The 52,682-nt window shown below is 48.4% G+C and overlaps 2 protein-coding genes across 6 annotated transcripts; both read right to left on the minus strand.

Moving 5' to 3' along the window:
• Window positions 1-356: 356 nt before the first annotated feature.
• Window positions 357-29,871, minus strand: spef2 (sperm flagellar 2). Of its 5 annotated transcripts, none has more exons than XM_029259499.1 (37): window positions 29,714-29,871; window positions 29,489-29,591; window positions 27,128-27,380; window positions 26,902-27,036; window positions 26,535-26,669; window positions 26,027-26,100; window positions 25,064-25,250; window positions 23,868-24,056; window positions 23,298-23,485; window positions 22,853-23,000; window positions 21,604-21,823; window positions 21,407-21,504; window positions 21,214-21,310; window positions 20,885-20,943; window positions 20,557-20,681; window positions 20,080-20,333; window positions 18,962-19,109; window positions 18,668-18,825; window positions 18,334-18,468; window positions 17,458-17,588; window positions 16,491-16,618; window positions 16,046-16,184; window positions 15,145-15,282; window positions 14,118-14,254; window positions 13,620-13,697; window positions 13,385-13,520; window positions 13,073-13,202; window positions 11,843-11,977; window positions 11,459-11,597; window positions 10,719-10,948; window positions 10,465-10,571; window positions 9,969-10,151; window positions 8,698-8,790; window positions 8,000-8,173; window positions 7,563-7,754; window positions 1,493-1,615; window positions 357-1,179 (listed from the first exon to the last, which is right to left on the minus strand). In XM_029259499.1, the coding sequence occupies exons 1-37, from the start codon at window positions 29,769-29,771 to the stop codon at window positions 1,114-1,116; spliced, it is 5,223 nt and encodes a 1,740-aa protein (XP_029115332.1). In that variant the 5' UTR covers window positions 29,772-29,871; the 3' UTR covers window positions 357-1,113. The 5 variants fall into 5 exon arrangements, with proteins under 5 accessions (XP_029115332.1, XP_029115333.1, XP_029115331.1 ...); XM_029259500.1 differs by having other exon boundaries at window positions 23,868-24,011; window positions 26,866-27,036; XM_029259498.1 differs by having other exon boundaries at window positions 20,557-20,660; window positions 26,866-27,036.
• A 1,316-nt stretch (window positions 29,872-31,187) lies between these two features.
• On the minus strand, window positions 31,188-51,717 carry lifra (LIF receptor subunit alpha a). Its single transcript, XM_018758459.2, has 18 exons — window positions 51,160-51,717; window positions 43,893-44,053; window positions 43,526-43,677; window positions 43,210-43,363; window positions 42,249-42,524; window positions 41,484-41,610; window positions 41,159-41,310; window positions 40,697-40,836; window positions 39,956-40,109; window positions 39,767-39,831; window positions 39,428-39,650; window positions 38,412-38,594; window positions 37,909-38,010; window positions 37,646-37,795; window positions 37,055-37,192; window positions 34,949-35,042; window positions 34,699-34,762; window positions 31,188-34,351 (listed from the first exon to the last, which is right to left on the minus strand). The coding sequence occupies exons 2-18, from the start codon at window positions 43,957-43,959 to the stop codon at window positions 33,704-33,706; spliced, it is 2,889 nt and encodes a 962-aa protein (XP_018613975.2). The 5' UTR covers window positions 43,960-44,053; window positions 51,160-51,717; the 3' UTR covers window positions 31,188-33,703.
• Between the last annotated feature and the right edge of the window lie 965 nt (window positions 51,718-52,682).

The raw sequence follows: 52,682 nt of genomic DNA on the forward strand, positions 1-52,682 counted from the left end.
GGTCCAACCCACTGCGCCACCGTACTCCCCATTTGAAACTCACTCCCTCTTTTTTGAAACATTCAAAAAAAGAAAACTAGTAACAATGTCTATGATCATAAGCGTGCTATCTGTTTAGACAGATCGGGGACTGTAAGTATTTAAAGTGTGAATTTCAAAAGGTGTTCAATTTGTATTTGGTGGTAGAATTTTTAGTTTCTAACATGTTCAGAATCATTGACTATTTGCTATTTTTTAATGGGACAGTGAAAAGTGTAATCGTTCACTGGCAAATGTGAGAACATTGCAAGCAGACTTCTTGACAATACCAAAATAATTCTATCTATCTATCTATCTCTCGCTGACATCTTTATCCATGTGGACTCACAGGGATAATTTAATACATGACACAGTGGTTACAAGTTCGCGAGAAGTAATGTGAAGACAGTCTAGGATGCAGCACACAAAATCATCCCCGAACAGGAATTAACATTACTTTTACATGTTACAATTCAGCTCATGTTAACATAGTGTTCTTCTCAACAAGGAGGCACAGAGCTCATACAGTGAACTTTTTAAAAGTGAAAATACACAAAGAAGGCAGTTTGTCAATGTAGTGATTTGAAATAAGCAATCTGGCAACTGAGGAAAGGAAAACAAAAACAGGCCAAAGATTTTGGAGAGAAATAAATCTGTGTGTCTGACTGCTAAAACCCGCTCAGCCCTCCTTTGGTGCCTTATATTGGGTGTGTGTCGGGTGTCTCTATAGCTAAGCCTAACTTATCTAGCCAAGACACGTAGTACTTAAGCTTGGAAACAAATTGTTTGCTTCGTGGAAGCCTTTGTGGAATCTCCAGTGTTAGGTTTTAAACTCATGAAGGCTCCCAGAGCACCACCACGCTATGAGAGCCACCAGGCCCGGATGAATAAGACCTACAACTAGGGGTCTTGTGACCCCGTATTTGTTCAGATGTATATCAGAGATTAAATGAAATGGGTTTTGATTTACACCAAACACACAGCGAATGCTCGAAGGAACATGTTGGTGTCGGGTGCACACGTAAGGCCATGGTGCATTACTGCTGAAAGAAGAGGGGGGTCAGCAGAGAACTTCAGAAGAAGCACAGGGCTGATCTACGGCACCGGGAAGCACGGCGACTCTCCTTCTATAGCCTGGGCCAAAACAAGTTGATGGATGTCCTGTTGGAAATGGAAAAATCCGAATGTTTCCTGAAGCCGACATCAGCTCAAATTCACAAAAAATATAAAAGTCGCACACTTGTTATGAAATATTGTCTTTTCTAATAAGATCATCTTATATGGGCCTATAAATAAAGACTGAGAAACCACAGAAAGCTGCCTGCTGTTACACAAACAAATCGCTTCAACCAGCAATAAAATGTTCAACATGCCAGTAGGCGATGTTATGTCCTTTTATTATCCTTTGCACAATACGGTGCGCTCGCATTGCTCCCTTACTAAACTCACCGCAAACTTATTGCCCTGAACTTACAGTGAGCCGGTACTGGACGGCATCTTCCATCAGGTTCTGTATCAGAGGATGCTGGGACAGCGTGGCAAAGGGAACCTCCTCTTCTGGTCCAAATCCAAGTTCTGCGTAGAGCTGCCTGAAATCCTGCTGACAACATAATACACAAAAGCTAGACCCCCCATGGGAAGAGGTGCGATGGTGTGGTGGGTTTGGGCGGGTTCTGCTTTCCGGGGGGTCTGGGGTTCGAGTCCCGTGTCACATCCCACGGGGTCACTGCCCCTCCTGGTCAGAGGCGGCGCCACTCAGTGCCGCTAGCTAACGCTTACCTATCACCTCACAGTCTCGTAGGACATGGAGGTATAAAAGGAGCCAGCGGAGCAGAACTAGTCGCGGATTCTTAATCAGCAGTTCTCTTGTGCTTCGTTGGCGATTGGTAGTCTCTTGTTCCCTCAGTTTGTTTCCTAGGTGTGCATGTTCCAGTCCCGAGTGCCCGTCCCGTCAGTTCCTGCCTCTTGTTCTTCAGTCCTGGTCCATCGTTCCTGTCCGGTATTTCGTCACGTCTCAGGGTTGCGGTCAGACTCACAGATTAGCGTTTCACTGTTCACCGTAGTTCCAACACCGTGTGTGTTTCCTGGTCTCGTGTTTCTTGTTTCACTTCCACCGAGTGTCTTACAATACTCACCGTACACGTCTAACCTCACACTGCACGTGAAGTCATTATATATTTCGTCTGTGTTTGGACGTAATAGCAACGCGCGTCCGTGTCGACTCCCGTCCGGACGCTACAGAAGAATCCGCCTGCTAGTATGACTTCAGCGGAATGGCGTGAGCTGGCGGATCTGACAGAGGCGAACCAAGAACAACTCCTGGTTTGCACAAACGCCGCTAGCCGCCTCACAGATCAGTTGGAGCAGTTGACACGACTCCTCAGTCACGGTGGGCGGGGCGCCGATCCGACCAGTTCGCAAACGCATGATGATTGGCGGACATGTCTTTTTGATCGTCTTTATGCTTCCTCGGGTCCTCGCGCGGAGCCCACGAGCCCTGTGCAGACCAATGGGATCAGCGCTACTGAGCAGCTGTCCGTTCCCTTCCAGGAGGCTTTGCAAGGTAGCAGAGGTGAGAACCAGAATTACACAGAATACTCAATCTCCAGTCCAGCCTCTCTGTTCCCGGGGCCCTACTCTCCTGAGTCACCCCCTAGCCCAGACAGAAAGACAGAGAGACAGTTCTTCCCCAGCACCAAGAGTTTTCAGGTGCGTTCCTGGTCTCCAGTGGAGAAGACATCCAGCCCCCGATTGTCAAGACCACTCTCTCAGGAGTTCTCGCCGGATTACCGGAGCAACTCCGGTTCCAGCCGGACCCCGACGCCGCCAGGGCAGCAGGTGCCCTACAGCCCTGTGGACAGTGAGCCGGCTCAAGCACGCAACCTTGTCAGCTGTGCAGGGCTCGAAGAACAGTGCGTCAGACAGGGAATAATACGACTCAGTAACGGGCGTGTGACAGAGGAGGAAAGGAGGCGCCGTTTTCTGCAACGCTTGTGCTTTTACTGTGGAGCTGCGGATCACGTTCAGGTTTCCTGCCCAGTGCGGCCACCCCGTGGATCCCAACAGACCGACTTACTGGTGAGTGATGTATCTCTCCATACCTCCCTGTTGACATTACCAGTTACAGTATCCTGGGGTTTCCAGCAGCAGCAGACGAAAGCTATGGTAGACAGTGGCGCTGCAGGGAATTTCATGGATCATGATATGGCCGCGTCCTGGGGCTTGCCCTGTGCCCGATGCCCAAAACCCCTGGCTGTTAAAGCTATTGATGGCGCTCCAATCGGGTCGGGGCGTGTAGAGCAGCGCACAGAGCCCGTTACTATGCAGGTAGGGCCACTCCATAAGGAACAGATATGGTTCTATCTGATTAAGTCCCCTGATAACCCCATTATTTTGGGATACCCATGGTTATGCACCCATGACCCTATTATCTCTTGGAGTGAGGGGAAACTGCTGTCTTGGGGACAGCAGTGTCCCAAACACCTGGAGACGTCTTGTAACTCCACATCCATAGAGAGCCCTAATGCAGATCTGCCCCTGCAGCTTCCAAGGGAGTATGCAGATCTAGTGGCGGTGTTTAGCAAACACAAGGCTGCAGAACTGCCTCCTCATAGACCTTGGGATTGTGCTATAGATCTTTTTTCGGGCACTACACCCCCTAGGGGGCGGGTATACCCTCTTTCTCAACCTGAACATCAGGCAATGGAGGCTTATATAACGGAGGCACTAGAAGCCGGATTCATCCGGCCGTCTACCTCTCCAGCTTCCGCTGGCTTTTTCTTTGTTGAGAAAAAGGACGGGGGTTTGCGCCCCTGTATTGATTATCGGGGGCTAAATGCCATTACTGTGAAGTACCCGCACCCCTTGCCTCTTATCACGTCGGCCCTCGAACAGGTTTCCGGTGCTACCATCTTTACGAAACTGGACCTTAGGAGCGCATATAACCTGATTCGCGTTAGGGAAGGGGATGAGTGGAAGACCGCTTTTAGCACCGCCCTCGGCCATTATGAGTACCTGGTCATGCCTTTTGGCCTGGCGAATGCACCTTCCGTATTCCAGGCTTTTGTTAATGAAGTACTCAGAGAGCTAATTAATCGCTCAGTATTAGTGTATCTGGATGATATCCTGATCTTTTCTCGGTCCCGTGAGGAGCATATTGGACATGTCAGGGAGGTGTTGCAAAAGCTGGCAGCACATAAGCTGTACGTGAAAGGGGAGAAGTGCCAGTTCCATGTGCACTCTGTGGATTTCCTGGGGTACATCCTAACACCCAACGGGGTCACGATGGATCCACAGAAGGTCTCGGCAGTTCTGTCATGGCCCCAGCCAAAGACAGTAAAGGACCTGCAACGGTTCCTAGGTTTTGCGAATTTCTATAGGCGCTTCATAAGGAACTTCAGTTCCGTTGCAGCCCCGTTGACTGCTCTGTTAAAAGGAGCCCCTAGGCGCCTGACCTGGACTCCTGAGGCGAGTCAGGCCTTTGAAGACCTAAAGAAGCGTTTTACTTCTGCCCCAATCCTGAAGCACCCTGATCCCAAACTGCCCTTTATTGTGGAAGTTGATGCTTCTGAGGCCGGGGTAGGGGCAGTGCTCTCACAGCGCCAGGGAAGTCCCCTGAAGCTCTATCCATGTGCGTATTTCTCACACAAGATGTCGCCTACTGAACAGAATTATGATGTAGGAAACAGGGAGCTCTTAGCCATAAAGATGGCCTTAGAAGAGTGGAGACATTGGTTAGAGGGGGCTACGCACCCATTCTTAGTGTTAACTGATCACCGGAACCTGGAGTATCTGCAGAAGGCAAAGAGGCTCAATTCCAGACAGGCGCGGTGGGCCATGTTCTTCACCAGGTTCCGTTTCACGGTGACCTATCGTCCTGGCTCCAAGAACGGCAAGGCCGATGCCCTGTCCCGTTTGTTCGAGGTATCGCCTCAGCTCTCCCCACCAGACACCATCTTGTCCCCGACGCAGTTTGTGGCTCCTATCCGTTGGGCTTTATTGGACGATATCCAAGCAGCCCAACGTCAAGAACCCGGTCCCAACGAGCAGCCCCAAGACAAAGAATACGTCCCGTCCACTGTTCGGTCCGAGCTCCTACACTGGGCCCATGATGGTCCAAGTACAGGACACCCAGGGGTCAACCGAACCTTGAAGCTTCTCGCTGAACGCTTCTGGTGGCCATCCATGAGACAGGACGTACGAGACTTTGTCCTTGCCTGCACCACATGTGCCCAGGCCAAGGTCCCACGGCAGCTGCCAGCAGGGCTTTTAGAGCCACTCCCGATTCCCAACCGTCCATGGTCCCATATAGCGGTGGACTTCCTTACTGATCTTCCGTGTTCTGATGGAAACACCACCATATTGGTCGTCATAGATCGCTTTTCCAAGGCCTGTCGACTGATTCCTCTGAAAGGTCTACCTACAGCCCTGGAGACCGCGGAACTGCTGTTCCAACATGTCTTCCGGCTGTATGGCCTGCCAGAGGATGTCGTCTCGGACAGGGGACCCCAGTTCACCTCAAGGGTCTGGAAGGCCTTCTTTGCCCGCTTAGGAGTCTCAGTCAGCCTCTCCTCTGGTTATCATCCACAGTCTAATGGGCAAGTGGAACGCCTCAACCAGGAGGTTGGACGTTACCTGCGGAGTTACTGTGCTCAGAATCAAGCGGATTGGAGCAGATACCTCCCCTGGGCAGAGTATGCCCAGAACTCCCTGGTCCATTCGTCCACAAACTTAACTCCTTTCCAGTGTGTGCTCGGTTACCAGCCTCCGCTGTTCCCGTGGACGATGGAGACCAGTGGGTTGCCAGCTGTGGACGACTGGTACAAGAGGAGTGAGTCGGTGTGGGAATCCGCACATGTCCGTCTCCAGGAGGTGGTATCCAACCAAAAGGAGAAGGCCGACAAAAGGCGTAGGACTGTATTGTACCAGCCAGGGCAGAGAGTATGGTTGTCCACCCAGGATCTCAAACTGCATTTGCCCTCGAGGAAGCTTGCCCCCCGTTTCATCGGCCCCTTCAAGATCCTGAAGAGGATCAACCCGGTTTCTTACCGTCTTCAGTTGCCCTCGCATTATCGTATCTGTCCCACGTTTCATGTTTCGCGCCTCAAGCCCCATTGTGTTTCCGCCCTGCAGAGCCCAGCAGTCTCTCCACCTCCACCGTTGGATGTGGATGGTTCTCCTGCCTACTCCGTCAGGGCCCTCCTGGACTCCAAACGGAGACGGGGTACGCTGTACTATCTGGTCGACTGGGAGGGCTATGGGCCGGAGGAGCAGTCTTGGGTACCAGCACGGGACATCTTGGACCCAGCTCTTATTGAGGACTTCCATGAGTGTCATCCAGATCGGCCTGCTCCGCGACGGCGAGGGCGACCGCCTACCCGCCGGCGTTCTGCGGCTGGAGCCGCCCCTGGAGGGGGGGGTACTGTCACATCCCACGGGGTCACTGCCCCTCCTGGTCAGAGGCGGCGCCACTCAGTGCCGCTAGCTAACGCTTACCTATCACCTCACAGTCTCGTAGGACATGGAGGTATAAAAGGAGCCAGCGGAGCAGAACTAGTCGCGGATTCTTAATCAGCAGTTCTCTTGTGCTTCGTTGGCGATTGGTAGTCTCTTGTTCCCTCAGTTTGTTTCCTAGGTGTGCATGTTCCAGTCCCGAGTGCCCGTCCCGTCAGTTCCTGCCTCTTGTTCTTCAGTCCTGGTCCATCGTTCCTGTCCGGTATTTCGTCACGTCTCAGGGTTGCGGTCAGACTCACAGATTAGCGTTTCACTGTTCACCGTAGTTCCAACACCGTGTGTGTTTCCTGGTCTCGTGTTTCTTGTTTCACTTCCACCGAGTGTCTTACAATACTCACCGTACACGTCTAACCTCACACTGCACGTGAAGTCATTATATATTTCGTCTGTGTTTGGACGTAATAGCAACGCGCGTCCGTGTCGGACTCCCGTCCGGACGCTACATCCCGCTTGGGGTGAATTGCGATGGACTGGCGTCCCGTCCTGGGTGTGTCCCTTCCCACTCCAGACTTGCGCCCTGTGTTGCTGGGTTAGGCTCTGGTTCGCTGCGACCCCACCTGGGACAAGTGTTTCAGACTCCGTGTGTGGACACATATGGAGTTCATTTCTATTATTACATTCATTTTAGTGTTTATTTCCCGGATGCGTTCGCTAAGATGCCGTTTCACACACTCGACATATTTTCCGTAAATAAGGCAAATTAAGGGCAGATTTATTACTGTAATTCAACGTTTTCCTCCATTTCTCACGGCTCAGATTTCAAGCCCTCCGCACGGACAGATTTTCACATTCCTCGTTTCTCCTTCCGTTCCTCAACCGTGCTGCCGAACATTACCCGGAGATCTTTCGTCACTCGTTAGAGAACCTGACCGCGATTTTCCTTTGCCTTTATAAAGCCCAGCTGCAGGAGTGCGGACCGCGCGGTTCGCGAGCGTACGTTCGTAAACGCTCTACGGACGTCGGCGCGTTTTGGATTCGGACAAACGCGTTATCGCGAGCGTGCGCGCGCTGAAGCTGTGGGCTGAACGCACCTCCTCATACTCTTCCCAAGTCCTCCAGTTGGGGTGAAAGCGGTTGTAGCTGGATGTCCTGGTCCCCCCATGGCAGACCACTTTAAGGAGGGCAGCGATGGACACGCCCTTCCCTTCTTCTGTCCCGCCGGGCTCCGCTTCGCCGTCCGTCCGCTCGTAATACGACTCCTCGTCCCCCACGTGCGGCACAGACTGCGAACAAACAATAAGAGCTCTGTCATCCGCCGGGCTACGGAGACACGGCGGCAACAAGCGGGTCTGTTAAAGTCGTGGAGGCCGGGGATGTCCAGACATGCGTTTTACACTCGTGTTAGAGTTCGCTTAGAGCATCCCGCCATGGTTACGTTAAGGTGTGGCATTACGCTGGGATTTCGGACACTTTTCTCGGCGAGGAATAATACTGCGACGGCAAGGGATGCTGCACGGCAGGGTCTTGCCTTCAGGAGCACGGCGCTGCGAGGCCGGTGGTAGATGAGCCGGCCCGTTGCCACGCCAAGGGCTCGAACCCAACCCCGGACGCGGTCCGGGTGCGCGGCGAAGTACAGCAGCATGGTCTCGTAGTGGAGCCGGGGTTCCGGGGAGCGGAGGTCCGCAAAAAGAGCGAAGAAAAACTACAGAGGGAGAGATGACGTACGAGTGAGGGTTTCTTCGTATGCGCGTTCGCACGCTGCGGAGACGATAACACACACACACACACACACACGATCTGAAACTGCACGTCCCGAGCAGGGACGCTGCAGAGCGGAGCCTGACCCAGCAACACAGGGTATAAGGCCGGAGGGGGAGGGGCCACGCCCGGGACGGGGCGCCGGTCCGTCGCGAGGCACCCCGAGCGGGACTCGAACCCCAGACCCACCGGAAAGCGGGACCCGGCCACACCTGCCGCGCCACCGGAGATAATAACGCTTTATAAAATTTGCCACTTTCACCGAGCAATCTGTTCCTAAGCATACACCTTTATCTAAGGTCACAAATCGATCCTCTCCGACAACGTTCAAGTCATTCGGTCCAAGGGCAACCCAGAGAAGCGCGGCTCTCGGCTTTCCACTTCGGCTGCCTGCCTCCCGCGAACGGGCCCCGCTCCTTCTCCCCGCGCTCCCCGCCGCGTCCGGCGTCGACCGACCGGCGGACCTACCTTCTTCAAGTTCGACAAGCGGTCGAACGGCGAGGGCTCGGAAGAGTCGGCCGGAGGAGACGCGCCGCTCTCCCCGGAGAACCAGAGCTCCGTCTGTCGGCGAAGCGCAAAGCGGGAGTCGGGTTGGAAATGTCATCGCGAACATTGCAACACCTTGAGAACTATTTCATCCAGAAAAGAGCCAGAGACCTGGTGGAAAAACAACAGTCGCGATACGGTCTCCTTAGCTCGGCTCAAGCTCCATTAAGTTCTCCGCCTCCGTTGCTCCGCGTCTCCTAGATTCACCTGCTTTAATTTCGGTAATCATGGCCCCCGTTCGGACTCTCCGAACAATGTCATTTTGTTCCGCGAGGGCATATTCACTTGCATCCCTTTGTCTTTCCTGTTCCGTTTTTTCCTTTAACGGGTCAATTAAAACATAATCCGAGTATCATACGTATGTATGTTTTGTTTGTGAGAGTCGTTAAGTGTACGGTAGGTAACAGCTAAGTAACAGCTGTCATAAGAGCTGAATCAGCGCACAGAGACAGCAAATGCGGTACTATAAAGTAATGGACGAAGAGAAACACCCCGTTAGGCTGTGTTACGATATGATGACTAAGTGACTGTGTCCATTTTAATGATATTTTTGATGATATTTTAGTCTAAATGGGTGTCATTTCTGGGGCTCAGAAATACGTCCAGTTTTTACCATTGAAACTAATGGTAATTACATGTATGATTTATGACAATTAATCTTACAGAAGGTTTTTCAGGAACAAATTACCTTGATGAAGATGGGCAGAACAGTATTGAGTTACCTCTTGGGGAAAGGTCATGAATCTGTTAGCTCACACTAAGGTTTTTCCAGTGGAGGATTATAAATGGATACGCTGATTGTTCTAATTAATTAGTCTTTCAATCCGATCCTCTTTACATTTATTTATTTAGCGGACATTTTTCTCCAAAGGGACTTCAAATGAACTCCATGTAGTGTTACTCATCCATACATCAGCGGAACACACTCTCTCTGTCACTCACACGCTATGGGGGAACCTGAACGCCATAACTTTTGAGTGTGGGAGGAAACCAGAGCACCAAGAGGAAACCCACACGGACGCAACATGCAAACTCCACACACACGGAGCGAGGATCGAACCCACGTCCTCCGGCACCACCGAGGTGCTGTGAGACAGCAGCGCTACTTGCTCTGCCACCATAGCGCCCCGGCTTCGGACAGATGTGAGAAAAGAAAGGAATTGCACCGACTCATATTGGCATGGAAGTGAAACCTGTCGGTATAGCTCCTCGGTGACGAAGCCCGTTCCCTGGGAGTCGGTCGCTCGGAATCGGTCCAGAACCTCCAGCAGCTGGGACTGCGAGGGAAGGGGCCACGGCAGCGCTGCGCTCAGCAGAAAGCGTCGCCAGTCCAGCACCTCGGAATCCTGACTCACGAGTGACACCATGTCCTGGATCTGAAGGCAAGCGCAGCGGTTTTCCCCCTGAAACAAGCTGAACACGTCTCGCATGTACCATATAGTGGGGATTTAGTATGACGTTGTTACCACATGGTCCACAAGTCCTAAATTTAAAAAAAATCCTTCCATAAATCATTGTGGAGTGCACCAAGACGAATGTTAAGAATACTTTAAATCCGTTCTTTTTCTGGCATCTATTTTCCCTGTCGCACGCCCCATTTTTTGAGCTCTTTATTAAATATGTTCTGCGTGCAGGACTTCGTGCAGATATATTCCCGGAGCGCACGCGGGTCCGCGGCCAACAGGTTACCTGAGACGCGGACAGATTGCTCCAGAGTTCGGGCAAGGCATCGCTGCCCATGTCCAGGGAGGCGAGATCCTCCAGGATCTCCGAGAGCTCTTTAGCGCACAGCCGACCTGCGGACGCAAAGCACGGAGGAACCGGTGTCACCGTGTCGCCGTGCCCCGAGCTCAGTCCTCAGGTGGAACAAACTTGAGCCGGGAGAAAGCAGAATCTTAGATCGACAACATCTCCAGCCTTTTCAGAAAGAGGAAGTGCCTAACCTGCCGGGGCAACTTTGCGAAGCTGCGCGTACAATGCCTCGAGCTGGCGGATGGTGAAGGCATTGTCAACCGGGAGCTCCCAGGGGGGCGGGCACGGCGGCGGCGTCGAAGCGGGTACGACGCGCGTATCCCCATCAATGAAGAAGTCGGGACCCTCCAGCACGAGCTCGTGCTGGATCTGGGCGGCCGCTTCGATGTGGTGACGCGACACCTCCACCAACTGGTTGATGCTGGCGTGTTCCAACGGAGGTTTATGAAAAATGTGATAAAACACAAACAGAAATGAGCGGCAAAAATACGCGGAATGAGACGCCACACACACAGTCTGAACCGCTCGTCCCCTACGGGGTCGCGGGGAGCAGGAGCCTAACCCCACAACACAGGATGTAAGGGACACACCCAGGATGGGACGCCAGTCCATCGCAAGGCACCCCAAGCGGGACTCGAACCCCAGACCCACCGGAGAGCAGGACCCGGTCTAACCCACCGTGCCACCAAGGCCACAAGTGTTATTATTAATATAGCTGGCAGTTTCTCCAAAGTGTACTACACTGGCGGTAAAGCCAGGTATGCTTCACTGAGCAAGGCAGGGTAAGTACCTCGCTCAAAAGGGACTACACCATGTTTCCCATTACTCGTGAAGCTTTGCAGCAGACTCTCTGCACGAGTGTCAGCTGAATAAACTAAATGTAAAAAAAAAAAAAAATCATGATGGCTCCCAGCATTGCTCGTTGTCCCACCTGTTCATCTCTGCTTGAAAGCGGGTGTGAAGCCACTCCTCCATGGCACTATAAGCTTGGTCAGCTTGGCAGTGGAGGCTCCTCAATACGCGCAGCGCTCGCGCTCGGACAAGCTCCAGGCGTACTTTCACCGCGTTGTCTGGTGTAAGGAGAGACACGGGACTCTAATTCTCGTCATCGCGTCATCGGGGACGCCTCGTGGACAACTCTGCCTTGAGCATCTGCTTTCCCACAGGAGGTAGAAGGGTACTAGGATGCTAAACTGTGCAGCTGTAATGTGGAAGACTGGCGTAGATACACCGTACACCCTGCATGATCAGTTCTTTGGCCAAGTGGGTATGGAAGTCACGGTGTGACAGGTGTGGTATTATAGTCTTTAGTTACCCTCGTGACTGAGTGCTGCGGCAAACTCCTTGCGAATCTGGGCTTTCACTGTCTTTCTGCGGACAACCTCCACGTCCTCCTCGACTTGGGGCGGTGGGCTAGGCGCTTGCTCTGGGGCCGAGGGCTCTGGGACACCTAGACATGGTCGACCGTACTGAGCTAACATGACCTATCAGTGGCGGCAAAAGTCCAGCAAAGGAAGACCCAAGTATTCAAGTTCCGGAATATGTTTCAGTTAGGATCTGGTTCACAGCTGAACCACCTAGAAACTGTTGGTTTGAAATAATGACTCCAACAGAGCAGTTGCAGGTAGTCCTCGATTTATGACATACGTGACTTAACAACGGCCGCCCCACACATCATCTGAAACCGCTTGTCCCAGATGGGGTCACGGGGAGCCGGAGCCTAACCCGGCAACAGAGGGCGAAAGGCCGGAGGGGGAGGGGACGCACCCAGGACGGGACGCCGCTCCATCACAAGGCACCCCAAGCGGGACTCGAACCCCAGACCCACCGGAGAGCAGGACCTGGTCCAACCCACTGCACCAGCGAGCTACCCTTAACGGCCGTCCCGTTAACCTCAATTATTCTCGAGGATCGGCGTTCGGTCGTGACATCCAACGACGACGCTCCATCTGCAGTATTACAGAGTCGACTGGCCGCGCTGCTGCAAGGCGCCATAGCTCTCGTTGACTCAATCACAGCGTGTCTATTAGCGACTGCATACTACTTACAAAAACACTGTTTTATTTGCACGCCGTTCAGATTCCATCGTGTTATTTATTTCACAACGGCTACCAAGCAAAACCACGAGTGCTCTGGTGGTGCAGAAAAGAAAAAGCAAAAGAAAAGAGATTCAGAAATCACAGCGATGTCAGCAAAGCATGAAAACTAATTATAATGCTGTACTGCATTAATATTGTTATTACGCTACACTGCTGTTGTTTTGCATTAATAGTTAATTATAAATTAGTGAGAAAATACAACAAAGTCCTATTGCGCAACGTAGAATTCATACATGTTAACCGTTAACATATCCTTGCGGCTTAAGCGGATTTGCGACTTACGATGAAGACGACTTTAACGACGATGCTGGAACGCAACCCCCGTCATAAGTCGAGGACTTCCCGCGCGAGCAGAGACCGAGCAAGAACCGTCACGACCCGCGAGCCTTCAGGAGCGACGCGATCGGCCCCGTCCGAGCCGCGGACCCGCAGCACGCCGCACGCACCTCCTTTTGTGTTTCCGGGCTTCTCGTTGTCCTTGGCGCTCTGGGCCGCGGGCTGAGACGGCCCCTGCTCCGCCACGTACTGGGCCTCCTTACCCTCCTCGGGCTCCAGCTGGGGCATCTCCTGCGACACCTGCGTGATGCAAGCACGAGATCAGGACGCATGCGCCGCGAGACAGGCTCATCTGCGCCGTACGGGTACGGCCGTCACGACCCGAACGCCGGGAAACGGGAGCACCCCTGCCAAAAATGTATTAGTAATACAGGTCCACCTGCTGGACACACACAGGGTACCTGAGGTCCGCCAGAGATTACCAGGTTATTAACAGCGGTCACGGCCGTCTGCCAAATGTCATGCAAAAGCTGCTCGTCCGGGTGCGGGTCCGTCGAGGCGTTCGGCTTTATCAGCGCGGCTTCCCCCGACCGAGGTCTCCGTGGGATCAGAGGGATTCTGGGACACGGCGAGAAGCAGAGACAGAGCGCGAATGGGGCGTTCGAGCACGCGGGTCCCGTCCTGCTGGCGGACGCCCCAAATCCACACGTTCCTCACATTTTAGTCTTGCTCTCCTCTTCTTCGCTTGTTCCAGCGCTCGTGTCCTGCTGCTCAGGCTGCACAGAGCCAGTGGGGCTGGAGGGACGGACAGAGAGAAATTCAGCAGAGAGCCTATTTCCGCAGAGTGGGTATTTAGCAGGGTAAATATTTCTCACATTTACCCATTCAGCTGATGGTGAAGTTACAATTATTGACCTCTTTACGCAGCAGGGTAATTTTACTGGAGCAATTCAGGGTAAGTACCTTGCTCGAGGGTACTATGGTTGGAGGGGGGAATCGAACCTGCAACCTCCAGAGCCAAAAGCAGCCCCACTAACCACTACGTCACCAGCTGACTCATTTTTGACACGATTCATGCGATATCCTATAACGGCGTTAAACGTCCAAGCCGAAGCCCCACAGGTCAGCGTAACTGGCTATTGCCCTACGGGTCCTGCCAGCTCTTCCTACGCTGGCTGCTCCCACACTGGCGTTTCGACTCGGTTTCTCCCTCACTCCTCGTCCCGAGCGTCTTCGGCGACGTCCACCATGGGGACGTGCGCGAACCGCGTTTCCGGGAGGTTCTGCCCGGACATGCCCCTGTAATAGTCCCGCAGCAGATGCACCGTGTCCTGGAACCTGTCCACCTCCACCTGGACGGCACGGGGAAGAACAGGACAGCAGGGGGCACAGCGGTTTAGGAGTCAAACATGCGGGCTGACAGTTCAAGCCTCGGGAGCAGAAGTGTTGACGAAGCCTTAATCGAGACACGCGACCGGAACGATGTTAAGCCACGTAAGCTGCAGGTAAAAAACAAAAAAAAAAAAAAACTGAAAAAAATAAGAGGGACGGATACCTGTAGGTCGTGCGGTTTCAACGGGAGGGCTCACACTTCCTGTCACAAAGCTAACTGCATGTAATGTAATAAACTGGAATCGATAAACTTAGAAGTGTAAATGTGTGGCAAGAAAAGGGGACATGCTTGCTAGGTTAGGGTTCAGCCTGGCATTTCGATGCAAGGATGTTCTTACCGGGTGGCACGGGGGTGCGGTAAATAGCGTTGCTGCCTCACCGCAGCTGGGTGGTGAGAAAGAAAGCGGGTTCAACCCCCACTCAGTCTATGCGGACTTTACATGTTCTGCCTGTGCCTGTATTCTGTTTCCTCGGGGTGCTCTGGTTTCCTCCAACAGTCCGAAGATTTGCGATTCAGGCGAAGTGAAACGGTAACGCTAAATTTACCCTTAATGTGTTCGTGCTCTACTCTGCGAAGGACTCGTGACCCGCCCAGGGCGTACCCAGCTCAGCCTTGCATTCGGTGCTTCTGGGATAGGCTGCAGTTTACCAAAACCCGACTCGGGACAAGCCGATCTTAAAGTTGTCAGCTTGACAATGAAATGACGGTGAAACTAACCAGACGACTCTATTGCGTCTAAGCGGTGTATGTCTCGGCGGTGCTGAGCGCCAGTGTTGGACCCTCAGGGTGTCCCTTTGCCAGACGTGTCCCGAACAGAGACCTGCTGCTGGACAAGCAGTCAGACAGCACCTGCATGAGGGTGGAGAAGTGGTTGATGAGCATGGCCGTGTGGTCCTCCAGCCAGCCGTCGCCCATGAGCACGGTCCGCTCCTGCAGCGCCTCCTCCTTGCGCCGCTCACTGATGTCCCACAGCCGCTCGCTCAGGTCCTACAGAAGGACACGGCCACAAGCGCTAGTGAAGCTCAGAAAAATGTACACGGTATGGAGTTTGCATGTCCTCCCCGTGTCTGCGTGGGTTTCCTCCGGGTGCTCTGGTTTCTTCCCACAGTCCGAAGACATCCTGTTCGGGTTCCCCCGTAGTGTGTGAGTGACAGACAGAGAGAGTGTGTGTGTGTTCCACAGATGTATGGATGAGGGACCCAGTGTAAGTAGTGTATCTAGCAGTGTAAGTCACCGCGGTGAATAAGGGTGTGTGGGCTCATCACACTACGTACAGTTCATTGGAAGTCACTTTGGAGAAAAGCATCTGCTCAATAAATAAATATAATTGGGGCGGCGTGGGGGCGCAGTGGATTTGGCATTTGGATTTTGCTCCCAGGTGGGTCTCGGGATAAGCGGCTTCAGCCAGTGAGTGTGTAAATGTAAAACGCATGGAAGACCAGCATCGGAAATAACAGCCAAGGGCAGAAGTGACTTTTTTTCCTTCATTACTGGGAGAAAAAAAAAAAAAAAACTGCACACACTCCAAAAACTGACAGCCACACATGTTGCACTGGTCACCGATTGTGGAATAAATGTAACGTATATTATTGTGACGAATAAAAGTCAAAGAAATAACACAAACATACACAATTACTATATATAATTATTGGGGAATAAATGTAATATATAACAAATCTAAGAAGAAAAACAAATAACACAAATATACAGGAGCGCGTGTGTGTGTGTGTATTTGAGATGTTCTACTCACATTGAGGCGCTGGTGCAGCTCTGCCTTGGTGTCTTCGTCAGCCCTCATGTCCTCAGGGATGCTGTTGTAGTCCTGCTGCCACTGGGTCACAAACTCCTGCTTCAGGTCCGGTCTCATCAAGTAGTGCTTGAACTCCTGCCTGCGGGCGGCGCGGACGTAATAAAGTGAACAGAGGTGCACGAGCGCATCTCTCTCACACACACACACACACACACACACACACACACACACACACACACACACACACACACACACACACACACTGTTCCACAAGGTGCTCCCGATATTACATGAGGTCCCGGCTCTCCCGCGGCAGTTCCCCAACACTTAGGACTCGTGTGCTGCTTTGCTCACGCTCCCCCGTCCAGTTCGTCCCGTACAGGTGCCGCTCAGATTGCCCAGGTGCGCTCACACTTTCCACCGGTACTTGGGTCTGGTTCCTCACCTGATGTCATAGAGATGCTGGATGATCAGGTCCCGCTCGGCGCGGAGGTTCTGCATCGCCGCTTTGATATTTGTCACATACGACGTGCACGTGTTCTCCCAGTATGGAACGAGGTATTCCGGGAATTCCTGGTGCAGTGTGACATCAGAGATGCCGTGAAAAACCCTCCTCTTCTGAGCTCACATGTCAGCAGAACAAAGTGACCAAAACCGTTGCATTGGGGGAACACCGGATCCCACTTCCTGCTGTAGATCCCTGGAGTAAGGCACGTACCCTGAATTATTCCAGTAAAAAAAAATACCCGTCTCCATAAATAATTATTTGTAGCTACGTATCGTACGTTAAGGGGGGTGCGGTGGTACAGCGGGTTTGGCCGGGGCCTGCTCTCCGGTGGGTCTGGGGTTCGAGTCCCGCTTGGGGTGAATTGCAATGGACTGGCGTCCCATCCCGGGTGTGCCCCCCACCCTCCAGCCCTGTGCCGCCGGGTTAGGCTCCGGTTTGCCTCGGTTCAAGCGGTTTCAGTGTGTGTGTGTGCGCGTGTGCGTGTCGTACGTTGCTTTGGAGAAGCGTATCCGCTAAACGAATAAATGCGAACGAAGGACGACTTCATTTACTGTTTTATACTTAAAGAAGGATGAACTACTTCACCATAATGCTCAGTGACAGAAGTGTGTAAAGAGCACAATTCACGTCACTTTGGATTAACTGGATCCCTGGAAGAATAAAAAAAAAAAATAAACAACAGACTACTCCAGTACGTAAACAACGAACAGCGCCACCTAGTGGCTGGAAAGCACACGTGTGAATATTGAATGTAAAGCTACAGGCACGTTGTCCCCCGACACCATTACGGCTGCAAATTTTGAGTGGTTAGATCTTCGTAAACGCTGAAGATGACCGAGCAGGGCCACGCCTTTGTATAAGGGAGTAATTTCCCAGCATGCATTAGGAACCGGAGCAGTAGTACCTTGGGCAGCGGCTTGTCCACGTAGACCACCTCGGTGGACTGGCTCATAGGGAGCGCTCTGGGGCTCGGTCTCTTGCCTTGAGGGACTTCGGGGACGGGCGCTTCTGGGGCGGCATCGGCCGGGACGCCTTCTGCAAGTCACACGATCATAAACCAAAGAAGCAACCCGGGCTTCCTTTTCTGTTTTTTCACCTTTGATGACAAAATCAACATAAAGCTCACAATCTATTCTTCCGCATATTTTGCCACTTTCAATGGTATCATCTTACGAGAAACACAGTACTTACTCACGGACACCTGGAGCTTTATTTGCTTCCTGTATCTTACCGCTCCCCTCATCTTACGAGGGACTGATACAGTAGCTGCTAGTGGCAGCGATACAGTATCGCCATTGTTCTAACACATATTTCAGCACTGAACACTTTTTGGGCAAAGGCTCATATTTCTGATATTTCTGAACTTGCTCTGCGGAGATGGAGAAACAAAGGGATTCATTCACCACGTTGCCCACAACGTATCATATGCAGCTAATGACTTCTTCTTGGTAGAATTATTATCTTAAAGGATCATTTCCGGGGGGGGGGCAGTGGCGCAGTCGGTTGGACCTGGTCCTGCTCTCCGGTGGGTCTGGGGTTCGAGTCCCGCTTGGGGTGCCTTGTGATGGACTGGCGTCCCGCCCTGGGTGTGTCCCCTCCCCCTCCAGCCTTACGCCCTGTGTTGCTGGGTTAGGCTCCGCACAACCCCGTATGGGACAAGTGGTTTCAGATTGTGTGAGTGTGAGTGAGTGATCATTTCTGCACGAGGACGCAGCACATCTGCCAGTGGAGACAGAGAACGCGATTGACCATAGTAAGTGCCCCTGAGCAGGGATCCTACCATCAGGGGAGTGGATTCGGGACTCCGATGGGGATTTTTGCGCCGGGGGTCCCGCTGGAGAGGAGGACATTGCAAGAGGAGGTGGAGTGACACCAGGGGCCTGAGCAGTCTGGGCTGTAGGCGTCGCGTCTACACCTGGAACCAACAAGCCGCTTTCACGCCGACAGCACGACCTTTATATTGTCACTCTAGCTCTCGTCAAGTCTACGTCCGCCGTTTAGCTTGTGCCAGTTGCGTGCTCGGTCTCTCACGGAAACACATCCACACGCTTAACCATACTAAAGCCTTTCACTTTGCCGTGCCGCCGAATGTGCCGGCTTGTTCTAGATGATACCCTTGTCTGCCGGCGGCGCCATGATCTTGTACACGATGGATTCCACTTCCTTGAAGACGGCGTCGGGCTCTTCGTCCGCGTTCACCTTCACCAGGATCTTCTGCCTGTTGGAGTACCACCACTCCAGCTTGGGCCAGGTGTCGTGGAAGGCTGCGATCCTGCGCGTGGCGTTGACAGGAAGGTTCGTCAGCACCAAAGCTTGGAGGACGGGCGTGGTTACGCGGAGCCGGAATTCACGCGAGCGGCGCCGCTCACCAGCCACCATCCTCCCGTAAGGCAAGCCCACATGCTGACCTGTGCTGGACCTGCGCCATCTCCAGGCTCTTGTCCCGAAGGTCAGGAGTTTGCGTCGAGGGGCACGGCTCTGGTGGAGATCCCGCCTCCGCCAAGGCGCACATCTCGTCCAGAGTCTGAATTTGCACCAGCTTGCCTTCCATCTCATCTGCAAAGACACCTCAGTGACCCCAGCGGCCCACATCTCGTGGACAAACTCTGTGCCATGCGGGTGAAAGAAAAAGTTTTTCTCAGACCTGAAATCTAATTTCTGCATTTCTATAGTACAACCTTTCATTGTTTGTCACCGCTTCGCATATACGACATCTACAAATACGTATTATTTCAACGCTTATAAAATGTGTGACGGAAAGAGAAGATGCGGTTAAATTCATCTGCCGGTTGACAGCGAAAAATGCCAATGGGTGTTAGACAAACGCAGCAGGCTGCAGAGCATCTCTATGCGGTCACTACGCTGATGTGAAGCAAAACCACAAGAGGCTTCAGCCAAAACACTGGAACGAGGAGCAGCTCCGCTCTGCACACGTAGCGCACGCAGGGTTGCCAGTTCAAGCCCCAGTCTGAGCGTTGCTCTAGTCCCCTTGAGCACAGTACGCTTAAAAAACCCATGCATAAATATGTAAAATGTTTTACGTGGCTTTGGATAAAAGCAGCAGCTAAGCAGCAATAAACCGAAAGACAATGAATATATACTTACATATATACAGTGTATATTATGTATATGTGGGTTGAATTTCTATATACATGTTTATATATGTGTATACAGGTGGTCCCCGATTTACGACGGTTTGACTTACAATTTTCTTGACTTTACGACGGTGAGCTGGTCATAGACATTCAGTAGAAAGCATACTTCGAATTTTGAATTTTGATTTTTTTTCCTGGGCAAGCGATATGCGGAGCGATGCTCTCTCGCGATGCTGGGTAGCGGCAGCAATCGGCACCTCCCGGTCTGTCATCACGCAGAGGTGCGTATTAGGTGCATTAAATGCATTTTCGACTTACGGTAGGCTTCGCGGAACGTAACCCCATCGTAAATCGGGGACCACCTGTATAGAGAGAGTGCGTGTATATGATACAGCTGCTAAAGGTGTGCTCTGCAGCCTGGTGCTACTGACTGGCTTTCTTTGCAGCACGGTCCAGAACGAGGTCATCGGACAAGTCCATAAGCAGAACGACGTCCAGGGCAGGTAGAGGGGGTGGGGCCTCTTTCTTCGCATGGGGGTCCACGACAAGGTTGATCTTCTTGTTATTCTTCTTCCTTTCCACCTTCTCTGGGTCAATCCCACTGAGAGCCTTCTCCAGGAGCTTGGCCTGATCCAGGTCCATGGGGAACCCATCGAGGATCCAGCCCGACTCTGGAGGGACCCGCCTACGGAACGAGCCCGAGAGCGCGCGTGAGTGCAGCGCCGCTTCTTCTTATACGCTGGCTCCTTGAGCTATGAACGCCGGAGTCATGAACGCATAGTCGCAAATACATCGCGAAAGAGCCAACGGCATCTACTGTAGGCTCTCAGCTTATGAGTTCTCTCCTACATGCTGCCTGGACATCTCCGACTGAAAGAATAAACTTACAGCACAGTGCATGTTCTGACCTGATGGCTTCCAGAACAATGTCCACGAGGAGCTGGTCTGGGATGGCCTGCCCCTTGCCGAGGACCTCGTCCAGGGCGGCTCCGTGCTGAGCCCTCGCCGACAGCTGGGGAGGTGAGGTCAGTACCTGTATGTCCACGAGCGCACGTGTGTGGGTGTGGATGCGGATGTGCGGATGGATGTGGATGGTGCGCACGAGATGCTGTGCATCTGTTAAGTATGCTGTATAAGTACACTTTGCCATCGATGAAATATTGGCAATAATGAGGAAAAGGTCAGAATTATATTTCCAGAGGTGATGAGCTCTTAACCGCTGGTCACTGTGGTTACCTCAGACTTGGAAGCTGTCCTCTTGGCATTTTCCTGCTGGGGGCTTTGGAGGACATGGCCTGGAAACACACAACACCATGGGGGGAGGGGGAAAGTCATCTGACAAATGGACACATGTGGATGTGGAGATATGGGGTCAGGGAAGGACACGGGAGGTGTCGCGACTGTGAAAGCTTCGCTTTTCGCGATTCGGCAGCCCTGGAGCACGCGGAGACTCGTTCCGCGAGTTACGCGATGCCTCTCGCGCGCACCTCAGCTCAAGCGCACAATCCGCGCGCACGGCTCCTCTCTCGCGAGATGCCGCGGCAAGACCAGAGCTCTCGCGGTACCTGAGTCGGGGCGTGAAGATTTCTCCTTCTCCTTCTCGGCAACATCCTTCTTCTTCGCAGTCCTCCTGAGACAGACGGATCCCTCGGGATACTGCGGCTGAAAAGAGGACCCCGATTCAGCGATTCCGCATCGTACCCCCGGGGGCAGCGAGGAACACAGATGGGCTTCACACCTACACCCACGCGCCGTTACCTCCTTCGGGGGCGCCTGCGGCACCTTCTCTCCGGCCAGGAACGCTTCCAGCGCCTCCTGGATCAGAATGCTGGTCGACAGGACGTGGACGCCGTGGACTGGGAAAGGGGATAACGGGAGGGCAGCGTCACACCCGGACCGTACGCAAGCGCGCGCCTTACGAGGTGCGAAGGTGACCCAGACGAGCGTGGATTCACCTTGCGCCATCCTTGCCAGACAGCCGCTTTTCCCTGCAAACACCTTTCCCAGGACGGAGGCCTTCAGCGTGAAACTGGGGAACGAGGGCGGGGGGGTCTCCGGCTTAGGGGGGTCCACGATCACGTTGAGCCGGTGCACCACGTGACCCAGGATGTTGTTGTTGGGCGGGGGCTGCTTCGCATCCCCCTCCTCAGGCCAGGCCCACTCACCGGTCATACTCTGGGAATAAATGACTTCATTCTAGCGCTGTGTTAAAAACTTCATTCACGCCTGATTTTAAACTGCTTCCTATGGATGGAAATGTTTTTTTTCTTTAATCCTGTATAAACTATCTCTATATCGTTTTATAATATATTCTACATTATCTATATATTATTTTTTCAGTCGGCCAGTTTCTAGCAGTATAATAAGCATAACGATGCAGAACAAGGAGATGAATTATTCTTCGGAGGTGAGAAATTTCTGTCCTTTTAAGATGATGTTTAAAAAATATTGCCTACTTGCAATATATTATCTTCAGTTCAGTTCAGTTCAATTCAATCCAATTTATTTTTCACAGAGGCTCTTCTCGCACAGTGACACAGGGCGCATGAACACAGGCATAGAGCAAAGACACAAATACCTCCGACAAGGAAACAAATAGACTACAGAACTGCACACACACATTGTCATTCTTTTATAGAGCTATAAGTTTGCCTGCTGGCCACGAAGGAAGGGAACAAAAACTCCAAACTGCAAGTCGAGGGAGGAAAAAACCTCTGGGGTCCAAGTGCCACTGGTTGCCCCCCACCTCCGACCCCCCCTGGGCATTCTAGATTAAATAAGACTTCTAAGTAATTATCAGGTAATTATCTTGTACATTACAATTACCCTCAAAATTACAATTACAATCACTTTTCTCCAAAGTAACTGACAATTATTTATCTGTTTATACATCTGGTCAATTTAACTAGACCAATTTAGGGTATGTACCTCGCTCAAGTGTACTGCAGCTGGAGGTGGAGGTGGGATTTGAACCTGCAACCCTTGAGTCCAAAAGCTGTGGCTCTAATGACTGCACTATCAGCTGCCCAGCATATTCAATAATAATAATAATAATAATATTATTAAGTTTTGCACTTCAGATGGGTGCTCAGATGCTTGTCTGAAAATGATGCAATAGCCTTTGAAAACAGAAGTATGGTGTGTGTGTGTGTGTATCTGCCACCAGTGAACAGCTGCCTCTGTCCTCCGTCCCGAGAGACTCACCGTGTAGTCATCATAGTCCTGGTTGTTGAGGACTTCCAGCTTCTCGAGCTCCTGTGGGCTCGGCTCTGGGGAAGCGCTCTCACCGTAGAGCGGCAGCCCGAGCAGCAGCAGCTCCTTCCACTCCCTCATCAGCTTGACTGGAATCAGGCTGCGGCAACAAATCAGCGTTTTTTACAAATCACAGAGACCATTTACAAACACACACATCTCACTGATGAATACGGGATTTTCTCACTTCTCCGCTGGAGAAGAATGTCTAGAAGAGTTCCACACAGGCACAAACACCCAAGATGAATGGGTGTACAATATGTATGATACACAGTGTATTAAAGAGAGAAGCTAATCTTTCAAATGTGCATGAAATAAAGAAGAAGAAGGATGATGAGGATGATGCCAGCAGAGCAGCTCTAGTTGCAAAAGAATACCGAATGTGTGCAGTACGCACTTGTCCATGAGGAGCCGGTACTCCCCAACCTTGGTGACCAGGTTCAGTATCTGGTCCAGGACCTCTCTGCAGGTATCGAAGTGGCTGCGGTACCGAGCTTGCGCTCGCTGGGCCGTGATCTGCCGGTGCAGCTCCGTCTCCCTCTGGGTCTCCTGCTCGTGCTCCAATTGGGTCTGCTGGGCCAGAGCCTGAGACCACAGTGGCAGCAGGACACGAGTCGGTGACACAGCATCTGCAGGTTTCCATGGCAACGATCTAATTGTCCACACAGAGCTGCGCACACAGACAGTGAGCGCTAGACACACTTCGTGACGCGTAAGGTAGTATTATTACATCATTATCGCATGAGCTCAGCTTCCTATGGCAAGGTGATGACCACAGACGATGATCACCGTACAAGAACCGCTCACGTTAAGCTCTTCTAAAGAGACTAAAGACTTCCAGCTATTTTAGAGTAATACACTTACAGTACCTGCTGGACTCTGATGGTTGTGTCACTGGCACAACTAATCTGTTAGAAACCCTTGACTGCCACAAAGTGACCTTTGAGCATGTTTCTCGTCATCTCACCGCCTTCCGGTCCAGGGCCTCCTGGAACTCCCGCAGGCGTTGCTCCTGGTACTGTTTCTCCCGGAAGATCCGGTTCTGTCTCAGGAACTCCTTCTGCTGCCGCACCTGCATGAGCTGCACGGCGAGTCGCCTCTCCTGCTGTGACTGACGGGTCAAACACGCCAGCAGCCGTTCATCGCGGTTCAACTCCTGTCACAAGCGTGGGATGGATGGATGGATGGATGGATGGATGGATGGATGGATGGATGGATGGATGGATGGATGGATGGAATTCTCTTAATCCCAAAGGGAAATTCTACTTGACCGCAGCATGTGGTGTTCAACACACACACTTGCACACACACTCATGGACATACATACACTCAGTGAAGAAACAGATGAGTAAGTGAATACAGTAAGTTAGGTAAATGAATGGACTACCTCTGGTCTTATGGTGCAACAGTGATGAAGAATTTGGGGTTAAAAGGTCCCAGGCTGATGTGCTGGGGTATCAGTAACGACAGGACAGTTTCAGCTGAACTGGTGACTCCAAACTGACCGGAGTGTGTCTGTGTGAGTGACTCAGTGTGTGTGTGTGACTGCCTTGCTACGAATGAGCATCGCATCCACGGTGTACCCTGCCTCACCTCCATACCTACAGGATAGGCTCCAAACCACCACGACCCTGCACTGGCTAAGTGGCTATTGATAATAGATGAATGTTTCTAGGTTTCAGGTGCCATATATTCATTTACATTGATTCATTTAGCAGACGCTTCTCTCCGAGGCGACTTCCAATGAACTCTGTGTAGTGTTATGAGCCCACACACCTTATTCACCGCGGTCACTTACACTGCCAGATACACTACTTACACTGGGTCACTCATCTATACGTCAGTGGAACAAATTCTCTCTGTGTGTCACTCACACACTATGGGGGAACCTGAACAGCATGTCTTTGGACTGTGGGAGGAAACCAGAGCACCCAGAGGAAACCCACACAGACAGGGGTAGAACATGCAAACTCCACACATACTGAGCAGGGATCGAACCCATATCCTCTCGCACCCCCCAGGCACCGTGAGACAGTAGCGTTACTTGCTGTGCTACCAAGTAGCTACGTAAAGGTTTATCCATTGAATATATACCAATATTCACGTGCACAGACAGCACACACACCACACCCAACACTTGTGGAGTGTCCAGTATCTGCTCACCTCCTGCTCCTCTTGAGCCTCCTGCTGCAACACCAGGATGCGGCTTCTGCGTTTCTCCCGTTGCTGCCGGGCAGCGGCGTCCTCCTCCAGCCGCTGTCGGATCCTCTGGATGTACTCGTCGTTGGCCTGGGCCAGCTGCTCGGGCCGCAGGGCGGCATCCGTCTTGACGGAAAACGTGAAGGGCGTGCTGGGCACAGACAGGAGTGCCTTCTTAAACACCTCTAACGGTAAACTTATCACTTATTCTCCACTTTATTCTTAATAGGGCGGCACGGTGGTACAGTGAGTAGCGCTGAAGTCTCTCAGCACCTGGGTGGTGTGAGAGGACGTGGGTTCAATCGCTGCTCAGTCTGTAGTTTGCATGTTCTCCCTGTCTGCATGGGTTTCCTCTGGGTGCTCTGGTTTCCTCCCACAGTCCAAAGACATCCTGTTCAGGTTCACCCATAGTGTGTGTGACAGAGAGAATGTGTGTGTTCCACTGATGTATGGATGAGTGACCCAGTGTGAGTAGTGTATCTAGCAGTGTAAGTCACTGTGGTGAATAAGGTATGTGGGCTGATAACACTACATAGAGTTCGTTGGAAGTCGCTTTGGAGAAAAGCATCTGCCAAGTAAGTAAATGTAATAATTAATCACTTGAGAAAGAACACAAACATGAGGAGAACATGGCAACTCCACAGACCGAGCCAGATTTGCACCCTCCTCCAAAACCAGAGCCCGAGGGTCGCGGGGCACCAGTGCTACCTGCTGAGCCACCACACCGCCAGCTGATCCTACCTGCTGTATTTCATTACCGTTTCGTGCTCTTACTTCATCTCTTTAAATTTTACACGAATCCCTGTTAATCTTCGCTGTTTTAGTAACGCATCATCATTTAAATATTGATGCAAAAACAAAGACGTTTCCCGTTTTCTGTATCGCTGCCGTTTCCAGCAAAGGGAGAGTCGGTCAAAGATGAATCACCTCAGAGCCAAAGCGCTGGCAGGAAGTTGCTTTTTCATGTTCCTCTCAAAGTCCTCAATGTCCCTCTGAAAATCCTGCAGCGAGAACACAGCGTCCACATGAAAGCACCGGTGAAGTCACTTCCATCTGTTGGTTCAGCTCGGGGCCGCAGAGCATCCTCCAAAGCACACAACTGGGAACTACTAATACCATGGTAATACGTTCTTGACACGCAGAAAGTTCACCCGAAAAAATTTAGGATTTTTCATTTCAGAGCAGGTCTATAAACAGGGTTTTACATCATCTTTTTTATTATTTTTTTTCAAGAGCACAAGGTCAGGTTCCAATGTATCGCGGGTATGATCGTGCAGCATTAATTCTCCATCATCTTCACGCAACTCGCACAACCGCCGCCCGTTTTCGCGATTTGTGATTCATGTCCTCGTTCGGACGGTCACAAAACCCCGAGGCCCACGGGACAGAAAGGCGCGAACCCGAACCGTGCCTCTGCCACCCCCCACCCCATCACCTGAGCTTCCTGCTGTTTGTGATGCTGGTGCTCCAGGGTCCTCAGGACTTGCTTTCTGGGAGGCCTGGGGATCTGGACAGTGGCTTTTTGGATCTTAACCATCATCTCGTTGCGCCTTTTCCGGGCCAGACGGAGCTGAAACGAGCGGGGGAGGGGCCTTCTTCAATGTCATCGTCACAACCGGCAGCAGGGCTGCAGGGGGCGTCGCGGCACACAGCCCTAAATGAAAGCAGCAGCGGCCACCGTACGCTACAGCAAGGCCTTTACTCGGACCTGCGGAGCATAAATAGGCAGCACTGTACGCACATCACCCTTTACCGCATTGTACCACCTTTTCAATGTCCTTCATTCGCCTCTCCTCCTGCACCTTCTGCAGCTCCAGCTCCTTCTCGTACTGTGCCATGGTGGACCTCCGGAGCATCTCTTGCCCCTTGCGCTCGTACTTTTGGGAGATCTTCTGCAGTTTATTGTCTACGTCGCGCTTGACCACAGTCCGGAGGCGCTGCAGACATCGGGCAGAGGGAGAAAAGCATCAAGTGGCGTACGCGAGCGAAACGCGAGAACCTCCGAGCCGCGTACGTGACTGTGGGCACCTCACTGTAAATGCCTCTCTCTATGCGATGCAGGTGGGCCGTGGCGGTGGACTGCAGCGTCTCCATGGCGACTCCTGACAGCTGCGCCTTCTTCTTCTTCTGCAGCAGGAAGTAGAGCTGGTAGAGGAGGCGTGTGGCGGCGCCCGGGTGCTCCTGCATCAGCGCTTGTGCGAAGCACAGGTCAAAGTGCACACCCAGCAGCTGCATGGTGGGCTCCAGGCGCGTGTAGTTGTTCAGCTTGGCATTTGCTGTGCTAGGGGGCGGGGTGGGGCGGGGTGGGGCGAGGTGGGGTGGGATGGGGTGAAGCAGGCGGGTGGGGCGGGGTGGGATGGGGCAGGTTGCAACAGCAAAGTAGGATGGGGAGAAAAGCAATTTTTTTATAGGTGCCTTCTTTTAACTGTAATGTACACAATAATCTGGGATGCCATAAGACTCCTGTGTATCTGGAGGGGCAGGATCCACAATGCAAAACCATCCATCCATCCATCCATCAATCAATCAATCGATAAATCAATCGATCAATCAATCAATCAATCAATCAATCCAGCCATTAATCAATTCATCAACCCATTCATCAATCAACCCATCAATCAATCAATTCAGCCATTAATCAATTGATCAACCCATTCATCAACCAACCAACCAACCAACCAACCCACCCACCCACCCCACCACTTGTACGATAGAGAGTCATCATGGGCCAGAGCCTGTCCCAGTACTACAGGGTGTGAGTCAGGATGTACTATGGACTGGACTTTTGTCCATCACAGTCACATATGTTTATTTATAAAGAACTTTTAAAGGTCACTTTGACCTCCATCTTGAAACCTGCTTTGATGAAAAATCGGACAGTGTTCAAATCCCTGCTATGTTCTACTTAAAAGCTTTGGCGGAAGAAACATGGTGAAATACTTCTCGTGTCCATCTTTTAAGCATGTTTGTTGTTGGTCTGGATCCTGTCATTTTGAGCTGCTTCCCCGTGAAAATTCTCAGAAATCAAAAATGCCACTTGGTTCAATACAGCAAATGTGAGTGCACTGTGTGAGAGTAAAATCAATCAGTGCAGCGAATGAACTATACTGAATCTGTGAACTTTTGTGTTTGGAAATCTGGAAATGTACAAAACCCAGCAATCCTTTTATTTAATTCTTTTAAAGTTTTATTCTTGTACTGGTGAAAAACTCATAAGCAAGTGAAAAAGGCGGCAATTTGTCAGGTATTTTGGGAGGTCCAAAATATGTTAGAATACATTAGCGGCAGAGTCCACAATGGAGAAAAGCATCTGTCAAATAAATACTTGTAAATGGAGTAACACGGAAAATAAAATGTCTAAAAATATATTATATATTTATAATATATACTATATACACACATATACTGTATAAAGCTATACAATTTGATATAAACATATATATACACACAGTATTGTGCAAAAGTCTTGGGTACTTTGATGTTTCACAAAAAAAAATTAGCTTTAGATGGTTATTTAATGTCTTCTGCATTAGTGTCAACGGGAAAGAGCATATTTTACATTTCCGAGCATTCCTTTTGCAAAAAGTTACAGTATTACAGTAAGGGTTTTGTATGTCATTAAAGAAAGTACAAACACACACTGTCTGAGACCGTTCGTCTTGAGTGGGGTTGCGGCGAACTGGGGCCAAACCCATCAACACAGGACACAAGGCCAGAGAGGGGGGTGGACACACCAAGGACGGGAGACCAGTCCATCGCAAGGCACCCCAAGTGGGACTCGAACCCCAGACCCGCCAGAAAGCAGGACCCAGCCAAGCCCCCCGCGACCCAGCTCGGGACAAGCGGTTGTTGATGACGGATGGTTACTAAGCTTTGTAGGAAGTTTATTAATTAAGAGCATTATTTTTGGAAGCATTCTCACTTTACAGCGTTTTTCCGAAAGTGCCTAAAACTTTTGCACAGTTCTGTTTATACACATATACAGTACATATATATAAGCTCCACACCACCACCCTGCACTGGAGAAGTGGTTATTTATACTGAGTTGCTGTTATTGTAATAATAAGAAAATAATAATAAAAATAAAGGGGGTGCGGTGGGTTGGACCGGGTCCTGCTCTCCGGTGGGTCTGGGGTTCGAATCCCACTTGGGATGCCTTGCGGCGGACTGGCGTCCCGTCCTGGGTGTGTCCCCTCCCCCTCCGGCCTTACGCCCTCAGTTGCCGGGATAGGCTCCGGTTCCCCGCGACCCCGTATGGGACAAGCGGTTCAGAAAGTGTGTGTGTGTGTGTGTGTGTAATAATAAAAATAAATTATATATTGGATATATACTAGAAAGGGTATTCTTAATGAATGTTCTGGGTATCGGCCCGTGAAGTGTGTTCGCTACCTGCTCCTGGAGAAGCGGTGGAAGTCGGGCTGGAGGTCGTATTTGTGCAGAACCTCTCCGATCAGGTAGCCGTTGGCCAGGTCGGCACACAGCGTCTTCGGCTCTGTACACGGTGACAGTGAGTGACACACACTGACTTAGTTTCTGAGCTGAGCATCGCCTGGACAATCGCGAGCGCGCGCACACACACACACACACACACACACACACACACACACAGCTCACCGACAGGTTTTGACAGCCGCAGTTCCGAGTTGAGCCACCGGCATAAAATATCGGACATTGTGTTTTTCTGTACTTTTCACAATGTGGAATTTGACGAATCTGACGAACTTTTTGGCTGAAAAGCTCTGTTTGCTACACGGTAGCCATCTTAAGTCCCGTCGGCGTTGCGTTGTCATGGTAACGGGCCGTCTCTTCAGCAACGGGGCGGGCGGAGCGGAACGCCCCACCGATATATAAGGAGAGTGTTTCCGTACTCGCGTCACGTGATCGTCACGGGTCCGAGTGGCAGCCGAGCTCGCGCCGTGTGGACCTTGATCCACGTACTTACATTTACATTCACGTTTATTCATTTAGCAGACACTTTCCTCCGAAGCCACGTACATCTCAGAGAAAAACGCAAGGCAATAGGATACTTAACCAAAGCTACTGCTGTAAAAAATACCCTCTTAGATGGGGCTGTATGACCACCCTTACTAGTAACTGCTGTAACCATGATTTGCTTTTGAGTTTTTTTGTACTTGTAATAATTAGCTTTTTTCCTAGTATTACATATTGATGTTTCCATATTGAGGAGGGGGCATGGTGGGTTGGACCAGGTCCTGCTCTCCAGTGGGTCTGGGGTTCAAGTCCCGCTTGGGGTGCCTTGCAACAGACTGCTGTCCCGTCCTGGGTGTGTCCCCTCCCCCTCCGGCCTTACGCCCCCTTAGGCTCCACGACCCCGTATGGGACAAGCGGTTCAGAAAATGTGTGTTTACTTTGGTCTACACTGTATCACTTAGCAAAACCAAAATTCCTTCCCTAGAATAACTCCACATTAAAATCTGTTACTAATATTTGAAAAATATTAATGTTCCCTCAGAGCTGCTGAATCCACCACCAGTGAAGAAGGGTCTCAACACCATTTGGGCCAATTTGGTTTACAGGTATCAAGTGTTCGGTCGCATATTATTGCCAGGGAGACAGTTGTAGGAAAAGGACATACTTTTGAGTTTTTGTGCACAAGCCATTTGGGGTTGTTGAATGCATCACTGTTTACCTTGAAGTTTATGTCACTGCCCAATACATGAATGTAAATGCAGAGGGGGATATCCCAGGAGACCAAGAATACTGGTGGGGGGGGAACCAGTTTAGAAGCAATGGTTTTTCTTCCCCCCCCCATGAAAAATAACAGCTATGAGGAACCAGCAGGTGGTGCAGTAGTTAGAGCTGTTGCCTTATACACAAAGGTCCCACATTCAAATCCCATCTCCTACTGTAGTATGGTACTTGCCCTGAATTGCTCTGGTAAACACAAATCGGCTGTATAAATAAGTAAACCGCCGAAAAAAAAGGAACTTAAGTTGTGTTGGGGGGAAAAGGGTCTGTTAAAACAACGTAAATATACTATGAACATGAAGAAATTTGCCACTGAACTTTTTTTTCCCCCCCAATTGATCTTTTCTAAGTGAAAGTTTCCCCCTGCAAAGTGAGTGAGGAAGAGAAAGAGCAGGACTTGCTGGTGTAGCATCCTTTCTTTATTCTGCGTGTGAACTCCAGAGCCTCGGGCAAAGCTCCAGGTTCCGATACATGGTTGGTTACACAAAGCAGCACTTTAGTACATCGGCAATGCAACCTGCTCAGAAAGCAAAGCCTTTCATAGAGCTCCTCAGTGACTTCTTTGTCTTGTTACAGCAGTGTACTGCACAAACACTGAAACATTTTCAGTTACTGTTTAGTTCCCCCTAAAAGGGTGTTATCATGCACGTTTAGACAATTGACATACCATTAGTGTTAACATATTTCTGTTCTTGATTATATATTTTTTTTAATACACATAAAAGGATTCTAAAAAACAGTGGTTGCAAAATAGGTGGAATTTCCCAAACCCAGGAAGCACAACAAGGCGACATCACTATGGTGTTAGTCAGTGCACAGCTCAGCCAGGGCTCCCTCGTTGCCCGTTATGATTTTTCTCTCTCTCTCTCACACACACACACACACACACACACACACACACACACACACACACACACACACACACACACACTCCACCACAGATGCCTGGCTGTTGTTGTAACTGCCATTAGGATATTAGCTGCTACACGAATACAGAGCAATCCTCTCTGGAAGACAAACTAATGTCAGTGACAACAAGACATTCACGAAAGGCAAGTTGAGCACATTCCCGGCTACATCCCTCCCAGATGTTTGACAGATCTGTTATGACTCCTCCCACACACACGCACCACACTGGCCCGTCCAAAAAAAAAAAATTAAAATTCTCCAGTCATTCTAACAGAGAAACAAAAACACATGGGGTAAATGATGGCAGGGGAAATGGAAGCATTCCAGTCTTCGATGGTTGCAGGGTCTTCAAAATTTCAAGCAACACACTCCTAAAACCCCCACCCAAATAGTTTAACTCCAGTAAATAAGCAAGGTGTAAACCAACAGTGGAAGCTCCAGAGAAGATCCTTTTCCAAAACCTGTTTTGTCGCATCTTCTGAAAGATCACAGGTTTGTTCGAACGAGCCATTTCCCTTCCTAACCACCCCCACCTCACCTCAACACACAGATACACAAAACACAGCTTTTCCTTTGGAAAAGCACGTCATAGACAAATGCCATTAAAATCTCAAAGTCCATTTACAGTATAAAGTCAGTTTCTTTCCCATAAAATGCTAACTGACTAACAACCCTTTATCCAAAGAAATTTACATAGCTTAATAATATAAGAATTTACCATTATACTGAATACATTTGGGAATTTTTAACAATGCAAACAGGTTTAAGCACCTTTTTCTGAAGGTACTACAGCAGGGTCCATCCTTGGCCTCAATTCTGATTCATGTCTTCCTCCTTAGCTGCTATGCAATCTGGTGGCCTGCAGAACACCACTGACATCTTTTTTCTTCCAACATGGTGCTCCTCATTATCCAGTTCCTGTTAGCCCACCTGTGACATCACTACAATCTGCCTTTGAGACATGACTCCCACTGCACCCTGAGGAGGTCTTTCCACAACACTGTGGGCTTCTGAGCAGTTATTTCCTACTGGAAGAGCAGCTGATTAATATTTTTTTAAACATGTAGAATCCAAAGGGGGAAAAAAAAAAAATTCACAGTTGGTACAGTAGTTAATATTTTTAAAAAATTAAAGTTGCGGGTTAGTTAAAGCTTCTCTTTGGTATTAATGTCAGCAGGCGATCTCTGATGCCAGTGCATCACCACCAGATGAATCAATATGCAACTCTGCCTCAATGCATATGTCCCAATGAAACACAACACAGAATCACAAGGTCCATGTTTGGGAAGCTCAGACCCCTGGTAGTGATTATAGAAACAAGGATCAGAGCAAATCAATCTCTCATCTGGATGGTCACAAGAAACCAGGACAGTAAGGTCCGTGTTAGAGAAGTAGAACAGTGATTTCTAAACACTGACATGAAAATGATCATATCTTTCAACATTAACATTGGTGAACATTTGAACAGTGACATTTACATGATATTACTGTTAAATCTTTCAAAAACACCACTTTTGTTTACTTAACAACTGATTACATTCTCTGTAAGGTCATGGGTCACAGGCCATGGAAGAGAAACATTAAACACCCCATTAACAACCAGCTAAATGCTGGGAGCAGGAACCATATAGCCAAAGTCCCTTCATCTCTCAGCAAAGCCATTTCCAGTGGATGGAAGTACTGAAAGGAAAAAACAGCCAACACTGTTTTGTTTGAGAAAATACCCAAATAACCTGACTTTAGAGTGATACTGAAATGTGCATTATGTCTTCGGAAGAGAGAAAACATGTGTCATTACCCACCTGTTCTTCCCTCCTCCCCTTTCAATAGTGCTGCTACACAGAAGAAAACTATTGGCACCACAGTGCTAATGACTGATAGCTACTGTCTCATCACACCAGGGGTGAGTAGCAAACAAGACTAAGAAACTTGGACTCCACACCACTAGAGAGCGCTGCAGAGAAGCTCACAGCGTATTCCATGAGATTAGGGTTTGCCTGAAAGTAGGGTGCGAAACCAGGTGGTGGAGGAAGCGTGGCCCCTCTCTTCTTCCTGAGAAGATTCGGGGAGTAAGAACTGAGAGGAATTGACCGAGGTGGGACTGCCCAGGCTGTCCAAGCCGGCTTCCTCTGTTGAGTCAAGTCTCCAGGATGCCTGAGGCTGATAGCCGCGGCAGGCCTCCAGGAGTGCGACATCCGACGAGCTGTCCTGGGGCTGGGTTGGGCTGGTCACAGGGTTCATTTGTGGCTGATATCCCCCAGAAAGCTGGATCACTGTTTGGTTGGGAGCAGCTGTTGAAGAGCAGGAGGATGTGTCTGCCACAGAGGAGGTCTGAATGCCAGTGTATGTGATGTCAGTCCGTGTGGAACCCATGGAGCTGGAGGACGAGCTGGCTGACTCCGAAGCATGGGCTGCCTGTCCCGAGGGCTCACCCACCACCTGGTTGTAGTATTGGAGGGAGGCTAGCTCATCCGAATCAGTGTCAGCAGGCTCATTCCCCAGGGATTCCGCCTCCTCAGGGTCCTCCAGTACCACCTCGAGCTCCTCCTTGCCCAGCTTCCGCCCTGGGTTCTCCACAATGCGGACAGAACTTGAGGGACATGGCTTCATGTCCAGGGTCCTGCTCACAAACACCTTGGGACGAGGTAGGTACAGTACACATTTGAGAATTTTAGAGGTGCCCTTTACCCAACCCAGCACTTTAATATCCAATACATCTCATTTATAAAAAAAAAAAAAAAGACCAACTTGATTTCAAAGGTAGAAGACATTGAGGCTACCATAACAATCAATGAAAGGAGGCCACTGAAACTTCAACCACAGTAATCTTAGTCTTAAAATTAAGCACACAGGAAGTGCTCCCATCTCCCAGACAAGTGCAACAACACCACTTCATCTTTATCCACCAGTGAACTGTACAATCCCAGTCTGGCCAGAACACTGTAGCTGGAGTCAGACAAAGTCCTCAAAATTGTGCTCACCTGTGTTGGGGACCATTCTGGCAGCTTGGGCTCAGGGATATCTGGATAGAAGGTCCTTTTCACCCTGTCAGGGAGCAGAGCATGACTGTCAAGCTTGTTCTGGTATTGCAATCAACTCAACATCCAGGGAGCTGAAACCAACCATTACAACATACTGCAGACTACTAATCCTTCTTCACCCAAAAACATCACTGCAAAGCTCTCCTCCTCTAGGCAGGGAAATGAGGACAAAATGGAGGGATTATCCTACCACTCTCTCTTCCTGTAGCAGACAATGGTGACAACGATGAAGAGAGCAGTCACAGTGCCCAGTGCGATAAGGATCTCCATGATCAACATGTCCGCTGGAGAAGCAACACAGAAACATTAGCATGACAGCTGGTACCACAACACACTCAACAGGCATCCAGTAAGTTACACACAGCTGGTAGTGTAGTGGCTAGAGCCACTTCCTTTTTATCCAAATCTCACAGGTTCAAATTCCACCTCCAGCTGTAACACCCTTAAGCAAGGCACATACCCTAAAATTGCTCCAGTAAAATTACCCAGCTTTATAAATTGGTAAATAATTCAGTCGCTTTGGAAAGTGTCAGCTAAATGAATAAATGTAGATGTACACTAAAAGGAAGAGGTCTGAAAATAAAGCATCATGTGCCTCAAATAAGGGGTGCGGTGGCGCAGTGGGTTGGACTGCAGTCCTACTCTCCGGTGGGTCTGGGGTTCGAGTCCCGCTTGGGGTGCCTTGTGATGGACTGGCGTCCCGTCCTGGGTGTGTCCCTTTCCCCCTCTGGCCTTACGCCCTGTGTTGCCGGGTAGGCTCCGGTTCCCCGTGACCCCGTAAGGGACAAGCGGTTCTGAAAATGTGTGTGTGTGTGTGTGTGTGCCTCAAATATACTCAAGGAAAGATCATTCCTGAGGCTGTGAACTGATGAGCTACAAAGACATATTACATCATCTATAAGGCATGAAACATCTAAATTTATATCGGGTATCATCCTTGCAAAGCAAGGCAATGTTAATACCTCAGCTCCTGAGCTATGAGTTTGGATGTGGGGTTAAATCAACGTTATGTCTTTGGAATTTGCATGTTCTTCTCATGTTTGTGTTTGTTTCCTAACACAGTGCAACATCAGGTTCCTCAGGTGAACTGGTGATTCTGAACATCCCTTAGTGTGTCAGTGCGCAAGTGTTTAATTGCTCTACTGTGTAGAAGGGTAGATCATTTTAAGGTGTTTAATGTAGTGCATCTAATACTGCAAGCCACATTAGACAAAGGCATCAACTAAATATCATCACTATTAATAATATAATAAACTGATATCTGATGTTAATGGTATAACAGTAAATTAGGCTTCATACCTGGATATCTGTACCCTGAAAGAAATGCCACTGACTTTTCAAATACCCAGATCTGTAGTATGACATGAAACTAAAACATTCTTTACAATATTCAAACTTTTCAAATATTAAATAGAAAATTATTCATTTAGCTCATGCTTTTCTCCAGAATGACTTACAATATTAACAACTTACAATTTACCCATTTTTACAGTTAAGTAATTTTTACTGAAGCAATTCAGGGTAAAAACCTAGATCAAGAGTACTACAGCAGGTAGAGGGACTGAAACCTGCAACCTCCGTGTCCAAAGACAGTGATTCAACCACTTCGCCATCTGCTGCCCTAGGTACAAACCAGCTCTGCAGTCAGCCGCTAAACAGTACCTACTGAATCAAAACTGCTTATACCACAGCTTGCATTAGGTCAGAATGGTTTAACCATGATGGGAGGCATGGTCATGACTAAATGACAAAACGTCAGTCATATTCTTCATCTGGAGCGACAAAGAAGAACAAAAGCGGTTGTGTCTACACAAAGTTCAAACTGTGAACCATTTGAACCAACACTGTGGCACACCAACAGCCCTGATCCCACACAACACAATAAAGAGGTGTTGGAGCAGTCACTTGAAATTTAGCTAAAGCTGATCAAACACCAAAAGGATATCTGGAGAAAATTAAAAACATAAGAGAAACATCAATGCCAAAAAAAGCTTTTAAACTTGTGTTTCTGAGCCACTGTTCTGACAGCTACCTATGCACTATGTTAGTTTTAAAATTAAATGATAAGAAATAAATGCAGCTATTAATTCCTAATGCACTGTCTGCACTTCCAGATTATGATAAAGCAACCTGATGTTCTTCTGCAGGGGCTTGGGGTTCTGGACCAAACACTTCCTTCCAATGGCACTGCAAAATGAGCTGTTCTAGCGAGCGTGGTGGAACAGCTGGACACAGGACAATATGACCTGAGAACAACGGAACTGAGCCATTACAGAGCAGATTCTCAGCCACTTACCGACAGGCTCCAGCCTGATGGAGACGGTGAACCCTGGCCCCGCGCCTGCTGAGGTGTAAGGCTTTACAAGGAACTTGTAGGTATCATAGGACAGCTTTGTTACAGTGAGGTTCTTGATGGACGGATCTGTAATATTGTCTGAACGACCAGGAACACAGAGAGGGAGACAGGAAAATGAGGATGTGCCGATTTGTTTGCAATTCCATTCAAGTGTTTTTTTTTTTGAAAAAAATCAGTGGCAACCAAGCACAACCTTAAGTGTTCTGGTGATGCAGAAAATGCAAAAGTAATCAAGAAGAAAAAATAAAACACTATATTCGTATTTTACATTAGCACTCTTTTACCATATGAAATTATAGAAAAAAATACAGCAAAGCCCCATTCCACATTATGGCATTTATACATATCCTTATTTTTTATACGTTATTAAAGGGACTTGTGACCTATGATGAGGTCGCTAGAACAAAACCTCACTAAGTTGAGGACTATACGTATTCCAGAAATCTCCACCCAAACAAAACAGGGACGATGTACAAGATTACACAGCAGTCTGGACACTGACCACATTTAGAACAGAGAGACAGTTGTTACCTAACAGATTAAAGTGGGATCCGTTGTAGAGGCACACTGTATATCCACGGATGATGCCCCTCTGGCCTTCTAAGGGAACTGAGTCCCAGTACAGCAAGATGTCAGACCCTCGCTGGTCCGCTTTCAAATTTGTGACTGTGGCGGTTGGGGCTACAGAAGGGACAGGAAGATGTCAATATGCACAGAAAACTGTGGTCTCTCGCTTGGTAATCTCAGGTAGGAATAACGGAGCGCTGTAACTATGCCCAACAAAGCCTCCTCACCCAGCTCCTGCACATATCCCTGGCTCCTTGCCAGCAGCTCTGGAGCCCCAGGGGTACAGGCATAGATGGACACATTGTACCTCACTCCAGCCTTGAAGCTTCCTGGCAGTGAAAGGACACACAGGTCAGATAGACATTTCCTCCCCTGGGCTCACTGGACATCCTCAACTGTCACAGAAAACAAGATGCACAGGTCTGAACAGTGCTCAGGGAACAAGTGGGATTATTCATGTGGTGAGCCCACGGACACTTGCAGGATGACTCATCAGTAAGAACTGCAGACAGTCCAGGAGGACACCATCTGGAGAAGAGATGTGTCTGAAACTAAGCAGGAATGCAAGCAGTGCTCACGCATTAACCAAAAGGAACAGTTACGCAGATGGTGTAACTCAAACAACTGATAATGTAGCCCCATCTTGTCTATGCAAAGACAATTCCTGATAGCAGAGGAATCATCTGGAGTCTATTTTCTCACTGCTGGTAGCCAGTGTTCTGGCACTCACCTGATTCAATTGTGGCACTGGTGTTCCCTTCAGGCACTTTCACCCAGTCCAGCCTGCAATTTTGTCCACCACTGGTGCAGTTCCACGTGACCACGTAACCGCAGCTGGCGTTGTTGCTCGGAGACCAAGAGAGTTTGAAACCGCCACCAGTACCAAAAATCCCGGGAAGGGCCTCACCACCATCTGTGAAAAAGAAAGGAGCCCATTTAAGGATGATGAAAACACTTCTGATGAATCACTTTCATTTATAGACTTTTAGGTACATAGAAGCCACAGCAGTAGTACTCCATTTAAGGATGTTTTGAAAGCAAATTTAACATTCACATAATCAAATATCAACATCACCCCTAAATAAGATGTACAGATCCGCTCCAACGCTTTTTTTCATCACATTAAGTAGCACAGAAGAATAGTGACTGACTTCTCTCCTTCTAGGCCACATACAGGACTGACCACAAATACAGAGTTAATCCTGGTTTGGCAGTAGCCAAACACTATCAGACAGCCATGATTAATAGCTACAAACCCTATGAATGGCCTTATGCTAAAGGGCTGCAGCATGTGTAACCCAGAGTATAAACCGGAAAAAGATAAATCATGTTGGTTCAAATAATTACGAGATTGAATGATAAACTCTCAAGGTTAAATTGTTCCGTAAAACACTAATAAGAAAGCTGCATGCATCCTGGCATTTCAAAGTCGAGATCTTAGCCTAAGCTTCTGCGTTTAGCTGGCTGTACATTGCTGCCAGGTAACCCTGGTTCTGGAGTGATGTGCTCCAGCAGGTTTTGGCAAGCATATTTGAAACGGAACTACATTTTACACGTCACAACACCATATTAGACCACTTTGTAAATACCTCATTTAACACAACAAGAACCGAGGTAAAGACCAATCTGTTTCTTGAGGACTGGCACCAGTCACCCGAGTCACAAAACCACCAGCTGTCTCATCCATTCTTTTCTCCATGTTTCCAAATGCAGACAGCACCTAAAAACCCACCAGACTTATCTCACCTGGTTGGAACCTTGGGATGGTGATAGTGGCATCAGGGGAAACACCCGCAGCATTACGGGCTGTGACTGTGGCAACGTGATCGCCAACAAGGCTGTCTAGACTGAAGGGGACACTGTATTCTAAGCCCATGGGGAGGAGCTCTTGTGGGTGCTCTTCCGTCAGGCTGCTCAGGGTGACCCTGTAGCCCTGGATCAGACCGTGACTCTGGCTTTTTGAGAGAGGCTAAAGACAGAGTAGGTTTACCGTTAGTACCCACACACACACACACACACACACACACACACACACACACACACACAAACATGCGCGCAAACACAGAACCACTGAGTTGCACTGACCTTCCACAGAATGTAACCAGTCAGCTCACTAGTCATGTAAACCCACATGTCCACAGGGTCTGGGCCTGAACAAAGACGAAAGCAGCAAACACAGCAGTGAACAAAACCATAACTGACCAGCACAGATAAACTTGGACTGTCCAGCATACACCTCCTCGTGACCTGCACCCCAGAGCAAGCAGTACTCACGGTCCTCTTTGGTGCTGAATCTCAACTCTGAGCTCCAGCTGCCCCATTTCCAGAAGTTCTGCTGTGCCCCACAGCGGACTTTTACTCTGTACTTCTCGTAGGGCTGCAGGCCTTCCAGCAGAACCTGGGCTAAGCCCTTGCCTGTGTAGTTGAGCTGTGACAGTAAACAGACATTGTCCATCACACACACAAACATAAGTTCATATTTGCATGCATTCTTTTCATTAAAACTCTTCTCCAAAGCAACTTACAATGCTAATGTACCTACAATTTTTTACCTATTTATCCATCCAAACCACTCGCCCCATACGGGACACGGGGAACCGGAGCCTAACCCGGCACACAGGGCGTAAGGCCGGAGGGGGAGGGGACACACCCAGGACGGGACACCAGTCCGTCGCAGGGCACCCCAAGCGGGACTCGAACCCCAAACCCACCGAAGAGCAGGACCAGGACCAACCCACTGTGCCACCGCACCCCCCTTTACCTATTTATACAGATGAATAATTTTTACTGAAGCAATTTAGGGCAAGTACCTTGCTCAAGGGTACTACAGCAACAGGCAGGATTCGAACCTACGGCATTCGCATCTGAAGGCAGCAGTCAAATCCATTATGCTGTCAGCTCCTTTTCTTAAGTTTCCCCATCAAGAGAGCATACAACAAGACTACAGTGCAAGTTCATTCAATAACTTCAGCCCTGTTCCGAAGTTTGCTTGTATAACAGGCACTAACTACTCACCGTTCTGAGTTGCCCACCACACACAAGTTGCACCTCGCACACCAGGGGCAACGTGTTATACCATGGTGCAGTCCACTGCCATCGTAGGCTTGCCTTCCTGGCCTCTGGCTCCACCGAGAGCTCTGGGGCCAATGGCCGTACTGCCACAGAAAGGAGACAGATGGTATGTAGTATGAGAAACGCAGCTCAGCAAGTGTGCATATTGGTGTGGCTGAACTGGTAGGACCACTGCCATTAATGCTATTAAAGTATAAGGAAATCACTGCATAGGAAGTACACAACCACACATTTGAGCTTAGTGGCAGAGAGAACAGCTCTTGTAAGCACGTACTGGGCACTTGAACCAAACACCTTTACAAGCCACCCAGCTGCATGGAGGAGTAATGTTAAAACAGGTTATTTAATTCAGACAACTCAGGAAATCAGTCAATCAAGGTGACATCCAAGCATGCAAGCTCTCACTTCTGTTTTTTAGGTCTGCGGTATCTGTAAGCTCCACATGGCCCAGGGGATTCCTGGCTCTGAGGGTCCATTTTGTTTCTCCCTGGTCCAATGTTCCGTTCAGTTGGCACTTCTGTTCCACCACACCTGGTTTATTAGCATCCAGACAGTCCCTGAGAATTACAATGCAGGATTAGAGTTGCTGTGGAAGATACTCATCTAACTTTCCACAAAGCACAGGAAAGGTTCACTACGGAAAATACATTCTTATTACTACAACAAAGGAAATAATTTCCTAAGAGCTTTCCTAGCAACAGGAACACAAAAAAGGGTATAAACACCACACCTTTCATTCAGTTTGAAAAACATTCGCCGTGGTCCCACCAGGTGCGTGTCCCGTCCTTGAACCCAGTGACACTCCACCGACACCAAGTCCCGTGTTTCACACACCAGATCCCGGATGTCAGGGGGATCTGAGTCAGTAACAATGAGGATTATTTAGAACACACAGCAATAACCCTGAATCGACTCATTTCCCTGCTCTGTTATATTTAAACCTTCATTTTCCTGCACTCCATCACACAGGACTGACTGATAAGGATGTCTGCTCTTTGGTATGCTGCCATCTGAACTTGCTTGTTGGTACAATGTCCTCTGTTCAATGGACAGTCAAGCCAAGAAAGTGGAGATAGGTGTAGCATTATTTCTCAATCTAGTCTTTAGATGAATTTTAAAGTATAACCAATTGAAAACGGTTTTTCTTAAACTAATAACAAAGATGTTATTCTTAAAGTAATGAATGCTCAGCATTCACTAAAAACTATGATAGTAGCAACCAGCAAAAAAAAAAAAAAAAAAAAAGTCATATTATACTATATCAAATTAGATGGCTATTAAAAATGAGTTGCCAAAAAATCCACAATTCAATAACTAAAAAAACTGGACTACAGTGTATTAAACAAGTGAAAATTAAAATGTGTATTTATGAGGCTGCTGTGGTTTTCTACCAAAGCAATTAAAATTTCCACTGTCTCCATACAGACCCCGTTCTACAATTTTGGGCAGAGAAAATGAATTTTTGACAGCAAGTAATTCCAGGGAATATACTCACAACCAACAAACACGACAGCACCATCAATCATCGACTTCTCATCATCAAAGCAGATCACATTGGTCCCCGAGGATTCTGAAGGGGAGTCATTGATCCTGACAGTTGCATAAGTCCTTCTACTGAGCATGGTGGAGGCTAGCTCACTCCAGTTGCTTTTGATGGCGCCAAATTTCTTCCCCTCATCAACAATGCAGCAGAAGACCATGCTAGTGCCCACTGCCACCACTTTGTCTTGGGGGAGCATCTGCCCTTTGGTTTTATCTGGGATGTCCATTCCTTAAGAGAGGAAATAACCAACATGAGAAAGGTTGATTTGAGCTCTAGAGCCATTTGACCTGTTATGTCAGTGAACCAGAACCATGGTACTGGCTTTCAGCTATCTCATCTCTAACGTGAGTGGGTTTTAGTCAGCTGCATTCTACTTAGGGAGGTTCCACAAGGGACACCCAAACTATGAGGATTTAGAAAAGAAAAAAAAAAAGTGCCATAAATTGATGGTTATTTCATTATTTAGCACTATCATTTATTTGCAACAGATTATGTTTTTGGTAGGGTTTGCATTATCCATCCATTTTCATTAACTGAGTTGAACTCATTTTTGGAGCAGGGTCATGGTATACTGGAGCCCATGCCAGAATCACTGGGCACAAGGCTAAGGGGGATATGCCCTGGACAGGATGCCAGTCCACCAGGTCTGCATTATCTTCTAGGTTAATTCTGGGCAAGCTACAAGTTTTTAGTTGGTGATTATTATTATATTTAATGTCATCTGCCCTATCCTTGTTCTTGCCCCATTGAAAATATTATTACACAAATTTAGCACAAGGAGATGTTTCAGAAAAGCACAAGAATCACATTACAGCAGAACTGGCTGTATTTAACACACAACATTTAACTGCTATTTGGCTTTTAAAGTTACTTGGCAAATTCCATATGCCCGTGTCTTAAGGTTTGCTGCTACCTCTAATGATCTCAGGGGGGCTCCACTCGCTGGTCTGGTTTCCGAGTCTAGATCGAATCTGGACCGAGAGGGAGGTGCACTGCAAGGGAGTGTCAGATGTCCAGTTCCACCGATGCACTCCAAGAGTTGGATCTGGCCTTACCTCCACAGTTTCCTGCAGGAACAAGACCATTCAATGACCACAGGTAAGTATGCAAACAATCACTAGACATCACTAGTAAGCACAAAAGTTATGCAAACTGATACAGAGATTCCGCACTGGGTCATTTTATAAACTTTTACACAGGCTTGCCTGCAGCAAAACACAGCCACTTACATTGTACGCAACTTCCATCAGCTCTGTGCGCAGGACCTTGATGTCATAGAGCTGTACGGTTGAATGAAAGTCATTTTCCCAGGTGATGGAGAGAGTCTGAGAAGCCAGGTCCGCATTCACAGTCACCTTCTGTGGCACAGGGAGCTGGGAACCTACCAACAGAGATAGGTGTCATTTCAGGTGCAGGGAGGACTGAGGATGGTGCTTCCCAAACTAATTAGCCTCTGATTATTATCTGATCAGCCTAATGTGTGTAATCCATGTAGCTTAATCTGTGTGTACTCCATCTTGTTTGTTCAGACACTGGAACAAAACTATAGCCAGTTTGCTTCTGCAGCAGATATGAGTACAACTGTCAGGGACTCACCTCTCTGACCATCACCATTCTTGGCCCCTAAACCCAACAGAAGGGCGCAGAGCAGCAAAAAGCGCATAATTACAAAGTCCTGTAAGGGGCAGCGTAATGTAGACTCAGCTCACGGCGACAGCACCCTGAGCATTCCTGAAGACTGGCTCGCACAATTTCCCCTGCAAGACAAACAATAAAAAGGATCAGCTGCAATTGGCCACAAAGAGAGAACAGCACAATCCAGCAAAAACTGAATTCTAGCACAAAATGTTTAAACACTTATTCTGTTTATTTTATAAATTTTTGTGCCATGTGAGTGCTTTATAGAGAAGCAACGGCCCATCATTGTATGCTGGCCCACCAGCACCAGGGCAGCAGATCCTCTTCTTCCAAGCCCCTTATTTTAGCAGTCTGCAGAGCCTCAAACAAGGCCATCAAGGCAAGATGGAAAGGATTAAAATCACAACAAATCAACGCAATACACTGTACAAATAAGCACCGCAGTAGTTGACCAGGATCAGCATGCCAACAAAGAAGAGTCAGGCAGTCTTATTCCCAAAATAACCTAGCATTGCTTAACTGCAGGGCTAGTTCACACAAGCCCAAACACACCCCATGAGAAACGCTCCACAAACAAGGAGGGGGGAAAAAAAAAAAAAGGTTCTGCTGAACTCCAGACAGGGACAAGGTACAAGGCCAAACTGTGTTTATGAAGCAGAAACACTAACGTTAGGCCATGCCCCCATAGCCCTTCCCAAGGCAGTTTCAAAGCTCCAGCCATCTAAACACACCAGATGAAACGGGAGATTTAAGAACACAATGAGTTTTATTCCCGACAACAAGATACAGGTTTTTCTTGTGTGTAGTACTTTAAGTACTTTTATTTTCACTCTTGCCATGTACTACTTTGTCACATTCATGAGCCTGTGCTACATGTTTTACCCACCTGAGCCATTTATTCTATAGAATAACAAGCTTGTACATTAGTAACCTAAAGTTTACCTTTAATACTTTAAACCCCGACAAAGTACAAGCATTTATATTTAGATTAGGCTTTGTGCCATTTCCCCAATTTCTTCAACTGCTTGTCTAATGCATGGTCAGGGTGGTCCAGAGCCTATCTCAAAAATCATAGTGTGTGAGGCAGGGTACACCCAGGACAATAGTCCACTGCAGTATGGTCACACTCATTCATTCAGTCAATCACACATCCACACACAACTTTTAAGTTAATGTCATCAATTCACCTGAAACATCTTTTGTCTGTGGGAGGAAACTGGAGCCAATTTCTGCAATTAATTTTACCCCAATCACATTAAGAGCAGCAACGTCACCACTACCCATTTGCAAAGGAAACATCCCTTCCTCGATATATATACTGTACAATTCTACAAAATTAGTTTTGACAAGGTACCAAGCTTAAGGGCTTGACCGCCTGTAGGGACTCGAAGCTCAACCGTTTTAGGCAGCAGTGTGAGGGTCACGCCAGGGGCTCTCTCTGAGTCACACCACAAGATTTATTGAGGACCTTCTCGGAAAGAGGGAAGAAAGAAGTCTGGAGGAGCAGAGTAAGGATGAAGGAATGACTGTATGGACTAGAAGTCTCCAGAAACAGAACCTCCTACAACACTGTCTGCATGGATCCAAACCACAGAGCTCAGGAAACAGTAACATAAAATGGTACATAGTGTTTGAATTTAAAATGTGAACTGTATTTTGTAACACTCTGCACCTTAAAAAAAAAAAAAAAAAAAAAGTTAGAAACTGAGGGAAGAAGGGAAAAAAAAAAAAAAAAAAAAAACAGTGGGGGGCGGAATCCAAATGCAGCACCTTCCCACATAGTTATAGTTCAATTATTTTTTTGGGTGATCTTTCACTTCGCAAGAAAAACAGCCTCAGAAGAAAAACCATCATAACGAAAGTGACCAAAGAAAAAAAAAAAAAAAAACAGTACAGCTGCAGACACGTAGGATTCGGTTTCATTCCCAAGGGGAAAACCTTGTGAACAGAGGGCTGTTGCTGGATGTGGAGGCAATGTCAGGGGTGAGGGGGCAGTCTATGAAGAAAGAGGGGACAGCAAGGCCCTTCCTGTCAACTCCACCCCCCAGTCCCCGCTTCTCTCCACACTGCAGTTCCAGACATGTTCCATCCATACGATTAGTGACAGGAAAAGGCCCTGGTAACCAGAGATAACAGAGCGATACAGGCACGGGGCCAACAGACAACAGTGACTGTATGTGAGCAAAACACTTTGTGCTTTTTTTTTTTTATTTTTTTTAAAAATTCGATAAGATTGCTTATGTGTCCTTATACTTGGTAGCTTTTTCAGGTTAAGCACACTCTTTCAGCCAGAGGACTCCAACAATCGACCTCCCAACAATAAGAACTCGACCCCCATGCATTCGCATTTTCACAGAGTTAAGCAACACAGGCTACATAACAAAGCAAGTCAGAGGACAGTCCTCAGGGAAATTTACAGGGAAACTTCACTAACTTACGAGGAAACTGGATCTTTCACCCCACGACCCCCTGTTCCCCCCAGAGGTGTGCGAGAGTCAAAGGTTGGCAGTGCTCGGCATAGCGGCCACGTTTAGCGAATCCAAAAAACACAACCCTCATGTTGGCCAATTTAAAGTCCTCTCACATCCTCACATCTTCTGCCTACAAAGCAGCTTTCACAAAGAGTAGGGAGCTGGCGCTTTGGAGAACAGCGTGTGGGAGGAAGGAGGTGCGGCAGAGCGGCAGAGCTATATCCACTTCCACCAATTGTTTGAATTAGCGGAGTGGGGTCGCTTCCGCCCCGTTCAGCAGAGCCCCCTGTGCCAACCTGAAGAATCAAGCACAAAATGTGACATCCAGTCACAATGAGAGCCACAGGTGCCATTCACTGGCCAGGTGACTTCTCAGGCAATGCTAAATACACAAACCAGCAAGAGGCAACATAGCAGCTAAGGCACAGAAACTCTGCGATCAAGTAGATGTAGATTAAAAGCACAATACGGGCCCTGTTACTGTACATTAAAAGTATTGCGCCTGAAATTCACAGATGAAAAATAGCTATGCTAGATGTTAAAAGGCTTCTTGGCATACTGTTTCTACAAGGCAGTAACCCAGTGTTGCTATGCTATTAAAGAAAGAAAGAAAACAAAAAAAAAGATTAAAGTACACTCATATGAACATGAAGAAACTTCTTTGGAAAACAGCGCATGAGAGTAGCCAGACACAACAAACGAACATACCCCTGGGCCTGTGTGTCATCTGCATGCACAAAGAGGAAAATGCAATCATGAATTATAAATGAACGTGACACACAAGTGCAAGGAGATGTTATCCAGCAGGTGAACAATCCACTCGTGCCTCGGGTCAGGTTATTGCACAGCGGTATGAAGCACATTGTGGAGGAAACAGCAAAAAGCCCACAACGCAACAGCTGTCACAGTGCTTAAACACAATGCAAATGAGGCAAATAAATAGAGATCATGCTCTTACACTCCCACATGAATCAAGTTGAGATGATAAGAAAAAAAGTCTGCAAGAAGGAGATCAGGGACTGAAAAGGGATACGAAAAAAAAAAAAATCCACTGAAAACTCTAGAACACCTGAACTCACTCTTCTGTCCAAGTGCTCACATGGTTTGCCATTTAACATGTGCTATATGACCTTCGGGGGGTACAATGGCACAGAAGGTAGCACTGGAGCATCACTACTCCTGGGATGCGGATTTCGGCGCAGGTTTGAACCCAGCTCAGTTTGTGCGGAGTCTGCATGTTCTCCCCATCTTTGTGTGGTTTTCCTCCAGCTGCACTGGTTTTATTCCACAGTCAAAAGACATGTGCTTCAGGTGAACTGGTGACACTATGCTGCCCTTAACATGTGTGTGACTGGCCTGTGGTGAACTGGTTTCTCATCTAGGATGTACCCTCCAACATACTCTATGTTTTCTGGATAGGCTCCAGACCTTCTTGACCCCACCCAGGACAATCTGTTTCTGCAGATGGATGGATGACCTGCATATATTACTCAGCCCTTCAGGCCCCTGGCTGTGAAGGCCTCGGACACAAAGTGCAGGCGACAAATGTGCTTCCCAACCAAAACTGTCTGAATGTTTATAACTAAACAAGAGAGGCCCGCAAACAAACACGAGACATCAGCATGGACCAAAAAATGTGTGGCGAGGACTGACATTAGGAAAACAAGCGTGCTGAAGTTCAGCTGTTCCCCTCAGAGTGAACTTCGCCACTGACTTTCTTCAAGTCAGTCATTATCCAGAACAAGGCTAAAATTAGACTGCTTTAACACAGAAGCCAGCAGAGCCTATCCCACAAGTCAGCGACAGCAGTGGCTGCTCAACTGCTACAGCAAGCAGACTGAAAAAAGGCACCAAAACACTCAAGCATAACCACAAGTGAAAACGCTATGTACAGCACGCACCTTAACGGTACCCTTCAAAAACAGGACATGTCAGCAATAGTTTGTTTACATTATATTCCCAACCTCAGTGACATACACTGCAATAAAGCAGAATAGATGGAGAAAAAAGCAAATATTTCAAAGGTGGACTAGAACAGGGAAGTCACAGTTCCTGTCAAGAGGCTGCAGTAATGTGCCAAATTGCTCCTCTCAATAAGCCTACAAAGAATTCTGGGAAGAAAAAAAAAACCACAGGGCTTAATTGATGCATCTCATCTCCTCCACCCTGCTCTTTGACAGCATATTTGAAGGTTCAAGTCCCAGAGAAAACTTGTTTAGTTTCAGTAAACAAAATAAGTAGGTAAAAATCATTGGCTACACAAGCAACTTTGAACAAAAGTGCCTCCTAATTTCATTTGACAACAATTTAGTGGCCTTTAAGAAATACATATTCTCCAGTAAAAACTCTGTCCCTGTTTTTTTTTTTTTCTTTCTTAATTGAAGTGGGCTCATAAAAGGCACTTAGAAGTTTTTTCCATTGGGCTCACTGTACAATTGAGGTTTTTTTGTCTTTTCTATTGATCATTGATTCAAATTAATTAAGTCAACTGTAAAAATCACTTCCCTTTGAAAGAGACGATGAAAAATAATCCTGTGCATATAATATACTAAATACTGCAGAAAATTATACTTTTTAAATTTAATATATATTTACTATTAAATAGCTCAGCAGAAATCCAAATCTCACTGAACCCAAAAATTTGCAAAACAGACTGGAGCAATAATTAGCTGTTATTTAGCATATGTTTTTGTTCAAAGCAATTTGGAATGTTACATTGGTTCAATAAAGCTGCTTACAATTATTTACCCTTTTAAACAGCTGGGAAATTTTTACTTTTACCTTGCTTAAGGTTATTACAACAGGTGCAGGGAAGTGAAACCAGGTCTTTTGAGTAGGATTTTCTAACAGCTACACCAGCTGGGTGTCTAAATAGGACACTTGTGTTAATTTTCCCGGTGCCCCGACCTTAAAAAAAGTTTTCACATTTCCCTCCAAAGACTATTAGGAAGCTCTGTTGGAAAGCATGAGAGCCTTTAGAGAGGCGTGCCACCCATCTGGGACAGAAACGGACCACTGTCTCACAGAACAGCCCGACACTTACAGTATATCCGCATATCTGAAGGAACTGGTGAGTTCATGGGAGCCCCACACACTCAATACAACCCAGGTGTTTTTCAAGGCAGCTTTGTGTGTTTGTGTAACAGAAGCTCCCTCTGTTCTGTTTCCACATCCTTCACACTGCTGCATGTTTACAAAAGGGATCCAGAACGTTGTTGAAGCAGAGGTAGAACTGGAGAAACAGCACTCCTGTCTGCTGCTGGACTCCTTGTTTCCTGTGGAGCCTGACGGGCCTTGAGGTCCGGCCAGCCTGTTTGTTTTACTTTCTCGAGTGGTTGAGAGTAAACAACTTTCCCCGCACATGTTCCAGACAACAGGTCTATACTTATAAACATCTCCACACTCACTGCCTGGACAATGAATTCCCCCAATGCCCAACACACAGACAGAGGAACTTACTAAGCCTCAGCCAAAAAGAGCATATAGAAACCACAACCAAATCTAAATTGATCATCCTTGCTATCAATAAAAAGTGTTTGACACCTAATGACAGACTGGATCAAGAACAGGGCGCACTGCTACGGAGTTTTTTTCCCCGTTTCCCTTAAAGCTACACAGTCTGTCACCTGGGCTACTTTGTTACCCACCTCTTTCTGAGAACACAATGCCAGCAACAACAGTTCTCGCAGGACAGGTTCAAAAATTCTAAAGTCTACAAGGTAAAATTTATATGGCAAACACCCTTATCAAAGAATAACGGTTGGATGTAAACCACAACCAAACATATGTGGAGTACAAATATGTGTTTTAAAACATGTCAGCCAGTACAGACAGCACATAGTAAGCAAATGCATCCACCTACATTGCGGTTTTTATCAAACACACACAGCTATTCATCCAAATGTCCCACAACGCCCACATGCAATGAGCTGCCAAGAGCTTTAAATAAGTGCTTTGATAAGTCAGGAACCATTCAGAGATGGATCTTAAGGGCGAAATCAACAGAGGGGCGAGTCAGAGGTGGCAAAGTGGTCCGAGAGAGGAGGCGTTAGAGGTGTGGGTGCACAGAGACTCCCATCCATGAGCGAAGACTCATTTCCTGCAGAGATCCACACATCAGTCCCCCACATACGGTGGGGCTCCAAACCATGAGAAGCTGTCACTTAAAAGGCAAAGCAGAACCGGTCCAAACGCGCAGTTACACCGCAAAGGAATCTGCTCAGGAGGGGAGGAGGGGGAGGAGGGGAAGGCATGACTTCCACACTTTTCACACCAAACTGCTCGGTACTACACAGTTTAACATAAAAACTTAGAAAGCATCTTTTCGTTCTAAAACAGAATTAGTCTCTCTGAATAATTCTTTTAGTAGGGCTTCGACAGTGAGTGTGTCAGTCCCCTGTCAATAAATTCATTTTAAATAAATAATTCAGTACCGCACAAAAGCAAAGATGTTGTCGATGACTGAAAACTATAAATTTAGTACATATTCCAGTCACTAACCGCACTCCTTTTAATAAATTAATCTTCACGTATAATTTGAATTTTCCAACTGCTGACAGTGCCTGCCAGTTCGCAGAGATTGTGTAGTTCACTCAGTACAGTACAGTACAGTCCTCTCGACTGATTGATTCTCCTGTGTTCGAGCGAAAATTTAAATTAGCGTTAAATAACTGTTCGTCTAACTGTTGGATTTTCTGTATTTTTCGCGTTAAAATAAATTATCAGCGTTAAAGTAATAATAAAATGGTACAGACCGAAGCGGAAAAAAACGCCTCCCACGCCGTCCCGAAGCCGAAGCGAAGGTCCGTGTCTGTAGCTAAGCTAACGGGCTCCGCGAACCCGACCGGGTTTCCAGTTCCAGTTTTCGATTGCGGGCCCTCGCTTCTCCGCGTGTCGACAGTCCAAGATCCTCCCACGGCTGGCAGAGAAACGCCAATGAAGTGTAAAAAATAAAAAGAAAAAAAAAGTCAAACATTCACCACCCACAAATGTGTCCGATTATCAATCTCGCCTGCGGCGCCTCAACGTCACAAATCATGGAAAACAAGGGCGGAGAGGACCGGAAGTGCGGCGCTCCAGTCGGGATGGAGCGAGCGCTTGGAACGGCGGCGCGAGGACTTGGCTCGAGGTGCTGATTCCGGTCGTGGCGCGCGTGAGAAAGCGGGGGCTCTGCGGCGCTCTTCCTGTGTTAATACCACATGGAACACACAATATCGCCCCCTTGGAGGGAAAAAGGGGACAAAATTGAATTTGAAAGTGCAGTCGATAAAGCCGAATCCTGAACGGCACCGGCGAGGCAGAGGAGGAGAGCTTCCCAGAAGGGGAGGGCGCTGGCGGGGGGCCACGGTGACGTCATGATGAGGGGTTCCGGCGCGCGGAGGAGAACAGGGAGAACAGGGAGCGCGGTGGCCCAGGCTTCACAAACTATCAGGATTCAGAGCTTTAGTCAATGTACTCGTTACCAATGTTTGCTTGTAAATCACTCAGTTTGGGTTGGTGAAATCAATGAATAAAGGATTCAGTCGCATTCATCTTGTTGCCTCCAGTCCAGTTCCACGTGGGAAAGATGAGCTCTGTGCTCCACCATGTTCCCACGCGAAGCACCTTACACTTTCTATAAGCTGGTCTGCGCCAACACTTTCCCTCGTTTCACATGAATTAATGAGTATCAGAGTTCATAAATAGGAGCACAACAGATCGAGATCCTGTTGCTGTTTTGTTCAAAGAAATGTGACTCAGGAGCGTATGCCGTTATAGCCGGTACTTGAATCGAAGGAAGTTTCACTTCATGCCAGAAACTTTAGGGGGGAAAAAAGGCAAAATGTTGAGAAAAATCTGTGCATGTACATCTCCAAGGGGAACATTTCCGATTCAAGATGGAAGCCTTTGTAAATGCGCTTAATTGGCCTGAGTCGCTCTACTAAAATATGCAAAAGTCACTTTGCACTATGGCAGTGAAATAGCAACAGCACAGGAAATGACTTTTCATCGAATATACATTTACACCAGCATTCGTGCGCTGCTCTTATTTACAGTTTCCGTGGGTTCTGTCCATCGACAGGTCGACGCAGAAGTCGCCGATTAGCAGAACTGACCACAAAAGGCCGCACATCTGCGCGTTACTGTACGAGTGAACAATAAACAAACCCACCTGGACAACAAGCCAGGAGTTTGTGAGTTCTTCTCATGTAATCCAAGTGTCGCACTGCCTTTTAATGTGCCACATTTTTTTAAATTCATTTATTTACCAGACACATTTTTCCAAAGCAACTTCCAC

Source organism: Scleropages formosus, chromosome 17 (genome assembly GCF_900964775.1).
Source record: "Scleropages formosus chromosome 17, fSclFor1.1, whole genome shotgun sequence".
Taxonomy (NCBI): Eukaryota; Metazoa; Chordata; class Actinopteri; order Osteoglossiformes; family Osteoglossidae; genus Scleropages; species Scleropages formosus.

Coding starts and splice junctions, on each gene's coding strand:
- spef2 (XM_018758460.2), bottom strand. CDS start 29,771: ATGTCCGATATTTTATGCCGGTGGCTCAACTCGGAACTGCGGCTGTCA. Junction 17,589..18,333: donor CCGAATCCACTCCCCTGATG/GTAGGATCCCTG, acceptor TGTGACTTGCAG/AAGGCGTCCCGGCCGATGCC. Junction 10,949..11,458: donor TTTCAAGCAGAGATGAACAG/GTGGGACAACGA, acceptor GGAACACGCCAG/CATCAACCAGTTGGTGGAGG.
- lifra (XM_018758459.2), bottom strand. CDS start 43,959: ATGCGCTTTTTGCTGCTCTGCGCCCTTCTGTTGGGTTTAGGGGCCAAG. Junction 43,678..43,892: donor GAATGGTGATGGTCAGAGAG/GTGAGTCCCTGA, acceptor CTCTGTTGGTAG/GTTCCCAGCTCCCTGTGCCA. Junction 38,595..39,427: donor CATCCCAAGGTTCCAACCAG/GTGAGATAAGTC, acceptor TCTTTTTCACAG/ATGGTGGTGAGGCCCTTCCC.